The sequence below is a fragment of the Chenopodium quinoa genome, unplaced genomic scaffold, assembly GCF_001683475.1.
Source record: "Chenopodium quinoa cultivar QQ74 unplaced genomic scaffold, ASM168347v1, whole genome shotgun sequence".
NCBI lineage: Eukaryota > Viridiplantae > Streptophyta > Magnoliopsida > Caryophyllales > Amaranthaceae > Chenopodium > Chenopodium quinoa.
Genome location: NW_018743920.1, coordinates 5,296,377 through 5,358,124, shown reverse-complemented (window position 1 = coordinate 5,358,124; position 61,748 = coordinate 5,296,377). Strand labels below are relative to the sequence as shown.

The following is a 61,748-nucleotide window of genomic DNA, read 5'->3' as shown; positions in this document are numbered from 1 at the left end:
AATTGAAGTTATAATTGCATAAGCCACTTACCGTGCACACTTGCCAAGTTTCTTAGGGATCTTGCTCATGATATGCCATATGCACCAACGATGCATCGTGTTTGGCATGACTTCAGCTAGGGGCCTCCGCATACACTACTAGAAATAGGCCGATTTACGACGGACCAGTTCCAACGGACATGTTTTTCCGTCGTAAATTCCGACGGAATTTTATTCCGTAGGAAATTTACGACGGATTTCCTACGGAATAAAATTCCGACGGAATTTATGGACTTTCCGTCGGAATATTCCGTCGGAAACTTAATGTGTTGATGGAAATTAAATCCGTCGGAAGTTTCCGACGGAATTTTCCAACGGAACCTTAATGTTTCGACGGAAATAAAATTTCCGACGGAAAATTCCGTCGGAATATAATTAAATAATTAAAAAAAAACAAACCTAAAAACCCAAAAAACCCTAATAACCCAAAATTCCGCCACTCTTGCCTCATTTCTCTTTCTCTCTCTTCTCCTCTTTCCTCCTCTCTTTCTCTCTCTTCTATTTCCTCTTCTGTGTTCATCTCACGCTCCATCTCCTTTTCTTTCCTTTCTCTTTCTCCTTTCTTCTCCTTCCTTCTCCTTCTTTGTATTCTGTTTTCATCTCACGCTCCGATCCATCTCCTCTTCGTCCTCTTCGACCACCACAAGACCAGCACCAACAACGACAACACCACCTACCACCGCAACGACACCAGAACATCGACAACCAACAACGACGACACATTGTAAACATTGTAATTTTTTTTATTAGTTTCATAATACAATTGTATATATATTTAATTTGTTCGATTTCAAATTTTTTGTGTATTTTTTTCGGATTTCTGAATTTATTGTACGATTTGGGTGTTTTGGATTTTTTTTTGTAATTTTCGATTTGGTTAATTATCGATTTGATTTTTGTTAATTTTTTATTTGGTTTTTGTTAATTTTCTATTTGGGGTTTTTTTTCGATTTTGGGTTTTTTTTTTCGATTTTGTTAGTTTTGGTCAGGGTGGGTGGGTGGGTAGGGGGTCTGGTCTGGGTGGGGAGGGGGGTCTGGGTGTGGGTGGGGGGGATTTGGTCTGGGAGGGGGGTCTGGTCTGGGTGGGGAAGGGGGGTCTGGGTGGGGGGGGGGGGGTTGGTCTAGGAGGGGGGGTTTGGTCTGGGTGGGAGGGGGGGTCTGGGTGTGGGTGGTGGTCTGGGAGGGGGGCTCTGGGTGTGGTTAGGTGGGTTAAGGGGGGTGGGTTAAGGTGGTGGTGGTCTGGATGGGGAGGGGGGTCTGGGTGTGGGTGGTGGTGCCGGAGATAGCAGGGCTTTTTTTTTTTTTTTTGTAGCAGATTCCGACGGATTTGAATTCCGTCGGAAATTTACGACGGACTTTCCGGTGGCCGGAAAACCTCTTTCGATGAGAAAATTCCGTCGAAAAACACTGTTCCGACGGAATTGGCCATTTCCCTACAAAGGGTGTTCCGACAACCAGTTCCGACGGAATTTCCGTCGGAACAGTGTTTTCCGACGGAATTAAGGGTGTTTCCGACGGAATTTTTCCGTTGGAAATGACCTGTTTTCTAGTAGTGATAGCTGCCGCTTGGTCGGTCAAAATGGCATTAGGAGCTCAGTTATTCATGCAAGCTAGCCACTGTCAAAATATCCATGCAGATGTATCGCAGTCTTCATGTGAAATAAGAGCACATCCCAACAACAACGATTGCCCATGGTGGTTCACACCAACAAAGTTCGCAAATGGGAGCTCGTACTCATTTGTTAGGTATGTTGCGTCGAAGCAAACTGCATCACCAAAGTCCTTATAAGCTACCCTACTTCTTGCATCCACCCACAACACATCCTTAAGCCTCCCTTCTTCATCCAAACGTTGAGCATGGAAAAAATTTTGGTTGTCGGATTGCATTTTTTCAAAGTACTCCATCATTGCCACCGAGTCCCCTCCAACCATCTTCAACCGCCTAGCCTTATACACCTCATGTTGTAAATCTTTGACAGTGGTAGGCATGTTATCCATTCTCTTTCATTCGGTCGCCACGCAACCATGTATTTGAGAAATTGGTACACCTTGCTCATTGTAATCCATCAACTTCTTCTTCACTTTTGAGGTCATGTGCTTCATGTGGTACTCCTTCACAAGCTTAGAATTGCTGGATCAATCTTGTGATTATGCTCTAAGTGCACGGTCTTCAACACCCACAAGCCCCTTCATTAACTTTAGCATAAACACGGGCCTCACATTCACACTTTTTCGAAGTCCTCTTCCTACGACTTAACTCATCCTCACATACCACCCCATCAACTAAACCACCTGAACCTCCAACACCAATTGCCTTTGCCCTCTTCTTCGCTTCCCTCCTAGCCCTCATGTCGGGTTTTCCCCAACACTCACACTTCCACGTGTTTGCAATTCTTTGTTTGTCCGTCTTAGAATTTACACCTTGAACTCTTGACACTCCAAACCCCATCTGCTCAGCAACTCCTTATAGTAGGCTTCAACCTCTTGGAAAGACTGGAAAACCAACCCTTCCTTAGGCTCCTCAACAATTACAATTATTTTGTTGCTACCAACCACAGTGTAAGTTGTATGAATTGTTTTCAAGGGGGATAAATACCTAACATTCATGTCAACTGCACTTACACCAACACCCTGAGCACAACTATCTGCAACAACTATGTCTTCTATACCCTCCATATCATTACCCTCCTCCATATCAACGTTACTCCTAAACTTAACTCCACTGCCCCTATCACTAACACCAACCTCACTGCCCCTTATAACGCCTTAATTTTCCATTTCCATGGGCTCCATCAAAAACAATTCACCCTTTAAATACAGAACACCAACATAATTATGATACAAATTAAAACACACATAGCTCTATTAACAAGGCATACTACAACCACTTGAACAAAGTAACACAAATCAACCAACCAACACGTGTTCACAGCACAAATTCAACTAACAAAGTAATACAACCAACCAACACAAATCAACCAACCAATTGAACAACCAACAAAGTAATACAACCAACTTTCAAAAATTAACACAAATTAACCAGCACGTTTTCACAACATAAGACTACAACACATTTTCAAAAAGTATAAATTGCATTTTAAACAAAATCAATCGGCCATTTTCAGCAACCTTAAACCCATTTTATCGCACCGATTGAACCTCATAATCCCATTACTTTCAAAATTATTCTGATTTCGGTCGCAATTATGAATTCAATTTCATGAAATGTTGTCACATCAAGAGAAGAACTAATCAAAACCCTGGAACAGAACAGAACTTACGACTGGAAGAAGCGACGAAGAAAGAGAATAGTATAGAAAACTTCACCTACTTGCTACTTCAATGGCATTAGACAACTTGAATACCTGATTTTTTCATCTGGTCTAGAATCTCCATGAGCTTCAGACCAGAGCGCCATTGATAGAGAGGAGAAAGAGAACATAACGGCTGATAGAGAGGAGATGTGTGAATTTTTTACCGTTTGCTCAAACAGGGAATCATTAACAAGGTAACGCCATTACTCAAACAGATTGACACATAGGCTGTCCCCACGAATATGACTCAGCACCTCACGAAGTGAAAAACATCACATTATTTTCCAAAATGCTATTATGAGAAACGCAAGTGTTTCTCATAACGAGGAATTGGAGCTCCCTCGTAAAAAAGGTGATTCTAATTTCTAACTACATACAAACCCAATAAAATTCGATATTAAAATCAACTTGTAAAAACTAACGATCAACCGTTACATTTATAATTTAGTCATCATCCGTTCCTCCCTCGTCTTCAGCAACATAAAAACCAAGTCACACGAGAATTGTCCCAAACATAAAATTGGGTACAAAAAATCAAGTTACTCGCAGTCTCACTCATGGAGTCAACAGCAGCTTCAAAGCCTAAATCAGAATATTTAGTACCTCGTATCTCTCAGGTCAGATCCTGCACTTCTGGTATTCAATTAATTCGTGGCTTTCAGATTTTTTTTTTTTTCTTTTTTCTTTTTTGAAATTTGTTTACTGATCTGAATAAATAGATTCAAAAAAAAAAAAAAAAAAAAAAAATAAAAAAAAATAAAAAAAAAATTGCAGTTTAAGATAGCTTTGTGCCAATTACTGGTAACTACTGATAAAGATACCAACTTGAATTGCGCTCGAAACATGCTCGAGGAAGCTGCTGATAAGGGTGCCAAGCTTCTTATTTTACCTGTAACTTTCTTCACTCTCAATTTACTCATCTTTTGTTGTTGTTGTTGTACTTAACAGAGCCACAAAGGTAATGATATTTACGAAATTCGATTTCATGCTTTGGCTTTTGACTATCACTAGTACACCAAAATTTAAATCGATCAGTTAATAAGCTTGTTTAATTTATAATTGCAGTTCTACTGTTTGATGAATTGCTGCATTTTTTTTTTTTTTTTTTTTTTGAAACCAATGTACTTATATGACACAGCCTAAGATTAATCATGTTACATTTATTGTTAATACTTGTTGATGATGAATATAGGAAATGTGGGTGTGCCCTTATTCCCATGAATACTATGCAAAGTGTGCTGAAGAGCTTGATAAAGAGGAATCATCACAAGCTTTTAGTATGTTATCGAAAGTTGCTAGCAGTCGTAAGATCACAATAGTTGGGGGGTCAATTCCAGTGAGGAAAAATTGTAAAATTTATAACACGTGTTGTGTGTTTGGACCGGATGGAAAGCTCAGAGCTAAGCATAGTAAAGTAAGCCCTCTTGTAATGATTGATCATACCAAGTACTAATTAGCTAGGTGAACTTCTATTGGCTGGTAGTTAAATGTGAAATTCTGTTGGTTTTGAATGTGCATTTGCAGTTGCACTTGTTTGATTATTACGAACCTGGAGCTTCATTTAAGGAGTCGGATTCATTCACTGCTGGAGACACACCTACAATTGTGGACACAGGTATTGCAGTACGTTACTCGAATGAAGGCTTAGATATAACTCCTGACATTGAACAGAGTTTCCAGTATATATCCAAAATTTACAGTAACATTGTAGTAGTATTATCTGTTCTGTATGTTATTTGTTTACCCTCTCAGACAACAGATGCTTATTCTTGTAGGATTCCATGTGTTGCTACTGATATATTCTGTATACATTTCACTTCGTTCTTTAGGGGGTGATTAATTTACGCTGTTTGTCATCAATGTTGTCTTTAACACATACTGCTAAAAATTCAGATGCTGTCAAAGAAAAGCACATATACTTCTTGAAGACTCATGATTCTGTTGCATTTTAGGCTGAACAGCATGTATTGTATATATGTTTGCAGATGTAGGCCGCATTGGGATCGGTATCTGTCATGATATACGCTTCCCAGAGCTTGCTATGTTGTACAGAGCAAAAGGTTCTTATATTATATCTCGTTTTGAATGTGGCACTACTGAGCTTGAAATATACATAATCCCGACATGAGCTACTATGTATGCAATGCCAGGTGCTGACTTGATTATTTATCCTGGTGCATTCAACATGAGCACTGGAAAAATGCTCTGGGAACTAGAAACAAAAGCCAGGCAAGTACTTAGCTAACAGATCAAAGTTCCGCCTTAGAAAATGTGTTTGATATTTGACCTTGAAAAAGCATTATATGGCATTTAATTTGAGGCAAGGAGACTGATTTATACTAAAATCTAGCCATTTGTGTTGGAAGATGTTTGCACTTTATATTTGTCTAAATGTCTAATGATTGAAATATTTGGACATGTCAATCTATCTCCTAAATCTGTGATTTTGGGTTCTTTGACATGTACACCTTTTCAGGGCTATTGATAATCAGGTAGCACTACTATCTCTTCAACCCCCGCCTAGTCTTGTGTAATCAATATAAAAGGACGATAATGAGAATTAATGTTTTGAATTTATCTTGTAGGTGTTTGTTGCTGTTTGTTCACCATGCCGAGATTCAGCTGGATCTTACACAATTTGGGGTCATTCCATGATTGTTGGTCCAGTAATTACTATAGATCCTACACTTTTCATGCATACTATATTATGTTTTGATATTAAATTCTGACGATTTAAGAAATCATACTGATGCAATATCCTGTTTTTTATGCATTACAGAGTGGTGAAACAAAAGGTAGAGCAGAACATGAAGAGAATATTGTAATTGCTGAGATTGATTATGCAGAAAACCAGCTTCAGAGGTACTTATTACCTGTCCATTTTTAATTTTAGTAAAAAAGTCTCAAATTATCACATTTTCTTATCTTGATCTGAATGTTTGCATGCTTTGTTCAGAGAGCTCTTCCCTATGCTGAACCAACATAAGGAAGATTTATACAAATTACTGGATACAGAATAGTCGAAATTCGCGAACTATGCCGAGTCTTGTAGTGCTTCATGACTTTGTTCTTGTAAAAGCTTATTTTACTCCATGAGATGTATGCTAAATTGCTAATGGCCTGATGCTGGCGAAATTTTAGCCTGCAGAAGAGTTGTACTACTTCTATATAACAAATGCTGTGATTTCTTCTCTATTTTTTTAGGGTATAATGATGTAACATCTTATCTCAATGTAATTATAGGAGAAAAATGTAAGGAGTGAGTCCAACAACAGAATTCCCTCGCCCCCTTTGAACAAGAAATTATTTAAGATCATTACTTTGTTATTTTGTCAATGCGTTGATTGGTTTTGTCTAAACCATAGTACATCAAAAAAGGATTTGAAGTTTAACAATAGAATACCTACAGTAAAATGCTAATTTTGAACTTTTTCACTTGTAATTTTGCATGTATATTTTAGGATTTTACATTTATTTATCTTTGAAAAGTTGAAATTACAAAACTAGTTAATAATATTGTTCATCCTTAATTCGTTAATTTAGTAGAACGACTCATGAATGCCTTGTATTTAGATTCAACAAAAAGGGGAAGATCAGCAATCTCTATGTCAGTTTAAACTCTATTGGGTTGCCTAGTAGCGATGCTCAGAGTGATATTAAGGCCTTACCCACCAAAGCCGCTGCTAATGAGATGATGATAGAGAGCCTTATCACTACGTCCAATGTTCTCACCCCTTTGGAAAAGGAGGACGATGATGCTACTAGCTCTCCAATCAACCAAGATTCTGGACATGTTAAGGACAAGGGACCAAGGAAATTTCATGCGTTTCTCAACGATCACGAAGTAATCAGTCCCTTAAGATTTTTGATTTGTCTTATTCGGATCTTTGTCAAGGGAAAATCTTGAGTTTCTCCAAACATTATGTTGTATTGATGAGTCTATTTTATATATATTTTTATTCCCCGTCCCACGGTCATATTTGTGCTTATTTTAGCTCTACGGAGCTATTTTTTATTACTAATAGACATTTTCTAGTGTTTTTGTATAGTTGGTATTATTTTGTAGGAATTTGCAGAATTATGATAATTCCCAAGCTTATTAAGCCACTACAAAGATATTGGAGTCGGAACGTATTTTATGATCGTATTTTTAAAGCCCAAGACCGAGTTAATAAAATTTAGTTCGGTGATTAAGGGCTCGATATGTGAAGATATCCAAGATTTCACAAGTTATTGTTACGGACCAAACAAATAAAGAAGTTTGGGCTAGAGAACTCCATAAGCCCAAGTCAAAGACCTGCGAAGCGTGGTAATTGAATGGGCTCAATCTCCTTGGGTCCTACTCTAGTTGACCGAATTAGTGGCTTTGGCTCCAAATTCACGCATCAAATATTCTTAAGAATTGTGTTTGGCTTTTGGGGAGGAGTTTGAGTAGGAATAGGAGTTGACTTTTAATAAATTCCTTCTCTTTTCCTATATAGGGGGGAGTAGTAGTATGTAGGTAGTTCTAGTTTCCTTCACTTTTAGATTAGTTTAGAGCACTTACAATGGTGAGCATTTTATTTGCTCATGGGCATATTTTGTGAGCAAATAAAATGCTCATCAATTACAATGGTGAGCAAATCCAAAATACCAATAAAAAGCCCATGGGCAAATCCAAAAACGCCCATAGCTTAGGCATTTTTACTGATGAATAGTGTTAGAAGTGGGCCCCACAACATGCAGCGACGTGTAAAAAAATTTGGCTGCCAGCATATCAAAACGACGCGTTTTGGGCAAGCAGCCTTAAAGGCGCGCCTCAAAACGCGTCGTTTTGAGGTTCAGAAATTAAAAAAAAAAAAAAAAAAAAAAAAAAAAAGCAAAGTTACTGTAGCGCGTCAGTGTGTCCGCCAGTGGGAGCGCGCCACGTGTCTTGTGCAGGCTGTTGGCCAATGAAAAAATTAGAGCAACGGTAATAATATTTGTATTTCATTTTCTGAAAAATATATTTAGTAAAAAAAAAAAAAATTACCAACGGTCATAAAATTAAATTCTCTATAAATAGACATGCATTTTGATATATTTTGATATAATTTCGTAATCACTTTAAATCCTCCACTTTTTTATTTTCTTAAGCATTTTAAATTTGTAGAAGAATATATTTGTTGCAAAACATCCATATTGAGGTAAATTTTTTTTTTTTTTAATATTTAAATTCAGTTATGTAATTAAATTAGTATATATGTGATTTTTTGAAAAAAAAAAATATTGTAAGCCACGTAATTATATTGCATTATGTAATTAAACAAAGTTGTTGATATTTTCTCCATAAATTACTAAATTTGTAGTTAAAGTGTTGCAATTATTGGTTATTTTTTTTTTAAAATATATACATGTAGTTATGTATTAAAATTAGTATATATGTGATTTTTGGAAAAAAAAAAATATATTGTATGCCATGTTATGTAATTGCATTATGTAATTGAAGAAAGTTGTTGATATTTTCTCCATACATTACTAAATTTGTAGTAAATAAAGTGTTGCAATTATTGGTTAATTTTTTTTAAATATATACATGTAGTTATGTATTAAAATTAGTATATGTGTGTTTTTTTTAAAAAAAAATATTGTAGGCCATGTAATGTAATTGCATTATGTAATTGAAGAAAGTTGTTGATGTTTTCTCCATACATTACTAAATTTGTAGTTAATAAAGTCTTGAAATTATTGGTTAATTTGTTTTTTAATATTAAAATTTAGTTATGTATTAAAATTAGTATATATGTGATTTTTTGAAAAAAAAATAAAAAATTATTGTATGCCATGTAATGTAGTTGCATTATGTAATTGAAGAAAGTTGTTGATATTTTTTTGGATTTGTTGTCATTTTAATTTGTTTTTTGAGTAAATCTTAGTAAAAATATTTATCTTTTGTTTTGTGATGCAGAATCTTTTAATGGATCCAAACAACCCAAATTTTCGTCAACAATTTTCTGGTTTTAGTGATGATTTCCTAACTAATCCCGAGTTTCAATTGTTCTTGCAAAGAATGGGCAATACGTCTTTGCAACCACCTCCACAATATCAGACACCTACTCAGTTTCCCCTACGAAACCATGTTAATGAAGAATGTACACCTGAAACTGAACATGATAGCAACACACAATTCGATGAGAGCGAAGAGGACAGCGTACCAGAGACGCTGCAATATCCTCCACCAGTTCCCGAACTGAAATCCAACCAGGTTGTTGCACGAGCAACTCGAATTTGGTCAGTTGCGGAAGATGAAACTCTGATTGGGTTGTACTTGGAGATCAGCGAGAATGTTATTAAAGGCACGAGCCAGAAAGCAACTTCCCTTTGGCGCGATGTACACGCAGCATATCAAATTGCTCATGCGGAGCCGCATATACTTCCACCAAGACCTATGAAGAGTCTGACGTCGCACTGGAGAAGGTTGGCAGCAGACACACTACAGTGGATATCTTGCTATGATGAAGCAGGTAGACTTCCGGAGGGAGGGAGTGGTTGCAACGAAGCTGACCGTATAAAAAGTGCGTTGAAGCTTTTTCATCTCGCCCAAGGTCGTAATTTCGCTTTTCCTCACGCGGTTGAAATGCTTAATAGAGATCCAAAGTGGAGGCCGAAGCTGAGATGGTCCTTGTCAAAGAAGGAAAGAAAAGTTGTTCGTGATGTTGAGGAGCAAGGTAGTGCTGGAAGTGGGAAGAGGTCCAGAGATGATGGAGGGGATGAAACCCCTACGGATGGTTTTTCATCTGGAGGAATACAACGACCCGAAGGTGTAAAGAAAGCAAAGGCCAAGCGTAAAGTCTGAAAATGTTTTAGCTTTTCTTTTCTTTTCTTTTCTTTTTCTTATCAAGTTTTATTATTTTTAGGATATTTTGGTTTTTAACACCTCACAAATGTCTGAAATTTTTTTTAACACCCCCCAAAAAAAACTTTTATTTTAACACCTCGTAAAGTTTTAAAAATTTGAAGTTAACACCAAAATCTTGTCTCCGTTAACGGAACTGTTACTGGGTCCCACTCCAACGGATAGTTTTTTGATAACTTTGTATATATGCACGTTTTTTGCACGATTCTCCCCCAATTTCCCCCGTTTGTAACCAAATCTTTGTTCGAATTGAGTATCAAAAACCAAATCTCACCCAATCAGATCGCTTTGCATATCAGAAACGAAAACCAGAGAATCGTTGTTTGATTTTTGAGCAGGGGATGAAACTGAATCTGCTGAAACAGGTATGTGCGTTGATACGATGAAAACGAGTAATGTGTAATCAAATTATGAGAATACTGTTCGTTTGGTTGGTAATTAAAGTTTAAATTGATGACGTTTACTATTTAGAATTGTATTGGAATGGAATTGATGGTTGGATTGTGTTATGTTTGTATGTAACTGGCCAATTTGTAAATTAGGGTTCCTCACAAATTTAAATTGGGGCTTTTCGTGTTAGGTAATTAAAAAATAAAATTGTTGGTGACAATGTTAATTCGTTAGTGTACAAATTCATAACTGTGATTGGTGATCTTAAATGAATGCAGACTATGTCGTTTGTTAGCTCTTCCCCTTCTAAGGAAAAAAAATGTCAGTGTGATGTGCCCATGGCCAAGCTTACTAGCTGGACAAGAGAGAATCCAGGCAGGAAGTTCATATCTTGTAAGTTCTATGACCCAATCACAGAAACAAGGGGTTGCAAAGCTTTCGAATGGGTTGATCAACCTGATGGAACAGATTGGCAAACAGGGGTTATCAACAACCTGTTGTTGGATAAGAAGCTGCTAAAGGGTGAAGTTAATGAATTGAAAAGGGAAGTTGATGAAATCAGTGGCCAAAGGAGGTGCCTACTTAATGAAGTTGATAGTTTGAAGATTAGATGCAAGGCCCTGAACGCTGACAGGAAGAGAATGAACAGGGAGGGCAATGCAGGGAAGATGTCTTCTAATGGTTTATCAATGAACAAGGTGGGCATGGCCATTTGTATTGGTTTATCAATGGTTGTAGTTTTTCTAATGGTTAGGGGTGTTTAATAGTAAGATGTATGTAGTTTTAGTGTTATATATTTATGAAATGTTATGAGATTGCTTGTAGTGTTACATATTTATCACTTGCATTTACTGTTAAAAATGAAAATGTTTAAAGTTGCACATAATAAGCACTTCAAAATAACACATTGCAAATGTACATTACATTCAAAATGTAACAAAGTACTTCAAGTGCATGTTTGCACTAAAACCTTACTTGAAACTGTTTTAATGGCAATCAAAGCCATTCAAAAACTACAAGTTTATATCCAACTGTTTAAATGGCAATCAAGGCCACAAAATAACTAAGTTGTTATAGTAAACAGAGAAACAGACATAATGTGTTATAACCAATCTGTTGTACATCACTAGGTGAGGTTCAACTTGGAAATGGTTTGCAGCTTGGCCCTTGTTACAACACCTGTTTGGGATGGTTGTGTGCACCTTTGGTGCAGGCTAGCTTGAGGAAACCTTTTTCTTTGATTTTGCTTGACTTGAGGAAGGCTGACTTGAGGCAGGCTGAGTTGAGTTAGGCTGACTTGAGCTTGGCTGCCTGGACTGTGATTGAGTTTGCTTGCTTAATGGCAGGCAACCTTCTTGCTACTGAGGAAACTTCCTGTTTGCTATGCTATTTGGTCCTGCCCCAATTGCACTCTATGACATGGATGTTAAATTAAAAAGTTAGTATCAAATCAGACATATATCCAAAACACAAGGGATTTGGGGTTATGAGTGTGTTACCTTTTTTGCAGCCCTAGCCTCTTTCTTCTTCCTCTCCTCCACCAACCAAGGAGTGTTCAATGGGGGCCTACCAGCTGACTTCACCAGCTCTGTTGGTGGTATAGCAGGTAATTTGCATGTCTTGGCATAATGCCCAAATCCCCCACACTTGCTGCATTGCTTCTTCCTCTTTGTGCCTGTTGAAGCACCTGCAGTAGAACATTCTCCTGGCTCAAGCTTCCTTTTTTTGCTCTTAGGTCTCCCAGGCTGCACCTTAACAACAGGAGGTAGTGGCTCCCTCATTTTGACTCTCTCCCAGTGCTTGGGACCAGGCATTGGTTGGACAGCAGGTTCATAAGCATCCTTATATGTGTCCATGGTATAGTATGGGTCAACATATGCCTCTATGTCACCCCTCATATCCATCATGCATGCATAAGCATGAACACAAGGAATGCCAGTGAGTTCCCAGTGGTAACATGTGCATGTCTCCTTGTCCAAATCAACCAACACTTGGTCATCCTTCAGCTGCACCTCAAATGTATTCCCTCTTGATGGTTGCACCACACATGACCTAGCCACAAAGTCTATCCTAGCCAGAACATGCCTCACATAAGGCACCAAGTTGCTGTTAATTTCTTTTGCATCCTCCCACTTCTCATTATTCCTATTCATTATATACCTCCTCATCCATTCCATTTGGGTGAGGATAGGTTTATCTCTTGCATGCCTAATCACTGCATTAAAAGTCTCACACATGTTGTTCAACAACATGTTGGACTTGCAGTTTGGTGTAAATGCATGTCTGCACCAATGACTAGCAGGAATTTTGGCTAGATAATCATATGCCTCTTCATCAAGGAATTTGATAGACTCCATGGCAATTTCATGCTCAAACTGACAACATGCAATATCAGTTCAGAACAGCATGTATAAAGCAGGACAAATATTTAAACACATAATGCAGAATCAGTTTATTATGTACCAATATTCAAAGGACATTTATAACAGATAAAGACAAATGCAGAATCAGTTTATTATGTACCCAGATCTAACACCTCACAAATGTCTGAAACAGATAATGCAGAAACAGGTAAAATGAACCATATTCAAAGGACATTTACAACAAATAATGCAGAAACAAAAGCATGAACCAATATTCAAACAATATAAGTAACCATGCATACCAATATTCAGGTAAAATGAAGCATATAAAAGCACTTACATAAGTTGTAGCCCTTGCAGCTCTCCAAAATAGCTCCTTGAAGGTTGAACCAGTGTAGTTGAGCTTGAAGTTTGCCCAAATATGCCTAACACAGAACCTTTGTTCTGCTTTGGGAATAACATCAGCCATTGCATTGATTAAACCCTACCAAATGCAGACAGTAGCAAAGTCAAATGCCAAACACATGCATACACAAGGGAACTGGCCAATTACACCTAAATACCAAAAACAGAAATAGAAGCATACCTTCTGCCTATCAGACATGATGGTTAGCCCAGCTCCTTGGTCATGTGTGAACATTTCCATCAGGGATTCCAAGAACCAACCCCAAGTTTCCTGGTTTTCAATCTCCACTGTAGCCCAAGCTAAAGGAAACAAGTTGTTATTCCCATCCTTAACCACTGCCACCAGTATTTGCCCAGGAAAGTCCCCTTTGAGATGACAACCATCCAACCCTATTAGTGGCCTACAACCTTTTGCAAAGCCATCCCTCAGTGGCCTTAAACAAATGAACATTCTCATGAACAAGGGTGGCTCTGGCCCATTTATACCATCAACAACAACATTGCACCCAGATCTAGGGTTGTACTTCATCACAGCTTTACCATAATCCCACACCCTAGCATACTGCTCCCTAGCTGAACCAAATATTGTCAGCTTTGCCCTACACCTAGCTAACCATGCTTTGTAATAACTCACTTAAATTCCTAAGTCATTCAAAATCCTAGCCCTAATCTCCTTAATTCTCCAAGCTGGGTTACTCCTAAACTCTTCTAAATACCTCTCTGCTATATATTCAGCAGTAATCATCTTGTTCTTCTTGACCCTAAAACAAGTGTGGTCTAAATTCAATGTTTTTATTTGCCAAGTCTGCTGCTTTACAAGTTTTGATGCAAACACCTTGAAATGACACTTTACCCCCCCCCCCCCCACACATGTACAAGCAGGCATCCTACATGTGTAGCTATTGTATTGACATGCACATCTATACCTACACTGAAGTGTAATCCTGTTCCCATCATTATGCAAGTAGTAGAACTCATACCTGTTTTGAATGGCATGAAGTCTTAAGGCCCTCCTTAAGACTGTAGAATTGCTGAATTTCAGATTTACCTTCAACTGTATTGGGTGGTCAAAGTCCACATCAGCATTAAACCATGGAGCAGGGTCCTCTTCATCATCAGATCCACACAAACTCCTTGAATCATCTGACTCACAACCACTCTCTGGTTTCACCTTCAGTTTTCCAACATCCAAGTCATCCCTCAACTCTGCTCTCTTATCTTTAACAACACCCTCATCTATTTCACTCCCCAAACCTTTCCTAAGGCTCTTGTTCACCTTTTCCAGGATCTCCTTTGACCCTTCAATATACCATTCCTCATCCCCTTCATCATATTCTTCTTCACCAGGTTCCCAATCCTGGCCATCATCACTCAAATCAGAACTTGAATTCTCAGATCCTTCACCTCCATCATCTTCCTCATCATCAAACCTCAACACTTTAGCCTTAGCTGAGGATTTCCCTTTCAACTTCACCTATGTTCTTGCAAAACTAGGTTCTCCTACTTCTGCTACCTTCTCTTTCCCTTTCTTGGTGACAAATATATCCTTAGGTGGACTCTCCTCCCTCTGTTCAGGGTCTACCTTCTTAAACCTAGGGCTCCTCCTAACACTCACATTCGTTGTACTTCCTACTTTCTTGCCCTTTTTATTTGTCTTTGGTGGATTGGGTTGGGCCTCATTTATGGGCTTAGTAGGAGCTTCTGCTGTCACAAACACTTCAACATACCCCTCTGAATTTACTGTTTGTAAAAGGCCCTTAACCTCTTCACTGTTTACTAGTTCCCTTTTCCCACTGTTAAAGGTTTTCCCCTTCTGCCTATACCAACACCTGTAATCCCTAGGCATAGCCATATCACCACTAAGAAAACCATGAATTGCAGCTGTTCTAATCAAATGCACATCCAACTTAGACACCTGGACTTTCTTCTTCCAGTAACACCAACCACCACACCAACACAGTAGCTGTCTATCTTTGCTCACTCTTTTAGGGACAAAATCACCTCCCACCCTAAGATAAATGTCAATCGTACTTTCATTGTCACCCATTATCTACCATATTAAAAGTCATGTATCAATACATGCACATTACGAATAAATAAACAAAAGACACAACTACCAAACATACAGTAAAAAGCTACAATTCCAACATTTATAAACAATTCAAACTAAATAATTGTTCAAACCCAATGTAGGTGCTCAGTACCATAGATTAATAAACAAATCACACTTGCACAGTTAACCACTACTAAACAACTTTATTTAATCTGTAATTGCAATTAAGCAGTCCAATTAACCTAAGTCGCATAGTCAATTGCAGAATTTAACCTAACACAGGGACAGTTTCTACTCTGTTGCAAAATTTGACCCTAATTTAGCCCAATATTGCAAATTTGACATTAAAAAAGCACCAGTAACAGACCCATTCGCTACCAAAAGACAAAAACACAAAAAAAATACCTTCTTTGCTGTCAGATTCCCACCAACTGTCGCCCTTTTGTGGTTGATGAAGATTGTGACGACACCCTCCTGACCTAATCTTCGCCAATGTTGACAGCTCCCTCCTACACTCCACTCCTCAGCCACACAATTTAGGTCACAATGCGAATTCAATGGTGGTTCAGAGAGAAATCAATGAAGAAGTTGGTTGAGAATTCAATGAAGGAAGACTGTTCGTGTTTTGGTGGGAGAAATGTTAGAGGTAAACCAAACTGTGGGACCCACTACATTTTGCCGTCACAGAAACCGTTAACTGGTGTTAACTTCAAATTTTTAAAACTTTACGAGGTGTTAAAATAAAAGTTTTGTTTTGGGGGGTGTTAAAAAACATTTTCAGACATTTGTGAGGTGTTAAAAACCAAAATATCCTTATTTTTATTTAGTTTTAATATTATTTCTTTGGTTTTCTCTTTAATTTAATTATTTTTCATATTAGCTTATAATTATTGTTTTAATCATGCTTTCTTTATACGCTTTGCTTAGTTTAGATTTAAATATATGTGAGTAGTTTTATTTCTAGGGTTGTGGGGATCCATGAATAATATGAAGGGGTAAATTATTATTGTTAATTATTTATGATTGATTAATTTCCTATTGATTGATTTAATACTATGCAATTAGATTTGGCGAGGTTTAATTGTATGAGTTATGCAATATTGATTCGAGATTCGAGAGATGAGAATTGATGTTTAGGCTTAGTTTCAATAGGCATGTTAATCTATAAATGGTTAGGTCAAGATTCGAGAGATGCGATTTAATACCGGTAGATTAATTTTGTGATAATAATACGTAGCGAAAGCCCTTTATTATCTGATTAATTTATGCATTGATGATTGATTGTTATGTTTTACCCTGGAATATTATTTATTGGTGAACCTATACCCTAGGCCTTTTATTATTGATTAATCCCTTATTTAATTCGCTTAGTTTAATTCCCACATTACAAATTGGTTACTTGATGATTTAGATTATAATAATTAATTAGGAGTAAAAGAACATTGTTTCCCTGTGGATTCGACCCTACTTCCCTATCTACTTTAGTTAGAGGACTTAGGTAATTACTTTTGATTAGGTGATACGACTAGATCCTGTCATGTATCATGGATTACTGTACGAGTGAAGGAAAAGACCTCCAATGATGGGCATAATTCTGATCCCATAAGGCAAAGGAATCCAATGTTCCTGATACCTCACTTACGTCCACTAGGATGGTGTGTCCAAAAAAGAGGTTTCGCTACAGAAAGGGCCAAAAGGCTGGAAAAGGCCAAGCGAACCCTAGACTCCACCGCGGTCAGCCACGGTGCTGGACTTACCAAGGCCAACAACGGCTGCCATTGAGAAGTTAGATGATCATATACCTACTAGCCTAACTTTTAACAACAATGAGGGGTCAAACATTGAGGGAGGGGACGAGTTACCTGCGAGAGATTTAACTATCACCGATTTCGATGAAGTGAAATCCGTAGGTTCTAATGACGAAGACCCCATGACTGTTGAACCCGACCATGTGTAGTCCTCTCCGATCCACCGCTCACCACCTTCATATTCTCGAGAATAAATGGAAGGTCAACCAAGTAAAGGGTGGAGAATAAGAAAGGTAAAAGGTATACTAATCATTTTTGCAAGATTAAGAAACTCAAGGGAACAAGTTTGGAGCAGCTTAAGCTTATTTTTGGCGATGGATTTTCTCAACCCCTTATTTGGATATTGTCAAGCAGTTCATAGCGTCTGTAACCTCAATCTCCTTTTTAGTTCTTGTATTGTTTGGTCAAGAGGTTTAAATTTTCTTGTTGTTTTGAGTCATTTAGGAGCTAGTCTTTTGAACCGTTGTCCCAAAAAAAAAAAAAAAAAAATCCCCCCTTAAGAACGCAACACATGAATAGAGTAAAAACTCGACCCAACTTGAGTTACCTTATTTCTACCCTTAATTTATTGGATCCCATTTAAATTATAATCGAAAAAAATTGTTAAATCAACTGGGAGTCTGGGAGTATAAAAAAAAAACTAAGATTCAGCTAAGTCAACTACTCGTATATTGGAGAGATTCGGCGACGCGGAATCAATTGTCCTTTGTACTTTTGGTACCTAGGTAAGCCACCCTCTTCGTATTTACTTACGTGCGGCGTAACGTTATTCATTATTTTTTCATTTTTTTCTACTTAATCAACACTCTTCTAAGTTCTGATCTGACTTAATACACCCTTTATTTTTTTTGACGAGTGGGTTGCATGATGATCCAATGTGCATTATTAAAACAAATAATGATGCATATTGATTAAATAAATTAAACCGATTCTACATGAAATGAGAGTATAGTTTGACTGCGTACAAATTCACCCAAAAATAAATAATCCTTTTTTATTTTGATGATCTAGCAAATGAAATGAGTTATTCCGTACATATTTGTTACTTAAAAATGATCCGTATTAAATTCAGAATTAAAGATGATTCAGAATTAAAGATGATAGTCTCTACTTATTAGTTATTAATCATAGTAAACCAATCTAACTGTATTATATAGAAATATAAACTATTATTACAATTAACATAGTTAATTTATTGTTTTGAACTAAACTACTCTCTCTAATTCTGTAAGTTCTTCTTATTTCGCTTTCATCCAGTCGCTAATGTGCATTGTATATTGTTAATAACTTGAATCACACATTAGTAAAAATTATATATGTTTGATATTCTAAAATTATGTTTGATATTTTAAAATTATGTTTGCTACTCTAAAATTACTCATGGAGATGAATAAAACAATATCCATACAGAAGCAAAGTAAAATAAATTTTAACAAATTACACAATGGAAAAGTGAGAAAAAATTCAAGCATCACCTAGTAAAAACCCTCTGATATAGTAGTTTATAGTGTGCCAAATTTTGTTTCGTACCAAGTATTTTACTTGCTTAACAAGTATCCCACTTGGCCACTACTCGTATATACTAATAGATTCCATCAATATTCTCGATTCTCCATTGACATTGTAAACAGCCCTATAATGATACACTTTTTAAATGACAATAAGGCTAACAAACTATATGTTTAAACTTGAATTTATTTGAATAAGTCTAATTGCCTTTTCTAATCTTCGATCCTTAACTTCATTAAAATGTCAATGTGAAGTATTATATATAGTGGTCACTTAATGAGTTATCCTCATAAAAAAAAAAACAAAACAAGTAACCTAGCAAGTACTATTAGCTAGGTATACCTTAGCTAAATACTTACAAACCCCCCCCCCAAATCCTTTAAAAAAAATTATTTCATGGCCAGTGGTGAGCCAGGTACCTCAATGCATGGGGTGACGGGGAAGGAGCAATCACACGCCTTCTCCGTCTCCCCATCCCAGGTCCCAGTGGACCACATGGCCAAGTTTGCTCTGCCAGTCGATGCAGAGCATAAGGCTACAAAATTCAAAATCTTATCTCTAGCCAAACCCCACATGACTACATTCCACCTAAGTTGGATTTCCTTTTGTACGTGTTTCATATCCACTTTCGCAGCTGCACCCTTGGTCCCAATCATAAGGGACAACCTCAATCTCACCCATATAGACATTGGTAACGCAGGAGTAGCTTCCGTCTCAGGAAGTGTCTTCTCTAGGCTTGTCATGGGTACGCTTTGCGACCTCATGGGACCGAGGTACGCTTGTGCATTCCTAGTCATGTTGATAGCCCCTGCCGTGTTTTGCATGTCTTTGATAGAAGATGCATCAGGGTACGTAGCAGTGAGGTTCATGATAGGGTTTTGTCTAGCCACTTTCGTGTCGTGCCAATATTGGATGAGTACCATGTTTAACGGACAAATTATAGGGCTTGTGAATGGGACAGCTGCAGGATGGGGTAATGCCGGAGGTGGTGCAACCCAACTTCTAATGCCTTTGGTCTATGAAATCATTTGTCGTATCGGAGCCACGTCTTTTGTAGCTTGGAGGATTGCCTTCTTCATTCCTGGGTTGCTTCATATTGTTATGGGGATTTTGGTTCTTACACTTGGTCAAGATTTGCCTGATGGTAACCTTGGTGCCCTTCAGAAGAAGGGTGAGGTTGCTAAGGACAAGCTCCCTAAGGTAATCATTGTAGTCCCTTTATTTTCTTGACTGCATTATTATTTTGTTATATCGATCGTCTCTAAATTTTAGGCACGAAAAGATGTCTAGTTACATGCTTACATACTTCCTCCGTTTCGCATTAGTTGCAACAGTAGACTTGGCTCATAGTTTAAGAAAATTATAGACTAGACTTATAGGTTTATAATATAAAGTATTGTTAGTAAGAGATAAAAATAATAAGAAAAATAGTGTGGGTGAGGTTGGTAGGAAAGAGAAATAATAAAATATTTGTGAAAGTGGGGTTAGTGGGAGAGAGAAATTATAAAATAATGGTGAGTCCTTTCCAAATATAGCAGTGTTGCAACTAATATAATAAAGTGGCCGAAAATGAAAAGTATTGCAACTAATGTGAAACGGAGGGAGTATTAGACATATTATGTACTCCATATTAATACTCTTAACACTCAGTTTATGGTTTATCATTTTATCTGTCTTTATACAAATTTAATGCATGTAAGGATTGTTCTATTAATTTCATTTACATTTGTAACAAACATGCTTTTGTATAATTTTATGTAAACTCCAATGTTTTATGTATACATGCTTTATATTTACGTGGTTGCATAATTTAGGTGCTTTGGTATGCTGTCTCCAACTACCGGACATGGATCTTTGTACTCCTTTATGGCTACTCCTTAGGTGTGGAGTTGACTACTGATAACGTTATTGCAGAATACTTTTTTGATAGGTATTTTTATGATTTTTTTTTAAATTTTTTTTTTATGATTTCGTTCTTTGTTGTCTTTTATTTTTTTTTTTTTTTTTAAATTGTAAAACCGGAATCTAACATACACAACATGCCTTAAAACTGCGAAAATTGTGTATACATGAATCAATATTACTTTAATAGAGTACTATCTTTAAAAAGTAAATACTAAGGTCGAAAAATTACATTGATAAACACATATTGACATAAATATACATCATAAAAGTGATAAAACTAAAAGAAAAATCTTATTTAGCAACTGATTTTTGTAACTACTAGTCCACCATAATATTACTTACTTAATTTTGTCATGCGATCAAGCAAGAGAGGCTAATAGTCGCAAATTTTGTTATTTTGACCGGTTTTATGTTGATCACTATAAGCTGCACATACAATTATAACTTTACCTTAGGTTATTTGGCTAAAGTTGAGGTATGGTAAAAAAATCTTATGAGAAGATCCATAAATCATAATCAATAATGCTTGCAAGCTGTTAATAACATGAAGTTCCTTAATCAAGCTGGTTAATTAATTTAGTCTACTTAATTAAGTTGATATAGTCATACAGTAATGATTAAGGAATCTCTTAATAAGTCACCTATTTTCTTATGTATAGAATCTGAATTGATTCCACGACCCTGGGGCCTGGGCACGTTTTTAGATCCTATCAAGTATCAATATCCCTATTCGACCAAGTATTTTCTATTTTTTTTTCTTAAACTATATGGTTTGACTTAATATAATACAGCTACATACCCTTTAGATATTGTGCAACATCGTTTTTACGTTTTCAGAGATCACTGTTAACATCATTAGGTATTATTGAAAATTATAAAAAGTTGATATCTTGAAATTACATATATTCTAGACACTGTAATATAGATAGTATGTACTCCATTTTATTCCGTGTAGTATCTAATCTGACATCAAAGCTAAGTCACGAAATATACTTGTTTGTGATCATGCCAATAGGTTTAACCTCAACTTGCACACAGCGGGAATCATAGCAGCCAGCTTTGGGTTAGCAAACTTCTTCTCCCGTCCATTGGGGGGGTTAGCCTCGGACTATAGTGCTCGTTACTTTGGTATGAGGGGGCGGCTTTGGACCCTATGGATCCTCCAAACAGCTGGTGGGTTGTTCTGCGTTTGGCTTGGGTTGGCCAAAGACCTCACCACAGCCATTGTATCCTTAATCCTATTCTCCTTAGGGGCTCAAGCTGCTTGCGGAGCCACCTTTGGGATAGTGCCCTTCATCTCTCGACGATCCCTAGGGATTATCTCTGGGCTCACTGGTGCAGGAGGCAACGTGGGAGCGGCATTGACCCAGTTTATTTTCTTTTCTGGAACTCGTTATAGCAGAGAAGACGGTCTTCTCTACATGGGAGTTATGGCCATTGCTTGTACCGTCCCAGTAGCCTTTGTGCATTTCCCACAATGGGGTAGTATGTTTTTCCCTCCATCCAAGACTGCTACCGAGGAGGATTACTATGTTGCTGAGTACAACAAAAACGAGCAGAGTAAGGGAATGCACGAAAGGAATATCAAGTTTGCTGAAAGTGCACGAGCTGAGCGTGGGAATGGCTTCTGCTCCTCTGCTCCTCCTACCGATGCTTAGTTTTTCCTTCCCTATCAGTATATAATCAAACTTGTACTAAATTATTTTTCAGCTGTTAATTTTTCTACTACATCATGTACCCTACAGTTTTACAGAGTGCAACTCTGTATGAGCCAAAATATCATGCGTACCCCTATTGGTACTTTTGGTGCGTGAGATGATGGAACTTAAATCATCAAACTACAATTCCCGTTTGAGTGGCAAGTGAACTTTATTTGTGATAAGAAGTATACTTCATTTTGTACTAGTATATCATTTCTTATGATATACAATCTTATTTGTGATAAGAAATATACTTCATCTTGTGTTAATTTTATGATATAAACATCTTGTACTAGCATATTGATAAATTATGCTTACTCTTCTCCAGCCTACACGAGATAGATGCTTGCATTTACATGTGCAAATTACACATTAGGTGGTGTGCTGCTGTATTGCTATGTAACATATACTATTGATAGTAATTTCGGAGTAGTGTATTATTATCAATGTAGTATAAAATGTCAATTTACAATACCAGAAGTCGACCAACTATAGCTTATATTCTGAAAAGGAGAGTAAAAGCCACAAAAATGCTATAGTAAGTATTTAGGAATAGAGGAAATTGCTTCCTCAGTAAAAACACATGCAAAATGAAATCTACAGAAAATTCTTTTCAAATAACTATAGATGTATGAGTCATAATTCATAAAGTTACAACAAATGAAACTGTAAGACAATCAAATACTAACTGATGCGGACAAAAATGGGTATAACCCAGTTCTAATTGACTTAAGACTTTGACAAGGATCTTTAGAATACCTCTGTTCGACCACGAAAAAGACCTTACAACCTGATGGACTCGAAACACAACATCATTCACCCACAAGTCCTACTGTTTCAGTGGTGCCTTCTTTTCTCTGTCTGCTATTCTGGCAGGGGCATTTGAGTGTGATTTGAACCGCCCTCTCCCTCCTTCGTCTTTCTCCTGCAGAACACAATTTATGCATCATTGATCTTACTATCTTGTGGGAAGGACCAAAAGACACACAACACAAGTACTGAATATTGCATTCAAAGCACAAGTTTTCAACTTCGAATGATTCAGAAATTCATACAGTACACAAGGTAAACAAAGCATTCACGAAATAGCAGTGATAATTTAAAGAAACAAGCAAAAACACACCTTCTTTTTAACAATTTGGACCACATCCTCATCTTGAAGAGCATGTGAGAGTCCACAGTGCTGAGGATAATGCCTTGCACTCGTACCCCAGACAAGTGCATACTTTAAATCCTTCACTAGCGTTCTGTGTATATGATTACAAAAATCTTCAACTGTGCAACCACCTCGATCCTAGACAGAACAACAAAGATATAAACATTACAGGAGAGTTGGAAGCAAATCTGATACATAAATAGCTCTAACAAGAATCTATTATTGCATGTCAACCCTGGACTCCTGAAGTGAGTGAGAGAACAGAACATAATGTGATTCAAAATGACATACCGCAGAAAGTACCACAGGCTCAGAAAAATCTGGCTGCTGGCCTTGAGGCTTTGTATAACCTCTAACTAGTCCCATCTCCTCCCACATTCTTGCCAGTAATCTGTCTAGATTAAGCTGTTCAAGCAACATAAATTGGATACCAGGACAATTTCATTAGAAGATGTACACACTATTTGCAGAAGAATCATTATACTTCAGAGTTTAGATCCAACATATAAACAAAAACCAAAACACAATAGTCAACTAAGTTTTCTGTGGACCAAAATAGAAACAGTATATCAAATAAGAATGTTTTCGAGCAAAACTAGAAAGGAGCACAATCAGTATGCAATTATTTTTATTCTTGTCTTATTTAAGTGTAAACACAAGATGGGCATTACTCTTCTATTTCTTTATAAAAATGCAGACATGGGAAGGACATTGAGAGAAATATCAAGTCCTTAGAGCCCTAACATATATAGAGTGTCGGTTCATCAACATTCCAGCTTTGAAATACTTTGTAACAGTGTTTTAGTCCTAGTCTGCTGCTTTAGAGTCTCTAATATTTCACCACCTTTTTTTTATCATACAACGACTAGATTAGTAGCAAATTAATCATAGCTATAATTAACTTAGCCAATGCCAAAAAGGTACCTTTAGGTTGGCACTAATGACAATAGAGTTTGGCAATCTTGCTAGCCTGTCAACATCATCAATACCAACAACATCTATCTTGTTATACACGTACACACATTTAATGTATTTACGATTCCCTTCAATCACATCAATCAGATCGTCAACAGTGGCATCCTCACGGAATAATACCTGCAACCAGAGGAAACAAAACACGGTCAATAGGATGCTAAAAACACTCTATTTTTACTTCGTATATAGTTAAATTCAAGCAGGTTTTAGCATGAAGGCCATGAATTTTGCTAAGATTAAATATGATGCATCAACTCCAATAGTCCAAATGAACCTTCTATAAGAAATTAGGTAATCAATTATTACAGTTGGGGTTAAGTTATGGATTTCAAGTTTGCAACATTCTAGTTTATATTATGAATATACAAGCGAGTCAATGACATCACCTAAATTAAATGAGGTCAAGGGTGAGATCAAGCCAATTGTATAATTTTAGGATATCTAAATTCAAGAACCATAGTACTTATTCCAGAAACCCTCTTTGTTAGTGCTTTGCGTGATTATAAAGGTTAGTTTCTATGTGCTTTGTGTGACAATAATCATGTGAAATGGAGGCAAGAGGGAATGATATGCATAGTGCTTTGTGAAATGGAGGCAAGAGGGGGTGTGATATGCATAGTACTTGCAATACCAAAGCCACATGGACAAGCAAAGCAGCAATGGGCTATGCAACAAGCTGCCTGGCCCTATGCATATCACACCCCCTCTTGCCTCCATTTCCCATATAAATCATAACCCAAACCTTCAGCTCGCCTTAACCAAGAAATCACCTCTAAGCAACTACAATTCCTCCAATTGAGAGATAGATCTTTCTTTTGACCCATTGAAACTAAACAATTCCACATGAAAATTAAAACAAATCTTCAAATATTGAAACCCAGGTTTGAAAACGGATGCTCCTGGCTTCCTAATTCCCACATCACAAAGCTTGGATGGTTAATCCCACTTACAATGTACAAACCACCTTAGACCACGAAAATCCAGAGAAAGATACCCTTCTTTATATAAGCCCTCCAAACAAAACAGAGTTCATATTCCCTTATAAATAGAAATGAAAAGGAGACGAGGGAGTAAAAAGGATAGAAGACAAGAAAACCTCCAGCACTCCATTATTCTCTTCCCAGTGCCAGTGTTTGAAAAGGTGCAAGGCGTTAGGGGTCATGCGCCTTTTGTGGTCTAGGCTAAGCGATTTTGGTACCCCAAGGCACATTGAGGCGCACTTCCTGAGGCACACAATTTCAAAAAAAAAAAATTGTATTGTTTAATATCTTAGGACCAGGGAAGTCAGAAATGCCTTGGTGCGCCTTGAGCTTTTTATACATTGCCCAGTGCTAAATTGTCTCTTGAGTTTTAAGAGTCCAAAAGATAGAAGGAAAGAAATTTTTCCACATCATTAAGGCTTTAACAACATTGGGCCACGAATTCCAACCTAAAGGTGGCCGAACTGGACAAAATCTGAATCCTCTCAAGAGAGAGAGAGAGAGACAGAGAAGAGAGGGGGGGGGGTTTCTAATTTATCCTTGGGCCCCCTCCCATCCTTCCCTGATCCTTTTTTACTCTTCATAAAAAGATACAAAATACACTAAGGTGGGGGACCTTATATGACATGTCCATTTCAGCCAAAATTGGTAGATGAAAAATATAATTCAAAAGCTGGTCACAAGCAATAACAAATAAATATTTACAAATACCCAAACAAAGGAATTTTAAACAATTTATTCATAAAAAGAAAAGGGAATTTAAAACAATGCATTGCAAAATGTCAACTGTTACATCTTCATTTCTTACAAATAGTATAATACTGTAGTGCAGAAGGGACATCAAGATTCAAACCAAGAAGACTTAAATGCAGCACAAGCACAAAAGAAAATATACATATCTCCTTTCGGAGCTTATTACAGAGTTGAAGGTTATACCTCTGCATTGTGAATCTTATACTCATGAAGAATTTGATAGCAAAGCTTCTCATCCACATGTGTCAACGGCATTGTACTGTTGAAAGAAATGCCCCCAGTCTTCTTCTTCTTAAAGTAGATCTAGTAAATAGCACATAGTGAGAACCAAAAGCAATAAAACTAAGATGAAGAAGCATCAATTCACAAGTGCGAGGCATCCATTAAACAAATTAACCAAAAAGAGGAAACAATATATCCAAAGAAACATTGGAAAGAAAGTGACGACTGGATTCATAGGGGAAAGGTAAGAATGGAGATTGCAAGAATTTTCTCCCTTATCTACAAAATTCTACACCATAAACCAAGTGTGTACAAAGCATATTAAATCAAGAAGTAGACAAGATAGTTCAAAAGATTTTGAGCAAGTGTATATAATAGAAGTATCAGGATTATATCTATCATTCCATCTTGTGACTTAGCAAGACTACAAACACTCAACAAAGATTTTTACTTTCACAAATCACAACATAAGTATGTGAACTGGAAGGGTAGCTAGTAAAGGATGGAAGCAAAATAGCAAACTAAAGATAGCTAGGCAACAGGAAATCCTAAAAAAGGTGACAGCGATAATGTAAGTGATTAATACAAAGTAAAAGTTTTCAATAATATGCATAGAAGTCCCTATATAAAAACCACAATAACATCACTTAGATTTGCTTTCTCAAATAAAAACTTACATGTGGTGGTCTTTTGTTGAGACGTAATCCCACAGCTTCCAGTTCTCTAGTCAATATTTGCCGATGTCCCTCACTCTAAAGCATTTCCCAAACAGTCAACAACAAATGAATCAAGGAAGTTGACCTAACTTGCAAATAAAACCACTGAAAGACAAATACACAATTTGCTAGAATACTAGATAAATAATACGCATACTTGAATAGTTTCTCTAGCCTGCTCCCTCCGTCCCATATTATAGTTCTTGTTTTCCTATTTTGGAGACCCAAAATATTGTTCTTGTTTCTATTTTTGGATAGTATGTAAAGTTCTTTATACCCTTATTTTTTTAACTTTATTCATTGTACTTCCTAAATTACCCTTGAATTATCTACTTGCATGATACTTTTTTCCACTTTCTCTCTCTAACTTTTGTCTATAATTGTACTTTTCACCTTTTTTCTAAGTACTTCATTCACTTTTGCCTCACTAACTTTTGTCTATGATTGTACTTTTCACCTTTTTTATGTACTTCATTCATTTTCTCCTTTCATTTCTTAAATACCGTGAAAAAACACAAACAAGAACTACATATTGGGACGGAGGGAGTACCTCCCAATAAAGAGACGCATTAATGTAAATGAAATAGACAAGGAATTGTTTGCATATCAAGATTAATATTACTTACTTTTGAGGCATCTAGAACCATTAGTACAAGATCTGATGATTTGGCCACAGCAATAACCTGATGGAGATATATAATATAATCAGAAATTCTATAAGATGCGTAGACACAAGTCCAAATTAGAATTTCAGAATAGGAACACCTCATTTATGATAATTATCAGCAGAACCAACTAATGATCAAAAATCACAAATCACATTCTTAAGCAGTGGCATAATTTACCTGCCTTCCACGCCCCTTCCCTTCAGAAGCTCCCTCAATAATTCCAGGAAGATCAAGCAGTTGAATCTTTGTATCATTATAGTGTATAATTCCCGGGATACAGGTAAGTGTAGTAAACTCATATGAGGCAGCTTCTGAATGAGTTCCAGTAAGTGTGGTTAGGAGTGTTGACTTACCCACACTGCAGCAAGAGCATATAATGAGCATTATACCAGCAAAAAATGTAACTTTATAATAGACTATACACTTTAACGCCAGCGACAAAATTTTGCTGTCAAATTGTCATTAACCACAACTTTCATATACAGCACCATGACATGCCATGAAAGATGAAATCTACCAAATTGTTTTAGAGAAGTTGCATATTGTTTTAGAGAAACTGCAAGCCGTAAATAAAGTAACAGCCAACAGATAGGAAATAACAATTAAAACCAACAGCAAAATATAGGGAAGATAGAAAACCTTGGAAATCCAATAAGTGCAACACGTCCATGCCCAAACTTCGTGACTTCAAAACCATCTCCTCCTCCACTAGAACCCTGATAGAGAGTTCAAATAACAATTAAGACCAATTCTGTAGCAGGCAATCTGGACAGTATAAAAACCAATGAAGACGAAAGATGACTCGTATAGAAATCTACAAACTGCAACAGTAACATTCCAGGAAAGACAACAAGCAGTGAAACAACCTTAGACAAACAGTCCCATTCCAGTGTACACCTCACCTAAAATTGAAATTCTACCAATATACAAACAAATTTGTCAATTCTACCAATATGCAAACAAAAAATTCAATTCTACCAATATACAAACAGATTTGTTCAGCATATGTTTACAATAGCCACGCAGAAAGACACGACAACTTACATCTCTCCCTTTAATATGATTAAGTTTGTTTGAGGTACAACCAAAGTCATACATGACAAGAAAATCTGCCACCCAAAAAGCATCTACAATAGCAACTTACATTACATTGTAGCTTGCTTTGCCACATCAATAATTTAAGCTATATACTTAATAGCAGCTAATTCCAATGGCTAGCTACACATTGTACCTTCCAATAAAATAAAACATATAAAACACATGTTAAATTTTCAGTGGAGCTTGCTTTTCTTTTCTTCAATCAAGCTTGTAGCATGAGCTACAGCAGCTGTGTCCTGTAAGCAGGTCCTTATTATTAATTACAATGTGAGTTGCTCTTAAACTCAAGGAGATTTGTAGGATTTGGTGATGAATTCATCCTCATAGAATAAATTAACCAAATTAAATATAAATGACACCAATCTCCTTAAAAGTTCAGATTTGCTCGCAAAATTTGGTAAGAATTGGTAATGAAAAGACAATTTTACAAGATATCCAGGATCAGTCAAGTATCAGAAAAGGAAGAACTTCTCAAGAAATTGCATACTTTAGGAGGCTCTAATAGCTGTGTCCTGAGCTTTGCTATCTTTGCTTTCAATTGACCCAGATGATACTCTGAAAAGAAAAAATGAAAAAGAAAAAAAAAAACATAAAAATGCTCTTAGTACAAGGAACACCACAAATAATTGACATATCTGAACAAATTAGTTAACCTATTCAATAGTCCTCTCCTAGAAATCAACTCCAACTTCCCTAGAGCCTTATCAGGAAACTGTGTCGAAATATTCAGGACAGAAAAATGGAATTTGCCAACCAACATTGCACAATGAAAGGCAACACAAAATCCATTTACACTTAAACTTAGGCAATTACTTCTTCTGTTTTCCATGTACAGACTCGTGACTAGTTATCCAATCTACTTAGAAGTGGAAAAAAAAAAAAAAAAAAAAAAAAAAAAAAAAAAAAAAAAAACCATTAAATGTAACGCATGTCATCTACTTCAATCTACAATCCCTCTCAAAAGCTCATTACACACACCTGTAGCCTTGTTCTTCTGTGTCCGAGCCATCTCAGCTTCGATTTCCTTAATCCTTTCAATGATCCCCATGATTCCTGAACTTCAATCACTGATAAGAACAGGAAAAAAAAAATCAATAAATAAAACTGGCATCACAACAATCGAATTCCACCAAAAACCACGGATGTTCAGCAATCAGCATAACCATTTTTTTTTTCCAAATGTAAAAGCACAAAAGCACCATTAAAATCATGACTTTATGAGTGATCAATTCATCCAGCTAAATTAAGAAAATTGACATAATCGCCATTGACAAGCACTACACACGGTGCAAATATAACATAAGCTCCCAAAATCTTTCATAAGAGATATGGAAGATTAAAACTTTATATATTTAAACCCATAAATTTTAAATAAGCGTCAAAATCACCATCTATACAAGTGCACAGAATTAAAGTAAACAATTACAAAAACCCAAATTGTGGGTAACCAAAAAGAAGAAATCTTTGTTCTGACACTGATTAAAAAGTGAATAACTAATCATATATATTCAAACGAATAATCAAATTCTCAAATTTTCAGGGCAGACCAAAATTCCAAAATTTTCCATGAGCTACATAAATTGCAATAATCAATGATGCTTAAAATAAATTTAAAAAAAATGAAGAATTTTCCATAAAATCGTAAAACGAACAAGACAATGGATGAAGAGAGAGAGAGAGAGAGGAACCTGATGAGCGTGAATTGAATCGAATTGCAGAAGAAGTGAGAGTGTCGGATGAAGATGTGAGGAATCAAAGGTAGTTCTAGGGTTTACCAGAATTATTTCCTCACCTTTTTTCCCTCACAACTCAAAAGTAACATTGGTAAATTTCAGAGAAAGGCAAAAAAAGGAGGGGATGAGGAAATTGTTTGTTTTGTTGAAAAAAAATACAAATTTAATTGAAGTTCACATGTATACAAGTTTGTAATCGGTTAATGCAATTTACCAAGTACAATGATATATATGTAGTATAATAATGTGCATTATTATATTTTATAAATTTTTATTTCATAAATTTTACTATTTAAGAAGTTCACGTATTTGAACCATGAAAGTAAGAATCAATAAATATTTTTATCACGATGCTTGCATTCTATCCCTTCACTATTAATTCTTTTACTATCGGTAAAACTTTAACATGTTTTTATTTATTTAATTATTTATTTTTCTTTTTATCTATTTTCAAATGAAATTACTCGAGTGTTATATCGTTATGACTTATAATAAAGTATGTTTTAGTATTTGGAAACAAATTCAATAGTTATGTTATGTTTGAAAATAACTTTAATGTAAAATGATACCTGAACTGCTAAATCTACACGAGTTAGTTTACAACTTTAGAAATTTATAAAACACTTATTTGCTCGTCAATATGGAAATGTAAATTAGAAAGTTAAAGCTTTAATTAAAGAAAGGCCAAATTAGAAAATAACACCTGCAAAAAGACCCGATTTTGATTATAACACCTTAACATTTCGAAATTTTATTATAACACCTACAAAAATCCCAAAATTTTGGTTTCACCACCCACTAACGGATTTTTGGATGGAAACCGTTAGTGGGACCCACTAGGGACACGTGTCAGTTGTTTATTGGCTTAAAAATAAAAATTAATAAAAATTAAAATTAAAAAAAAAAAAAACCCCTAAACTCTAACCCAGCCACCAGCCCCACCACCGCCGACCGTCACTACATCGCCGGAGACCCCCCACTGTCGTTGGATTCCATTCCTTCTCCGGCGAAACCACCGGCCGTCACCCCCACCAACATCAGCCCCCCCGTAAATCCCCTTCCCCCTTCCTTCTCCCCGAAAAATCACCCCAACCCACCACAACCCTCCACGAAAACCACCTAGCCCCTTCGCCTCTTTCAGACCCACAACCAAACCACCGTCAACAACCGCTACAAGCACCAATCGAAATTTCGCAGGTGGTTCTCCGTCAATTTCAGGCGTCAAACCGGAAGTTGTCTTAGCCAAATTCCGGCGGTGTTGCTTCGCAAAAACCGGCTGAAATCGCTGCGAAATTCAGCAGATTCGCAGGTGGTTCTCCGTCAATTCGCAGGTGGTTGTTCGGAAGATTTTGTGGCTCAAGAAACGGGCTGAAATCCTGCAGAATCCGGTGAGTTTCGTCGGTGAAGTTTCGGCGATTTCACTGCTCAGGAAACAGTCAATTGCAAGCGTTAATCCGGAAGGTTTTTCGCTGCTCAACTTCAGGGCTGGGCTGGGCCTGGTATCGCCGGATTATGCGAGGGCAGGTGATGCCGGCGGCTGGGTAGGTGGTGCCGATGGTGGGGCTGGCTGGGTTAGGGGGTTAGGGTTTTTTTTATTATTTTTTCTTTTTTTTAAACCAATACACAGCTGACACGTGTACATGACGGGCCCCACTAACGGTTTCCATCCAAAAGTCCGTTAGTGGGTGGTGAAACTAAAATTTTGGGATTTTTGTAGGTGTTATAATAAAATTTCGAAATGTTAAGGTGTTATAATCAAAATCGGGTCTTTTTGCAGGTGTTATTTTCTAATTTGGCCTTAAAGAAACTTGACCATTTTATGATGAGTTTTATTTACTTTTTTTTTTTTTTAACTCTACTAAAAGAGTATGATGTGTGTTTTTCTTTGAATTTAAGATAGTAAGTTTTTCTAGTTCCAAATTACTAAGATAGTAATCCTTGCCATTCTGATTAACTCTCTCCCTTTCATTAGATTTTGTACCTCTTTTCCATCATTATAGCTATTATTGGTAACTTGGTTAATATTTTTATTTATTATTAAAATCATTATTAGCTAACAGTATATGACGCAAATGATATTTAAACAGCACGTAGTCTCAATGAGCATGCTCAATTCAAATAAAGCACCAATTGCATAATGCTCCCGAGAGTACTAAATAAAGGTCTGATATAGAATGCACATCATCTAAGCATAAAAAGCTTAACTGAAGATTGAACTCATACGTGGCAGGTATACTGTCACGATAACATTCAGCCACAGGCCACACCATGAGACTAGCCCCTCGAAAGCTGGGAGGCAGCTAAGTGATCCTTCCACGGGTTTTACCATGTGCCTGTATCCCTCTTTTTTATAAGTGTTTGATTCTGAACAGCTATTGTGATCATCAATATTCAATAATATACAAGCTCCTGGACAAATATACCAAACTAATGAACCATTTCTCAAAATCAGCTGCATTTTCTTTCCCTTCTACTCAAAAACATGGGGCTGAAAGTACAGTAGATAACTCAAGGACGAAGACCTTGAACTAGCATACATCGCAAAAGTTGTCATTTTACTGACATTCAGGTATCTAATACAGAAACTGCAAGGCAGTTACAAGGTGAGCACTCAGCATCATTATTTTTCTCTACATAAAACCTAGGTGGTGAAAGTATTTACAAACGATGTCACAAGTATCCTGATTTATTTTCATTTACACTTGACCCACTATTTTTGTTGCTACCGGCTTTCAAGACATGGGGGGCCTGACCATTGAGTTCTGCAAGCTCCCGCACTTTCACCAGAATTGTTGCAGGTATTGGTAACGGTGCATTCTTACGAGGATTCACCTGCAACAATTAGTACAATTCAGCTTAGCTTAATTTGACGACTAAGCTTTATTCTTTATCTAGCAATGGTTAACCATCTCTAAACTAAAAATAAAATTGCTTACCCCTTTATCTGCTTGAGAATTAGCAAAACTAGCCTTCAATAGGTTTCTCCACTTATCCTACAAGATTAACACTAGTCTTTCAGCAAAGATCTACTGTTGAGTTTCATTGCAAAGCCACAATATGTACTTAGAGCCCATAATTGCAATAAATACAGTTCCATACCTTCAGATCAACAGAGGTGCGATGGGCATACGATGAAAAAGAAAGCCTTTTAATTTCAGACCAACGTCCAGCTCCAAACATAGCAACACCATCAACAAGCTTTGTAACTTCAGTTAAACTCCAAGCGCGATGGTGCTTTCTTCTCATCCCACCCTTTACAGTGGGAACAGTAGCTACATGATCATCAGAGTTGTTGCCGGATACATTCTCTAGTTGAGTACTATCCACTGAATCCACACTTTTTGGCTCCCTAGCTTGAGAAATAGTATCTGACATACTAATCAAGCAACTTTTATCTCTCTCCTCTTCTGAGGCAATCTGCAAAGAAGCATCCACAGGGAATGACCATATTTCACACATTTTTGCAATAAAGGTGTTTCAAATGCAGACCTGAATAACATCAATCCAGTTCATTCAAGGGTCACCAAACTATCTATGCTCCCTAATTCAGCTGAAAAAAGTAGATTGATTACACATTTTAGATTAATGGTCTGAAGAAAACATTCTCTGTGACTTCCAAAAAGAAAGACTGCCCAAATCCCCCACTTTGCTTTGGGAATGAGCTGTGCTCTAAATACATTGAGGTAATGTTGATGTTGAAAAATAGCAACAGCCATGCTAACTACGATTGTAACACATGCAAAATGACAAAGTTTCATCTATGTTCCTTATCCTCTAAACCAGTTGTCATGTACAGATTCAGGTTTTATCTGTTGGTCAAAACATATACTTCCTCTGTTCCTATGATATTGCACCATGATGATATTGCACAGATTCTAAGATGAGAGAGATAGGGGGACATAAAAAATAGAAACCCATGTGATGAGAGAGAGAGAAAGAGAATTCATGCGCAAATAAGATGTTTCAATATTTGTAAAGCTTTTTAAAATGGTAATTGCAATATTAGGGGAATGGAAGAAATGTTTCAGGCTACTTGTTCAGTTTATTCAACATAGTATGCCAATAATAATAAAAAGAAAAGGGAAAAAAAAAGCATAGGCTATTAAATTTGATGGCTGTGAATGTCTTGGCAAATATCGCAACAGTTTCCACAAAAAATATACATCACAAGATAGGAAGAAACAGTCTCACATAATTTATGTTTGTTACCGGCTCTTCAAATGGAATTAGCTTAGTCTCCACAAGTTTAGCCCTACTATGATCATCAGGCTGCGGCTTACCCACTGCAGCAGAACTATCGACAATTTTCTTATTCAACGCAATGTCACTTGAATTGAACTTCTGCAAGACAGCACCGAACATATTATGAGAAAAAGACGATAAAAAGAGATAGAGAAGTATGACAAGCACCTCAACCTGTATTCACTATCAAGTTTATTACCAAGAACACCATTATACAAGAAATGTGCACACCTATGTATGCTCAATTTTAGTCCAAGAAATTGTAACACACAAAGATAAACATGCATCCATGCAAACATTACTAATACCAGTAATCTAACATATTAGAAGTATTGTAGACAACCTGTAAGAGAAAACACAGCAGTACCAAGTAATCTATAACAGGATATCGATACCTGACGATAAAAGAATTCCCCAGTCACTCTGCAGGGAGTAAATACTACTACATCAGAATTGTAACAAGTTCTAATCTAACTGTCACATGTAAGAAGTTCTAATCTAAATAAACATGCAAGCTCAATGTTCTACTTTGAAAATTTTCCATACCGTAAGGGCCATTATACTTTTTCTGGGACGACATCTCCGAATCCGAGAAACGTATGGGACCTGAACACCAGATCCTCCAATGGAATCAGGCCTAGTGATAAAATCACCAGAATGAACACCCCATGCAGGTTTGACTGCTTCCTTGCAAGAAGCTTTATCCTGTCCAAAATGCTTGGCTGGAGACGTTGACTTTCCACCAAAGTCTTTTTTTGTATCAGATGATTCTTCTATATATCGCTTTGTAGGCTTCCTGGCTCGTTTTGCAGCTCTGTGATCAAGGTGATCATCACTTCTACAACCGGATTCAGTAAATGAATTCCCCAATTCAACTTCTAAGGTATCCTCCCTTACATTTGGAGCAACTAAGTTAACCGGCTCACTATTCCCAGCACTGCAGACCTCTCCAGCTACTGTATTTCCACGATCCAAGTTATTACCAAGTTCTTCTTTCTTCATAAGCTTCCCATCTTTGATTATAAAACTTGTCACAGTAACATCACAAGAATTAGTCAATCCCATTGCAATTCTTCGTTTTAGCCACATCTTGTCTTTGACAGAAGTTCTGCGCCCAAATGTAGCTCTGAATGTTTCATGAAGTTCTTTAGTAGTTAATTTGTCCAGATCTATCTCACCCTTTACCAAAGAAAAGTTAGGTTTGGAACCAGAAGATCCATTTTTGTTTAGTCCATCATTAGGGCTAGAGCTTGACTCCTCTCCGTTGTTCACAGATTCCTCTACAAGTCTGTCTTTAGAACTTGATGCAGATTTAGGTAGAGAGTCCTACAAGAAGTTCCAGATTGATGGAATAGAAAAAAAAATATGATCTCGCAGATTAGAGTCAGGCAAACACAGAGAGCAGATGAGCTATGCTAACTAGTTAGTAACAAAACTGAACCCACTACAAAGAGCGTGTACACCACATAAGCACACTAAATCAATTCCCAGTTGGATTTTCAATAATCCTTTATTAAAATTGAAGAAAACTACAAAACTTTAGTTTGTTCCCTTTCAAATAGCACAGAAAATTAGAGGAAAATCCAAAGCAAGGTACAGAGTGAATACTGCAGATAGAAAACATTATCATATCTGATAATACAAAAGACTGAAAAAAGATTAAAATCTCTTTTTGTTCCATTTCAAATGTCACAAAATAATAGAGGAAACACAAAGGAGAAGGGAATAAAAAAACAAATCCACAAATACTTTATACTCCACACTTTGGAGTTTGGACGGGCAACCAATAATGAATGTCATCCACCTACTCAAGAATTCATCATATCAATGAACAGTATGATGGAGAGAAACTGAGAATTAAGCCCGGTGATTAAGAATTTCATGAGAGAGAAAAGGAATTGACAAACTTCATTCAGGCCAATTGACCAAATTGTTTAAAAAAAAAAAGGTAAAAAAAGAAATAAAAATACTCCTAGCAACAATTTAGTAAAAATAATAATTGATAGTAGTACTAGGATGGGTGGCCTCTTGGGAATTCCTCGTGTTGAAGAAGACAATTTAGTAAATACAGCTCAGGAGACATTTGGACCAAAAAATCTACTTATATTTTTCCAATAAACTCCCCACAGCCTAACGTAATTAGCTTTTGAATGTATTTAAATTTATTTTTCCCATTTTATATGCCTAATTTAATTCGTTTTAGTGTGTTTCCAATGTTTATACCAAACAACCCCTTATTATCTTCCATCTTCAGTAATAAAAGTCCATTTACAATAGTCCACTCTTGTAGAGTGCCAGTACCATTCCTTTCTTAGCTCTTTGTTGTTCTTATTGTGATATGGAGTATTCCTTTAGTCTTCAAAGTTAAAAGAGTGTTTTGTTGAAAGGATTCTCAAGACTCAGAATGGTATTTTTTTTTTTTTTAAAAAAAAAAGTTCAAGACAACTCTTTTTCCAAAATTTTCTTTCATCATGTAGCATAGAACCAACATCTAGGCAGCACTTATCAATTCATCATTTCATCAATCCAATGAAATGAAAAATAAATCAGCCAGCAATACAAAATCTCTACATGAAGTGCCATAGTCAATGAAATATCAAAAGCAAGGCTGCCTAGCATAGGTCTCCTAACAACTCGTTTGGTACAAGGTAAGAATCTGGGGCAATAATAATGATAGTATTCTACCAAGTAAGCTTCCGGCTATTTGGTTCTAAACTACATCATTTTCGTAATACTTCGGATAGATAAATACCAAAACTCATGCTAAAATAAGAAATTCAACACCTTTGAATTCTTCAAGTGTCACAAACAAGGCATATTGTAACTCAATAAATAAAAGATTACCTCAGCCTGAGCTCTGAAGTTCTCTTCATCAACTTTGGTGAGCTTGATTTCTGACAAACCTAACAGATCATGATTTCAGGATTAGAAGCATAAAAAATAAATATACTTCCAAATTAAATAAACCTGAATATTACAACATGATTATCATTATTGGATTGGGATAGTAGATAGGGATGGCCATGACCATGACAATCATTATTCTTGAAGATAAATTTCAAACTACCATTCAATGAGGTAGTTATCACGACAATTCTGCATTTTAGCTGGAACCAAAATGCCAAAATAATGGCACACGATAACCAAAAAAGCTTTATTGCCAAGTGAAAATCAATTGCCCAGGATTGTGACACGGCAAAAATATTAAGAGGGTAAAATCTAACCTTCATGCTTCTCTAAGTCCGGCTTCTCAAATGATTCATCTAACTCATCTTTATCTGCAATATGTGCTACTGTCTCTACAGCATCAGGTATAGAAAGCATATCACTCTTTTCCAACTCCAACAAATCCTCAACCTCCATAAGCTCATCATCAGTAGCAGGAACAAAACTTCCATCAAAATCAACCTATACAGCAGAGACAAAATAAACCTATCAGCTACAGCTACGGATTGCTGCATTACAACAATAGGTTCGATAAGGGCCTACGAATGAAGACACCAGCACAAAGGCAAGTCAATGTAGTCCATTAGTCCATTCAAACAGTGTTATAAATTGCAGTATTCAACTGGATTGTAAAAAATTGGATAAACATGTATCTACATACATCCCAACTAATAACATTAACAACATAAGAGCCAAAAACATGATAATGTCCTTTGAACTTCAATATACGAGTCAGAAAAGACAGAGGCTAACAAACTCATTGCATGTGAAAATCGGTGATCATTTTGGAAACAAAGAAAGATTTCTATCTCCCACTAATTGGGAAATTCTGCAAAACCTTCATAAAACATGCAGTTGTATCCAGAAATGAATTGAACAGTGAACTTCACCCTACAAACAAAAGGAGGATGAAAAATATAAAGTTATTGAGCATAAATCTATCCAGGAGAGAAACGTTTAACAGCTAGAACAAGGTCGAGAATTTATATTGTGCCAAGGATGTGGCAGGGACTTCATTACCCATAAGAGTTGGAAAGAGGAAAGAAGCTGCAATTTCATATCAGAGTTTCAGCTCATTATAACACGCTCATTCTGCAGATTTTGAAAAACTGAGAACAGTACTATTTCCTCAAATATATATGCCTAACCAAAATAATTACACTTGAGCATCACAAAAGATGAGATAATATCTAGGGCTCGTTTGGTTGCATATGGGAATTAAATGCCTATAGGAAGTTACAATACATGGGAAATTTTATTGCCTAGGAAATACTGAAATTGTGTTTGGTTGACATATAGGAAATCGTATTTCCCATGAATTAGTTTCCTATGTTTTGTTTGGTTAATTTATGTAATACCCATGTATTATTATAACTTGAACTACTTTTCCAAAATTTTAAGGACAATAATGTAATTTCACCCAAAATACATGTGGGAAGTTTGATTGACCAAGGCAGGGTGTGGGAAATTAATTCCCATGTTTTGTAGGAATTCCAAATTCCTTAGGAAATTCCACTTCCTAAATTTTTGCTAACCAAACAACTACTCTTAAACACATTTCCCATGAATTTGTATTTCCCCCATTATTAAAGTGCAACCAAACAAGGCCCTAATCTAACTAATAGCTACCCATTAGAAGCTCCCAAAAGATATACAGCAACCTACACCTCCCATGAAATCAATCTTTAGATAATTGCCTAATCATCAGCAAGAATCTGCAGGATTCTTCAAAAAGTTGATCAGCTGATACAGAGTCCAGAAATTAAATCACCAACTGGCCAAGCTAAAAAAGACAGGCAATCCAAGAGAATCAATGCTGACGCAAGCACTTCATGACTCATTGTCTGCTAGGAATGCCATCTCACAAATATTACACTGTATCCATCATAGTTACTAACATTAAAAACTGTTACGAATTCTTCTGTTCACATAAGGACCGATTGTTCCCCTAAATCTCCATGTTCCGGGATTATCCCATGCCCAAACTTATTCATATTCTACTAAACAGCTAAAAATTACGCTTAGCGAGTTAACGCCACCAAAAATAATCTACAACAGAAGTCTTTACATGCAGTCCATTGAACAAAAAACAATTGGAAAGATAGCAATAAACAACAAATATGACTAATAATCAGATTTGCGTTAAGACATTTACCCGAACAAGCTTATAAACAATAGGATCAGCTTCTTGCTTCAATGGAGCTAAACCAGAACTAAGTTTAACAGCTGCACCATCCTCGATAACACCTTCCTCATTTTCCTTAATCCCAACCACCATTTTCATGGGAACCTCACCACAGCCAACTCAAGATAGCCTTGCTGAAATCCACACAAAAAACCAGATTTTATATTTACAAATCAGCATTTGTTTCCTTAACAAAACTGAATTGAACGAGCTCTGTATGAATTATAAGCTCATAAAAATACAATTGCATAAATGCCAGCTCAATAAGTCTATTTTGTTTTAGTGCATGAAGAAATGAAGCACTGATATCAATAAATAACAAACGAAAACACCCAAAATAAAGGCCTAATTCTTGTCAACCCAAATATTTATAAGTGCAACTATCCAGAAAACGATCTGGGCATAAAATTTTAGAAATCACACAGAACTCCACAACACATATAATTTGCAACCAAATATTGATAAAATAGTAATTCAACAAATCAGCCAATAAAACATAAAAGGAAGCAAATTAAATTCAATACACTTGATAATGTGATCATGCTGATTAATGTTCAATTATAATTTCTCAGGAAAAAAATACATCAAAGCCACCCAACATTAAATTTTTTCCCATATATAGCAAACAATAATTCAATAAAAAAGTTAATTTGGAAATCTTCACTCAATCCCAATTTCTTCCAAATTCATATCTTTTATCAATAAACTGGAAACCCGATTCTTCAATTGAATTACACAGTACATTAAAAAGAGGAAAAGGGGAAAACAAAACTCCAATTAAATGTACCAAAAACATCAACAAATAAACAATATATACCAAAAAAAATAAAAAATAAAAACCCAAAATTGATGAAAAATAACCCATAAAAAAGAAAAAATAAAACTAACCCTTACGAAAATAAACGCCAAATTTGCAAACCCACTTCATAATTTGCGATTTCTCGGAAAATTGATCAAAGTTTTCACAGTACAGTACAGAAAACACAGAGAGAGAAAGTAGAGAGAGAAAAAAAAGGGTGGAATTAGCGGCAAAAATAGAAAAATGAAAGTGAAAGAAAATGACTTTTTTTAATTTTTGTAACAAAGAAATGAGAAATTTACTGGGTTTGTTGTTTTGTTGAAGCTTCGCAAGCAAGAAAATTTTAATCGAGCCAAGAAGAAAGAAGAGAGAGAAACAAAGAACTTTTTGACTACACTGCTCAAAGTCTTTTTCTGGCTTTACAGTTTCCCGGATTTCAAATTTATTTTGTTAGCTGGATTTAATTAATTTGGTGTAAATTCCGAGATATTGTGAATTTTTTTTTACTTTTTTTGCTTTTTTTGGGAGCCAAAATTATTTGTTGCCAAATGTAAATTTGATTCTAGTAGTTGTGAACTGGTGACTTTGTGAGTTGTAATGGGTTTATGGACTTTTGGCCCAAAGTGTTTGTAATTACTACAGTATTGCTTCTTAAATTAGGGAAGGTGGTGATTTTTGAGATCATAATAGATGGATAAAGTGTGATGGAGAATTGGAGATTGTCATAATGACAAGTTATTGATAATAAAATGCATTAATCTGTGTCGTTTGGTTGAACAAAGGAAGTGTACATTTTACATAGTTTTTATCACATGTAACTTCATTTCGTAAAAGGTGTAAAACGTTATTTTTTTTGTTGATTGTGGGAGATAAAATACTTCACAAGTATCTCGTGTATAAGAGGATACTAAAACATGAACCTACCCAAGTTAATCTCCAAGATTATCATCCAAGTTTATCTCATCTCACAATTTTATACTTTTGTTTCCGTGTTATTTTATTAAAATAAATTTATTACTTTAAAAATTAAAGAAAAACATTAAATTGTGAGAAGAGATATATTTACTACTTTATCTCAAAAATTAACTTGAAATTTCTCCTAAAATATTGAGAAGTAAACCATCGTCATTATTTAATCATGGTTCAAATATTTTCATATGAAGAAATGAAAATAACCAAATCACCCTTTGTATTGTGAATTTGTGATAGGATTAAAAAAATTACTGTAATTGATTAATTTATATGAATCTTATTTCATGCCAAGGAAGATGATAAAAAATTGCCATTTTTTTTATCTCAATATAAGTATACAACAAATCTAATAAGACAATTTAAAAGACCTTTCAATGTGCAACAACTAATATTTTGAAAAAACAATAATTTAAAAAAATAGAAAAGTGGGATTCTCCCAACCACCATAAAATTTGGGGGAAAAAAGAAATGACTTCCAACAAACAGATATCAAGAAAAACTGGTGTTTATCCAAAATCCAAGTTAATGGCTCGTGTTATCCCCTCAACTTTTTCTCTCTACGGCTCTTCTACTCCCTCATTTTTCCCACGAAATCCAACTAAAACTTCTGTTTCTTACAATTTAATTCATAAAACTTCTCTTTGGCTTTGCAATGCCAGCAAGAAACCCGGCTTCTTCGATCAAATTCTCGACTATATTGAAGGTATAAGCTAAGTCCGGGGTTTTATAGTCACGTTGATAGCGTTATTTGAACTAGTAACGTAACAACTAAACTTGTGTGATTTTATTATGATGTTCAAACTTCATTTTATGCAGGTGGGCCTAAATTAAGAAAATGGTATGGAGCACCTGATCTCCTCCCAAAGGATGGATCAATAGCAGAAGATGAGGGTGATGATGCTGGTATATTATACTTTGTATTAAATTGCTAATTAACTTGCTTTGAACTATTCCTTAAAACTTGTATTAAGACTATTATCTTGATGTTTTACCTGAAACAGAGGTAGAAGAGGCCAGAGATGCTGTTCTAGTAACTGATGGCGATAGCGAAATCGGCCAGGTATGATGTAACAAATGCTAACCTTCACTCCATAATCTTTAGTCCTAATATGTGACTGTCTATTAACATCATAGTCTTTGTAATGTACTTTAAGTTAAGTTCTTATCGCTCAGACTGGCTGCGTATATCTTTAATTTAGCTTAGTTTGGGATGGATGAATACTGAACCTCTTGATTTCTAGCTTACTATATAGATGGTGATTTTATCCTTAATTGTAAAACGGACTCGAGTGAAAGCACTGGTTAAAGATAGGCGTGCTGCTCTTGAAGCCTTTGGAACCTACATCGAGGTATACTATCTAGATCTTCTTGTATGCCTGTCAGTTTGGCATCACAATTCTTCTGAAGTTGTATCTACCTTTTAACATAATTTGTGGTGGTTTCGCGGAAAGTCATTGGCTGGAGATGCAACTAATACCGCCTTTTTAAAGAAGGCCTTGAAGGGAGTTCGTGCGATTATATGCCCAACTGTATGTACACTAGACCTATGTCTTCTTGGTTGCCTTTTAATCCAGTAAAGCAGATTCTAAGCCTGCTGATTCTTATGCAGGAAGGTTTCCTGTCCAAAGTTGGGAACTTGCAAGGAGTCCAACATGTTGTTCTCTTATCTCAGGTACATATTTCATTCTGAACTATGTAGCCCTGTAAATTGTCAGAAACTCTAACTACCAATTCACATAGAATTGAACTCGAACTCGAACAAAACTCTGAAGTATTCTGGATTTCTGCTACAACGCTACGCTATCTGAAGTTACATGCTCCCAAGTATCATGGAGAAGAAGCCCTTTTTATGTCATTTTTGTTTGACTAGATTGCAGTTATCTGTGTACGAAGGTGCTGATGGCATTCAAGCTCTTATGACAAGCAACGCAAAAAAGTTGGCTGAACAAGATGAATCAACCCTTATGGCTTCAGGAATCCCCTATACTATTATCAGAACTGGCTCTCTGCAAAATACTCCAGGCGGAACACAAGGATTTAGCTTTCAAGAGGTAAACAGACAATCTTACACTGCATACAGTTTTTTCATGCCAGAAAAGATATTACTATCCATCTAGAGGAAAAGATAATCATTGAGTTGTTGACAGGGTAGTGCAACAAAGGGAAGTCTCGGCAAGGAAGATGCCGCGTTTGTATGTGTCGAGGCACTCAGTTTACTACCGGAGAATGGCTTCATAGTTGAGGTCAGTCAAACAAATCATGATATACACAATTGGTTCAATTTCCTCTTAATACAGTTGTTAATTGTTGTACACGTATGGCACATTCCAATAAAACTTTTCTGGCTCCACCACCATTGCTATCATAGGTAGTCAACGGAGAGGAGAAGGTTTCAGACTGGAAGCAGCAACTCAGAGAGTTAATGGAGAAGAAGGGCAAAGGTCAAGGATGATGGCGAACCAATTCATGACATTTTGAGAATCAACCAGAACCTCAGAGAAAGGATGAAAATTTATTTTATGATCAATTAAGTTGTATTAAATTATTTGACTTATAGCTGGTTTTATTCTATGTTCAAATTGCTAGTGAATATACATCAATTACAAATTTGCTTGTACCATTCCCGAAAGCACACCATCATGTTGTTATTCACCCCCAGGCAGGCCATGACCCTTGCCTAAGGACGAAAAAAAAGATAACTTTCTTGTACTTGTATATTTTTAAAAAAAAAAATGTAAAACATTAAGGTAGATGATTTACAGGGAGAAAAAAAGTAAAAGGCATTCTTTAAATTGCATAAATATTTTTGTGGTCTCTCATCAATGTAAAAAAATAAAAACCCTTTTCTTTGCAGAAAAAGGGACTCAAAACTCCCTCCTCCCCCTTCTCTCTTTCCGCCAAACTTCTAATTTCTCCTTTTCCTCTTATGCCTGATGTTAGCATCACTAATACAGTTCCTAGCATTTGCTGCGGTACAACATACATAAAACACCATCGATGAAAAACAAATATGGACATGGCCAAAGAAGTGTATAGAAAACACAAAACTGTCCGCAAAGTACAATAATGGGTTAGTCAAAACATTAACCTCCCCTTTTCTGCTATCTCCAAGCCTCATGCAAGTACTTCTGTATCCTCATCACGCAAATTCTTCTGCGTGCTATTTTGCTTGCACCAGCACAAAAACTCAGGAAGTAGACCCTCTTCCCCAATAACCCACGGATGCTCAGCGACCATATTTAACGTCAGCCGTTGATCAGGATCTGTCAAAAAAAGGATTATTTTTAGTGAGGATAGATTGTATTTAGAATCTATACAGGTATTAACATATCATCAACGGGTCCGATTACCCAAAAGAGCCAACTCAAATTATTGACTTCATTACTGTCAAACACTGAAAACAGTATAATATAGAAAATTCCTCAGCCTGAACAAGCAAGCATCAATTAAAAAAATTTAGAACACTAAAAAAGAAGAGATCAGAATGCTCAAGAGTAAAGCACCAGACTTAATAATAAAACTTCGAGTTGTAGTAACTTGTGTAGATGCAAATTAAAAAAGAGAGCAACATTTTCAACCCCCTATTAATCTATACAGGTATGTAAACATCATCAACCGGTCCGATTACCCAAAAGAGACAACTCAACTTATTGATTTCACTACTGTCAAGCACTGAAAACAGTATAGTATAGGAATTCCCAGCCTGAACAAGCCAGCATCAATTAAGAATATTTAGAACACTAAAAAGAAGAGATCAGAATGCTCAAGAATAAAGCACTAGGGTTAATAATATTAATCGAGCTGTAGTAACTAGTAACTTGCAGATGCAAATTAAAAAAAGAGCAACATTTTCAACCCCTCTATACCCCAACAACAACAAAGCCTTAGTCCCAAAAAAAAAATTGGTGTGCTAAAATGCCAAAAATTCTCACAAGACATGTAAACTAACATTGTACAAAGGTGAGCTAATTAATAAATGGAATTGTAACAGTTCACTCACCTTTGCACAGGAGCCCCTCTAACAAATTCCTGAGTTGAGGATTAATATTTTCTGGGAGATCAATGGGATCATTAACAATCTGGGGCATCAAAACAGTTGTCAGAATAGAAAAGAAACAAACCCTGAACATTAAATACTAATTTTAAAGCATGTAGCTGATAGTGGATGAGAAACCAAAGCACCTTGTCATAGGTTTCTTGTAGTGTCTCTCCGATAAAGGGAAACTTGCCCATTATCATACAGTACAAGGTGATACCCACAGCCCATGTATCAGCAGCTTTGCCACGATAAGTAAGACCTGTTTGACACAAAATCCCCAAGGATGAAGACCATGAAGGAATATTTCAACAGTCACCCATACTGAAAAAACTATCGTGGAGGGTCATTTGCAGCACTATACTAACCTAAACAACACTCAGGGGCAGTTATAACAGGTGTCCCAGGAGAGCGGCGAAGCTCATCATTATCTTCCTGCAGATATGATGATAGAAATAAAGGGAAAAACATCAGGCATGAGAAGAAAGAAATACACCGTTGAAAAATCAAAAGCACTCTGATAGAATGTAAATCTATCTTGAGTTTATGGCATTCAGCACTCATCTCCTGGTTGAGTTCGTTATTGTGAATGCTGACAAATCAAGCAAGATTACAATCCAGCCCATTGCCACATACCCTAAGTGCAAAAGATTTATACAAACAAAAGAAGGAACAAAAGAGTCTTTCCTATGCATTAAATTCAAACAGCTTCACTTGAAAAGAGCCTATTGACAGAAAATAGATGCCAACAAGCTGAGCAGAAACTACAGAGCTCCTTTCATGCGCGGTGAACAAAAAAAATTAGGGGGTCTCAGCAGCATACAATTACCATGTAATAACACAGAAATTCCACGGATTAAAAGACGCCATTAATTCTTGCATGCCTTTAAGATTTTTCAACTACACAAACAGCAACTTGAGTCTCTCAAACTCCTGAAACCAGAGGCTAAAACTGAAAGGTATAACTAAATCCAATAATCCTCATCCAGCGAAAGGTGAGAACATCCACAACATAACGGTCACACTCTCTGGCAAAATTGAACAAGTTTAGAGCATTGGGTGATTATCACAGTTTCTTATTCATACTAGTAAAGGTAATTGCAGTTTAATTCAGCACATACCCTTTGACACATTACAGTTTCTACTATCATAATCAGCAATGTCTAAATTTCAATTTCTCCAACTCATAAAAGTCTAACCAAATGCACAGCATAAGTTACGCATGCATCACTTGCTCTAGAATATACGAAACATACTATGGGTTACTAAGCACTTCTATTCAAAGCCATTGGCAACACCACTAAAGTGACTAAACAAATTCATTGCAGAGCCATTTTGTCCAACTTGTATTTGTTTTCAAACAGTGAACCTCCACTGAGAATGAGGTATTTGATTGTAAGGGATGGAGGAGGAAGATTTTTGTGGATGGCTATATGCATAATCACTTTTGGTTCATGTAGCCGACCCCTTTTATGGGATTAAGGCTTTGATTGATTGATTGAACCTCCACGGTGCAAGACCTAAGGATTTCATCCTATGTATAACCAATCAGTTTAAGAAATTCATTCTTCAGCGTATCCTCATAATGCAACAAATGCAGGTAGTAGATGCTAAAAGAAATGAAAGAATTGTATTTTCTTGTGCCAAACTTGGAAGAATAACATACCACACCATTACTCTAACACCCCTAATTAGTAGCTACTTGAAGAGATGAAGAATAGTAATTTCTGAGTAAAACTTTTGGAGCATAAAATATCACACAATAACCCTTACGCTTCTAATGAGGCTCCCACTTACAACAAGGTGAGGGCTAGGGGGTTAAGACATGGCCTTACTCATAAAATTGTGAAGAGGCTGCATTTGCCTTAACCATAAATATGCAAAGCAGTTGTTCCTGATTAACCCTTAATTTGAAGACAACAATTCGCCAACTACTTCAAGTAGATAAGAGCTACATAACACTAAAATGAGACATAATCCAACCCTTTACAACCCAAAAAAGCAAAGCTGCCCAATAAGGACTCCTATAAATGCTACATAATGGCAAATTTTAGCATTTACTTTACTCTGATTTTGGATAAATAAGGAATAAAGAACTTGATATGGAGTAGCTTGTTCGCGTTGCTCTGGATGTGGGTAACTTATGCGTTTAAATATTCACTTAAAGTATGTATATAGACGAAGTCTGCAGTCCATTGCAATGAATTTCTATCTATGGAAGACTCCTTCCTAAATCTATGATCCCATTGGAATCTATTAGCATTAAGCTGTTCCCCACAATGAGGAGAAAGAAAATTCCATTTATTTCACTGGATACAGGCAGCTTATGCTTTATTAATTGGTTTTAAAATGTTGTGTAAACCAAATCCAACATCCATAGAAGAAAGTTCTATGGTAGACTCAGTCCTAGACTTATAATCACAAGGGAGGATGTAATACTTAAAAAATAAAATAAAATGGAAAGAAATGTAAAACTTAATTATAGATAGTTTAAGGATTCTTTGTTTGTAGTTAAAATTTTATTTTTCAGCAGAAAAACCATATTCATAATTGACAGTGTACTCAATGTGAACTGCTCCACCCCACACCCCGCAAAAAAAGGAAAGGGGGATGTTGAATTTATTACAGAAAGTTAAATAACATGCATAGAAGTTCTGAGAATAATCTTCCTAAGGCACAATTATCATTGAAAAGACTGAACATATTAGCTTTCCTTCCCATATCTTCTGTCCACTGCATCTAGATGTTAACATCTAATCTCTCTACAAATGCTACAATATAATAGCACAAAAAACATAATCATAATAAAATTATAATTTGTATCCTCGGGCACAATTTTTTTATGGAACTCATCACATAGATAAGTTTTCAAGAGCAAAATGAAATTGAATTTTTACATTATGAGATACAATTCTGTTACCTCAAATACTTGGCTGACACTGAAGTCTGCAATCTTGACAGTGCCATTACGCGAAACCAAAAGATTTTGAGGCTTTATGTCCATGTGTACTATATTCTGTTGCTCAAAGAAAACAAAACCACTAAGACTCAGTAAATGCCAATCACCAAATGAAAAAGAAGGTTTAACACAGAATGCCTCAAACACAGAATTAGAGAAATTATAAGTCTCTCTAGGCTAAAATCATTGTCTCATATACTCCTTTTAGCAAAAATATGCCTCGATGAAGAAAAAGGGTATAACCAAAAGACCTCTCCCAAAAAATACATGTGCGGAATAACAGAACTAGTTATGCATGAAAATTAGCTGTCAATTCCACCTGTCTCCTTATTCCTGCATTTATTTATGGAAAACTATTTTAAATACAATTGTAAATAAATTACACAAATCTTGGTCAGCTGTTATACTCTTGTCTCACTTCTCAGTGCTTCTAGAGGTATCTATCATAGTTCATAGACTTGTGTTTCTAATGGATTGATCTTATTTTCTACTGCTTCAAATTATATTGCAAAATTAAAAATAAGACGTGCACATCTGTCTTATTGTAAAGCAGGAAACAGTTCTTTTGGAAATAGAAAACGCGGAGCCTGGGCCAACAAAGTTTAGAAATGGCACTAAAGTGACCTTACATGTGAATGAAGATACATCAGCCCAGAAACAATATCTCGCAAGTACTTTCTCGCTATAGCTTCCCCTAAGCCACCAGGTGGCCCAGCACCCTCGCAATCCCATTTGCCTTCAACGTACTCAAGAACTGAATTGAGAAAATTATAGATAAATTATGGAGCCCATTACAGAAAATCACTAAAAGAATGAAAAAGTTAAATCCAGGTCCCATTTAGCATCCTGCATTTATAAATTCAGGCATGGAATGCGATAAAGTGAAGTAAAACAAAAAGGTAGTGCAGTAATACCCATATAGAAATGATCTGTGTCTGGGTCATTTATCACCTCAATAAGATTAACTATGTTGGGATGGCTCACTATTTTCATTATCAGTACCTGCAAGTCATTAAATATAAAATTCAAACATTGCAATGAACGGCTGATATGCACTGCCGAACAATTTTTACAGTAAAAACTGCCAGGATTAACTTAGATCAACAATTAGACAATAAGCCCAAATCAGTCGAAAATAAGCAATCTCCAATATACTATATAATCATCTTAGTCAAGAATTTAGATAGAATTTGTCATTGCCTCTCAAAAATAAGCCTTGACAAGCTATGGTTCTTCTTAGACTTAAAATCTAAAACAAATTGTTGCGCTCAACATAATGGTTATACTTGACATAAACTTCCAGATGTCCAGCTCAAAGATTATAAAGTCAAGCACTTTTATGAAAAACTTAAACCTGAAGAGTGAGTTTAAAGCTTACAAAAAATTAGTCAAGCAGCAATATTTTACTAAAAAAAATATAAAAGCTTTAAGAAATTCAGTACTATGCTAAATAGGATGCAAAGCGTTAATTTTAGTACAATAAACAAATTTGGACATAGTACATACCTCCCGAAGAACATCTGTCATAGCAGTCTCAGAAGGTGCAACTCGTTGCTTCAACAAATGGGACTTGTGAAATGCCTACATAGCAAAGTACCAGATATATCCCAATATAAGTGAGACATTTGGAATTAGCAAGCTTAAAGAGGAATGACATAAAGCGATGTAAACACACATAATGCAGAGTCGTACAACAACACCATAGAGTAATGTAAAAGCTAATAAAACTTGACAAAAGAAGATATATTTCATTTATTTTCACGTGCAAATAAGGTAAAAACAATTAGAGAAATCATAGTACAATTAGCTGGTCTATATTAGGTGGGAAGAAATTATGCTAACCGTGACATTAAGATTTTATTTCAGAAAATATTTAGCCACATATATGTCCAAGTCCTATTCCAATAAAAGACGTAGCAGCATATACAAACAAGATTCTTTCTGAAACTTCATTACCCGAAAACTAGTGTAGGTCTTGTTGCAGGCTTTTAAGACAAGTGTTTGCCAAAATGTGAGTTTCTATCTAGCATACCCTAACCCACCCCCATAATAATTTGTTGAGGATATTAAATTTTACTTCCATATCATGCATCAGTTGACATTATTGGAAATGAATTTTATGGCTATCAACTTTCCCTAAAGATGCTCTGATCCTTTGGAGAATACCTTGCATGTATCATACTGCATGGCAATTTTTCTAGAATATTATCACTTTATCAACAAAAAAGGTTAACCAGGTTATAAAATATCCAGAAATTGAAATGCAAAGTTCCCAATCACCAAACTATTAAAAAAGTTCCCAATCCAGAAATCCTGGAGTGTACATTGCATGTGTTCTTGTGCATTGTTAATCCACTGGCAAAAGTTTACAGTCATTTAAGTCTTACAGAAATTGACAAACAAATACAAAATCATAATGACATTTCATCTTTTTAGAAACTCAAACAGCGTCATGGAGAAAAAACACAATATACAATACAAACTATTGGCAAGGCATACAAGTAGACATCCAATCACCATAAGTTACTTCTTGAATAAAGAAGTAAAAGTCTGATTACATCAACAAGAAACAAGGCAACACTGAAGTGCCAAATGAATATAAGAAGTACACTATCAGCAGGTTTTTATTTTTCTGATAAAAAAGAGATTGGCCTCTTAGGCTCTTAGAAAAAAACACCCTGATTGTATGCAAGTTTTGAATTCTGTAAATTCACATAAACATAATTAACGAATGCCGACAAAGCATGATAATGATGTGTATTCTAACATATGCATGCAAGGAAAAATGGTGCTACAAAAAAAAAAAAAAAAAAAAAAAAAAAAAAACAACCTTTATTGCATAATGATTTCCATCAATGCTGTTTCGGTAAAGAACCTGTCATATTACAAGCTACACATCAGAGAGAAATCAAATCACATCATCATCAATCAGGAGTGTATTTGCAAAATCTTACCACTTTTGCGTAACTTCCAGACCCAATTTTAAATTCACGAATATACTCGTTTATCTTCTTGATCCCAAGTTCATCCTAGTGATACATAACAGGAATTATTATCTTGTTGAACAGCCAAAAACAATAAATAAATAAATAAAATTAAAATAAGGCAGCCATCGAGACAATCAGAAATTGACTTGCATTTGACAAGGATAACAAAAAATCACACCAGAATGGATTCAACATTTTCAAGATTGCATCTTTGCATGACAATTTTAAACAACAGTGCTCACAATATTATCATCACCAAGTATAAAAACCTTACAACAAACCAAAATGAATATTCAACAAATAAACCACAAAGCATCAAGCATATAAGTTGCAGCAAATTTAAACTCCATACAACAACAACAACAACAACAACAACTATAAGCTATCCTAAATGCAGTATCACTCTCATATTGCTCACCTCCGAACGCACGAGTTTGCAAGTTTCTTTGACCTCAAATTGCCTACAAATCAACCCATTTCTAATCTTACAATTAATAATCTCTTCAGCTCGTTGCGCCCCACTAGTCACCTCAGTTTCATCATAGCCTTGTGTCATACTAGTATCTTCCCCATTATAAGAACCATTATCATCAACATCAATATCAACATCATCATCATCATCATCTTCTGCATCATCTAGCAAAGGTTTACGAGAAGTAACAGTCGTAAACCCATCAATTCGAAACTTCGGCCTTGCAATCAATTTTTGCCTTCTCGAGAACCCAAAGCACCCACAGCAGCCCATCTCCATCAGTCTGAAAGTAAAATTACAAGCAATGTATAATCTCACACCATTGACTAATCCAAAAACATGATCAAATCAATTCAATTCAATTCTACTTAATTTCATTCAATTTTTCAGTATAACAACATGACATTCACCCAATTAAATCATAAAAACAAGATTTAATCTGCTACCGCTGAAAATCAAAGTACCTGCTATAGAAGTATAATTACAAGCAATGCATAATCCCATACCATTGACAAATTCAAAAAAATGATCAAATCAATTCAATTCTAGTCAATTTCATTCAATTTTAAAGTATAACAACAAGAAATTCACCCAATTTAATCATCAAAACAAGATTTCATCTGCTAGAACTGAAAAATAAAGAGAGAGAAAATTAAAGTACCTGCTATAGAAGTGGCATTACTTGCAATTGAATAGGAAAAACAGCATCAAAATCTTGGTTTTATAACTGGAAAAAATAATCAGATATGGAAAGAAATCAGAAGAAATCAAAAAATATAGGAAAAAATCCTGATTTCTATAATTGTAGTTCGTCAATTTAGGGTTTGGGAAGATCAGATGAGAGAGAAGAAAGGCTGGAGTGCTCAACGACTCAACGTTATACTTTTTGACAAATAATAAACGTGATAGAGAGTGAACGTTTCGTCAAATTGAAGAGTCCTTGGCTAAAATCAATGGAACAATAATACTCGTATTTACCGATTTACGTCAATAATGTCAATAATAATGTCACATATTGACATTGGACACTCTATTTTACTGAATTTTTTTAGGAAATTCTTTTTGGTGAACTTCAGCTTTTTAATTTTCTGAGTAGTAAATGTTTTAAAATTTTATTATCAATCATAAACCTAAATTATTAATTACCATTGATAAGTGTTATTTCCTTAATTATAGTTAGTTTTTTATTTTTTAATTATATATAAAAAAAATAAAAAATAAAAAAAAACCAACCCATCCCTCAACCCACTGCCCAGCCCCCTCTCGGCGGCCAGAAATCGGCGACCTACCCATCCCTCGCGGTCGGCAACCCCATCATTCTCCCTTTCCCCCATTCCAAAACCCCAAAACCCAAAAATCACAAAACCACCACTCAACCTCCCCTTCACCCACCCTAACCTCCACCGCACTGCCAACCTGCCGCCCCACTCTCGCCGACCCGCCACGCTTCCCCCACTCCCTAGCGTCGTCGTTTTCCTCTCTCCCCGAAACACCCTTCCATTCCCCCCACGAAACCACCAACGAAACCCCTCCCCACTACCAAAACCCCAAATCTTTCCTCCCACCACCCCGAAACCCTAGCGGCTAGGGTTTTCGATGGTGGGGGAGGGGTTTTCAGCAGTGGGGGAGGTGGTTTTAAAGGATTTTCGAGAGGAGGGAGAGGTTTCAAGGGAGGTAGGGGGTTGTCGATTGAGCAATGTCGTCAGGAATAAAGAGGGATGGTGGAGGATCGCAACACCGGCATGGGGAGGAGGAAACCGGCGGAGGGGATTAGGCAGTTAGGCGGTTTTTAGGGATCGGCTGGTGGTCGGGATTAGAGGTGGCCGGTGGCTGGTGGTTTTGGGGTTTGGATCGATTTTTTTTTTTTTTGTTTATAAATTGTTTTAGCCAATTCACTTGTGACACGTGTCACTTACAAAAAAAACCAAAAAAAAAAAAAAAAAAAAAAAAAAACTAACTAACTATGGTTAAATATCTAGTTAAAATTTATCATTAATTTTATAGTTGACTTAATATAAAAAATTTAGGTTTACCATTGATAATAAAATTTTAAAACGTTTACCACTTAGAAAATTAAAAAGTTGGAATTCACCAAAGAGAATTTCCCCAATTTTTTTAATATTTGAGGTCATATTTTCTTCCTCTTATTTTTGCTAAATTAAAATTAATTAAATTAAACTGTTATTACTAAATTTCTAATATATGTGTTCTTAAAAGTTGTTGATTTTTTTTTTAAAAAAAAATTACTGATTTTTACAAATTAAAGCTTTTTTTTTTTTTTTTTGGGGGAAACGAGTTAGTAGGCTTATTAGGCAAATCAAGCTCCACCAAAGTTAAGAGACTTTGGGGGAAAGAATTCATACATACAAGTTCCGCACTACCTTTGGTATTCCATCTCGCTACTAAATGGGCTACCGAGTTGCCTACTCGTTTAACATGAGAGATAATAAAAACATCAAAATCATTAGCTAGAGAAGTAATATCATCATAGAGAAGCCAAAGAGGAGAGTAACCCTTTGCGTGACATTCCACTTTGCTGACCACATTAGCAGCATCTCCCTCCAACCAGATTTTCTTGAAGCCATACCTACGAGCCAAATTCATACCAAATCTCACTTCAGCCATCTCCACATCCCACTCCCCTTCATACCTTCGAACTGCAGCTAGTAAGATCTTACCCCTATCATCCCTCGCAACCACCCCAAGACTAACATATACGCCCTGAACAATGTGAGCATCCACATTGAGTTTAACAAGTCCATCAGGGGGGGTAGGTCCAAGAAGATGCCGAGATAAAGTTCGGGCTTGAGGATTTATTGAACACTTTTTTAGCGTAAATGCCATAGTCAAGAACAAGCCTAGAGAAAACGGTTGTAACATAAACCGGAGTGAGTGTCCCATTCTCACGAACTAGTTTATTTCTGCAGTACCAAATAGCCCACGCAAGAGCAAGGAATTGGCAGAGTTGATGCTTCTAAATTTTCTGTGCAATCCATAACAATCTCGCTGAGAAAGACAAAGATGGTGCATCCTCGATAAGTTGAGAATAATCGCTATGTTCCCACACCTCCTTTGCAATATTACAGTCAAACAACACATGCATAATAGATTCCACAGCAGCACCACAACAATTGCATACCTCATCATTAACATATGACGACGATGTAGCTCTTGTTTCACGGGCATACTCCCCTTGCACGTTTTCCATATGAAATGACTAAGCTTAGGTGGACCGCCTAGATTCCAAACCAGCTTCCAAGCCTCCCTTTCATTCTCAGATAAAGTGTTAGCAACCCCCTCAACATGACCCAATCTACCGAGCCAATAGCCCGACTTCACCGTATATTCCCCATTCTTTGAAGGCCACCAAAATAGCTTATCTTCCGGCATCGCATAAGAAATAGGCAATTGGAGAATGAGGTTACGGTCCTGCACAGAAAAAAGAGATTGCAATAAATCCCCTCTCCACTCTCCGCATTCCTCATTGATCAGCTCTAAGACTCTCAACTCCGGATCGAAGTTCATATCATGTACAGGTACAGCGGTAGGGGGTTCACCAGGGAGCCAAGCATCCAGCCATACTCGAATATTTACCCCATTCCCCACACGCCATTTGAGCCCTTCAAGCAAGAGTGATTTCGAGCCCCAAAGACTTCTCCATGAATAGCTAGGGTCATATCCGCCATATGCTTCAAGAACCGAGCCATTCTTAAAATATTTTGCCTTAAGGATAGCGTGTGTAAGGGTGTTTGGTTTTGTGTGGAGTCTCCAAATTTGTTTCGCCAATAGAGCCTGATTAAAGACCTTTAAGTCTCTAAAACCCATACCCCCTAGATATTTCAGCAAACATAAAGAATCCTAATTATGACAATGCATCTTCTTAGATGATTCCGTCGAACCCCACCAAAACCGAGCTAACAAAGAGTGAATTTCATCGATTAAACCCTCCGGAATTTTAAAAATGCTCATCATGTATGTCGGGATTGCTTGAGCTACCGCTTTGATCATTACCTCTTTCCCGGGCTTCGATAATAGCTTCTCCTTCCAACCTTGTAACTTTCTCCATATTCTCTCCTTTAATAATGCAAAAATCACTTTCTTGGATCTTCCGATGATCATAGGAAGGCACAAATATTTCTCATGCCGTTCAACCTCGTGCACTCCCAAAATGTTCACAATTTCCTGTCTCCGTTCTTCAATAACACTCTTGCTGAAGACTACATCGGTTTTATCAAGATTGACACTTTGCCAGGATGCTCGCTCATACTTGATGATAATTTCAGCTATCTTTGAACATTCTCTAACCGTAGCCTTAGCAAACAGAATGATATCATCTACAAAAAATAAATGTGAAATTCGGGGGGCTCCATTGCAAATTTTCATCCCATGAATCTACTTTTCCTTCGCCGCCTTTTTAATCAAAGTAGAAAAAGCATCTGCAACAATGAGAAATAAATAGGGAGAGATCGGGTCACCTTGCCTCAACCCTCTAGAAGGAATAACCGAACCAGAAATCCTTCCATTGATTTTGAAGGCAAAGGATACACTCGATAAACAGTCCATGACCCTACGGACCCGATCATCACCAAACCCCATCTTATACATCACCCGTTCAAGAAAGATTCATTCCACTCTATCATATGCCTTCCGCATATCCAATTTTAAAGCAACTAAACCATTTCTGCTATCACCATTTCGTTTCACTACATGGAATATTTCGAAAGCTACTAAGGCATTATCCGTAATCAACCGTTTAGGGACAAAAGCACTCTGATTTATTTGCCATAGTCTTCGAAATAGTTTTATATATGACATTACAACAACTTATTAGTCTAAATTCCGTCATACGTTTTGGATTGTGATCACATTTCGGAATTAGCACAACACAAGCCTTAGTTACCACATTCAGATTAATATTTCCATGCCACCAATTTTTCACAAAGCAGATAATACCATTCCAAACAATATGCCAAATTTTTTGAAAAAATAGAGCATGCATACCGTCGGGTCCCGGGGCTTTATTTGGATGCATTTGACACAGGGCACTTTTAATTCATCACCAGTCGGCTCCGCATTCAACATGACATTTATATCATTCGATACCACCTTTTCAATTCCCTTAAGAGCCTGCTCGAATTCACTTGGGGAATCAGTTGAGAAAGAGAGCAAAAATAGCTTTCAACAATGTTTTCAATCTCCTCTTTCTTATCTTTCCACACGCCATACTCATCGACTAAACCATTGATGGTGTTAAAAGACCTCCTTTGGCTTGCTTTTTGATGGAAATAAGAGGTTCTTATCCCCATCTCGATGTTCATTTGCTCTCGCCCTCGCGTGCCAATAGGATTCGTCCATTCGATGTAGCTCTTTCAGTTCACTCGACAAGGATGAACAAAGCTCCAACATTGCTGCATCAGGGTAGCAATCTTGCGCCTCTTTCAATTTCCCTTCCACCTCTTTTATCTTTTTCTTTACCAAAACATTTGGCAACCCAAGAAGTTAGACTTTCCGCACAACTGGATAATCTGTGAGTAGCTTGCTGTCCTATACTCGCTACCCACGCCTCCGCTACAACCTTCCCACACTCCTTACTTGAAAGCCATAGAGCTTCGAACTTGAATTGCTTTTTTTTACTCCCTCTTTCATAATAATTACTAGCCGACATAATCAATGGGGCGTGACACGATTGAAATAGTGGTAAATGGTGCACCTCCACAACAGGAAACATAGAACACCAGTTTATGTCACTGAGGAACCTATCAAGTCTCTCACGTTTGAAAATCCCGGATTCGAACCTTTTTGCCATGTAAAAATACTTCCTTTATAGCCCATGTCTTTCATACCACAATCATCTATCGCATTACGGAATACATCCATAGCTCTTTCACTCCTTGGGAACCACCCTCTTCTTCTCCATGGCTCACAATTTCGTTAAAATCCCCGAACATAATACACAGAAGAGGGCTGCTCGATTTAATATTCGTCATAAGAGTCCATGTACGATGTTTATTTTCAGTTTCAGGCCAGCCATAAACACCAATAGCTCTCCAAATCGGAACATCATTGTGGTCACCAATGTCAGCAGTAATGTGATGTATAGAATAGGAGTTAATCTTCACATTTATATTTCTCCACCAAAAACCAAGACCACCCGAATTTCCGTTACTACTTAGACAAATACCATCCATAGATCCACAAATATTTCTTACTCTCTCCAAACTACTAGCATCAATTTTTGTCTCCATTAAGAAGACAATATTGGGCCGCTCTCTCCAACACCACTCTCGGAGAGCTTTAACCGTCTCAGGGTTGCCCATCCCTCGGACGTTCCAGCTAAATATTTTCATTGCTCTTCGAGGGTGTGGTTCAATCCACCACCCTCTACTTGATTTAATCTGTCTCCAGACGATTCAACTACATTCACATTTGCTCTTTTCCCCTCTGCATTATCATCACAGTCATTCAAACCGTACTCCTTTTCACTCCCAAATTTCCTCTTTCCCCCACTCCCATCAGGTTATTAGTCTCCATAGGCATCATTCTGTCACTCTCTGAATTATTCTCAATTTTTCTACTTTTTTTGTCCACTTTTTCAGCTTTGTAGGACACCTTCCAGTAAGAGTATGAGCAATACCCCTGCTTTCTACACACCTATCATCCAATGAATCAAACAAAATTTCTTTATTTCCCCCACCCATCACTATATCTTCCCTCCCATTATCATTCAAAGGCAGAATAATACCCTTCGCCCCCTCATTGTTCCCCTTACCTACAACTCCCTCATTACTTTCACCCATCCCCTCCTTCTCCACACCCTCAGTCACACCTTTTGCTCTCAGCACTAGTCTCGTATTTGATTCATTCATCACTGGCACCAATTGAGATTCCCTCACTCAAGGAATTGAGTCATTACTAAAGCTGGGCACGGGCCGGGTTGGCCTGCGGGTGGCCCGGCACGGCACGAAAGTCGACGTGGCACGGCACGGCCCGGCAGCTGGCCCGGCCTGGCATGGTCGTCGCCTGGCGTGCCGTGGGCCGTGCCACGGACAGAAATTGCCATTTTCCAGCACGGCCCGGCACGAGCCCGCCTCTTGGCCCGCGTGCTAGCCCGTCAGGCACGGCCCGCGTGCCTGCTCAGCCTGGCACGCCAATAACGACTATAATTAGAGTCGTTGTTGCTTAAAGTCGTTGCTCTTCCCCTCTTTCTAATGGCCATTAACGGCTCTTTTCCCCTCTTTGCCTATAAATACCAAATTTCACTTCACTTCCAAATCACAATTCAACTCATCTCTTCTCTTAATCTCTAATTTTCTTAATCTCTTATTCTCTTATATTCTCTAATTATTATTTATTAATATCGAAAAAAAATTAAAAGTTCATAATCGTAATTAGTGGAAAGCGTTGAAGCACGGTTGTAAGATCTAACTAATCTTTATTATTGTTGTTAATATTATTGTTATTACTTATTAGGTTATTATTATTGTTATAATTATTGTTATTAATTATTATTATTGTTATTGTTATAATTGTCGTTATTAATTATTATTATTGTTATTGTTATAATTGTTGTTATTAATTATTATTATTATTGTTATCGTTAAAATTGTTATTATTGTTAATTATGGCATCACCAAACATGAACAACCCATCATCCTCTAGGAAAGCCCGATTTGTCCGTGGTAATAGTTCTAGGGAACACCTAATCCAATTACCCCCCCCCCCCAATCCCGGTACGTCCCCCTAGGCCTTGAACAATTTAGGCACGATGGTACTTCCGGTTTTTAACCCTATAACATGAATCATATGCCCGGATTTCCACAAAACCAATTTCCATCACCAAACTAATTTCCACAATTCGGTCAATTCCCACCTAATTTCTTTGACCCACAAAATTTTTATTCTAACCAAGGTAGCCAACAAGATACCCTAAATGCCTCTGGTTCTACTACTAACCAACAAATCCCCGAATCTACAAACACCCAATTCCCAAACACACAAGAGCAATGGTTAACCGAAAGTTACATGGTAAATATCAAAAGCCGCAAAAGTGATGTATGACATTATTTTTTTGCTAAATAAAGCCCAAACAAGAGCAAAATGTAAAACATGTGGTAATATATACTCGGCACAATCCAAGTCCTGGACAAGACACTTAAGTAGACACATGAGAAGTTGTGCAAAACCAGCTAGTGATCCAACTCAACTAAAAATTTCCCAATTCCATCCACACGGCTTTACCTACAACTATGAGAGGGATGGGGATGAACTAGGGAAAATGATAGTACACGCCGAACAACCTTTTCTTTTCTCAGAAAGTAACCCATTTAACACTTACATTAACAAAGCATTACAACCCCAACATAAAAGAATCTCTAGGAAAACCGTTCGTTCCGCCACCATGAAAAACTTCCTAGAGTACAAAATGCGGTTACAAGACGAATTGAGTAAACTTAATTGTAGAGTGTCTTTGACTGCCAATTCTTGGGATAGTGGTTATAAATATCACTACTTATGTGTGACTTGCCATTGGGTAGATGATCAATGGTTTTTACAAAAACGAATAATTCATTTCAAAAGGATAGAATACCCCCACACCGGTATTAACATTACTCACCATTTAATGGAAGCAATAAATGAATACAACCTTCGAGAAAAAATCATGTCTGTGACATTTGACAATGCAACCTCAATGACATACATTGCTAATTATGTCAAACAAAACTTGACCGATGTAATATTAGATGGTACGCACTTCATACTAGATGTGTTTGCCATGTTCTTAGCTTATGTGTACAGGATGGAATTAGAGCAATTGGTCCATACTACAGCAAAATTAGAGATGCTATTATGTCTATTAATAGCTCAAACATGAGATACCAAGAATGGAAGAGTTTTCTAAAACAACAAAAGATAAGAGCAATAAAAATCAAAACCAATTGCCCAACTAGGTGGAATTCCACCTATGACATGTTAACCAAGGCAATTGAGTACAAGAATCCGTAGACAATTTTTTACAACCAAAAATTTCCAAACAATGCTATATATGAGGATGATTGGGATAAATGTGAACGATATATGCAATTTTTACATTATTATATAACATGACGTATTGTTTTTCTTCTGTTTATAATCCTTGTGCTCAAAACTTTCTTTCAAATTCATGTTTACTCGCCCAACTTTTCGCTGATCATCGCAACCAAAGTGATTATGATTAGTATCTTCCAGCAATGGAAACAAAGTGGCGTAAATATTATAGTGAAATTCCTTTGATTTATATTTTTGCTTCCATATTAGATCCTAGGCAAAAGTATGAAAATACATTTATGTTAGTTGACATTTATTTTCAATGCATGCTTCTTGACGATAATGTAGATACTTATAAGAGTAATGTGAAGGATCAGTTTTTTGCTTTTTATAGAGTCTATGAAACCAAATATGGCACCATTCCTCATTTAGGCCCTTCCCAACCATCCAAAAACTTAAGTAAAA

General features: G+C 36.5%; 7 protein-coding genes across 13 annotated transcripts; 3 read left to right on the top strand and 4 right to left on the bottom strand.

Moving 5' to 3' along the window:
* Window positions 1-3,805: 3,805 nt before the first annotated feature.
* On the top strand, window positions 3,806-6,689 carry LOC110688104 (omega-amidase, chloroplastic-like). Of its 3 annotated transcripts, XM_021864790.1 has the most exons (10): window positions 3,808-3,970; window positions 4,128-4,244; window positions 4,546-4,767; window positions 4,878-4,968; window positions 5,339-5,413; window positions 5,504-5,582; window positions 5,830-5,845; window positions 5,939-6,019; window positions 6,133-6,215; window positions 6,310-6,689. In XM_021864790.1, the coding sequence occupies exons 1-10, from the start codon at window positions 3,911-3,913 to the stop codon at window positions 6,371-6,373; spliced, it is 888 nt and encodes a 295-aa protein (XP_021720482.1). In that variant the 5' UTR covers window positions 3,808-3,910; the 3' UTR covers window positions 6,374-6,689. The 3 variants fall into 3 exon arrangements, 2 of the variants coding, with proteins under 2 accessions (XP_021720482.1, XP_021720483.1); XR_002504509.1 differs by lacking the exon at window positions 5,830-5,845 and having other exon boundaries at window positions 3,806-3,970; window positions 6,310-6,335; XM_021864791.1 differs by lacking the exon at window positions 4,128-4,244.
* A 12,024-nt stretch (window positions 6,690-18,713) lies between these two features.
* LOC110688101 (high-affinity nitrate transporter 2.1-like) lies at window positions 18,714-22,629 on the top strand. Its single transcript, XM_021864788.1, has 3 exons — window positions 18,714-19,955; window positions 20,570-20,685; window positions 21,676-22,629. The coding sequence occupies exons 1-3, from the start codon at window positions 19,152-19,154 to the stop codon at window positions 22,316-22,318; spliced, it is 1,563 nt and encodes a 520-aa protein (XP_021720480.1). The 5' UTR covers window positions 18,714-19,151; the 3' UTR covers window positions 22,319-22,629.
* A 322-nt stretch (window positions 22,630-22,951) lies between these two features.
* On the bottom strand, window positions 22,952-30,810 carry LOC110688103 (developmentally-regulated G-protein 2-like). Its single transcript, XM_021864789.1, has 12 exons — window positions 30,617-30,810; window positions 29,907-29,995; window positions 29,416-29,483; window positions 28,470-28,546; window positions 28,008-28,188; window positions 27,789-27,845; window positions 27,124-27,198; window positions 26,408-26,527; window positions 24,441-24,611; window positions 23,808-23,921; window positions 23,484-23,654; window positions 22,952-23,285 (listed from the first exon to the last, which is right to left on the bottom strand). The coding sequence occupies exons 2-12, from the start codon at window positions 29,974-29,976 to the stop codon at window positions 23,190-23,192; spliced, it is 1,200 nt and encodes a 399-aa protein (XP_021720481.1). The 5' UTR covers window positions 29,977-29,995; window positions 30,617-30,810; the 3' UTR covers window positions 22,952-23,189.
* Window positions 30,811-33,099: 2,289 nt separating this feature from the next.
* LOC110688099 lies at window positions 33,100-41,256 on the bottom strand. 4 transcript variants are annotated; one of them, XM_021864784.1, is made up of 9 exons: window positions 40,923-41,256; window positions 40,005-40,168; window positions 38,128-38,311; window positions 37,748-37,806; window positions 35,450-36,229; window positions 34,871-35,002; window positions 33,761-34,078; window positions 33,598-33,654; window positions 33,100-33,493 (listed from the first exon to the last, which is right to left on the bottom strand). In XM_021864784.1, the coding sequence occupies exons 2-9, from the start codon at window positions 40,131-40,133 to the stop codon at window positions 33,332-33,334; spliced, it is 1,821 nt and encodes a 606-aa protein (XP_021720476.1). In that variant the 5' UTR covers window positions 40,134-40,168; window positions 40,923-41,256; the 3' UTR covers window positions 33,100-33,331. The 4 variants fall into 4 exon arrangements, with proteins under 4 accessions (XP_021720476.1, XP_021720474.1, XP_021720473.1 ...); XM_021864782.1 differs by having other exon boundaries at window positions 34,853-35,002; window positions 40,929-41,256; XM_021864781.1 differs by having other exon boundaries at window positions 34,853-35,002; window positions 40,923-41,255.
* An 852-nt stretch (window positions 41,257-42,108) lies between these two features.
* Window positions 42,109-44,425, top strand: LOC110688098. Of its 2 annotated transcripts, none has more exons than XM_021864780.1 (9): window positions 42,109-42,508; window positions 42,622-42,708; window positions 42,807-42,865; window positions 43,059-43,154; window positions 43,257-43,334; window positions 43,415-43,477; window positions 43,683-43,856; window positions 43,958-44,048; window positions 44,174-44,425. In XM_021864780.1, the coding sequence occupies exons 1-8, from the start codon at window positions 42,274-42,276 to the stop codon at window positions 44,045-44,047; spliced, it is 882 nt and encodes a 293-aa protein (XP_021720472.1). In that variant the 5' UTR covers window positions 42,109-42,273; the 3' UTR covers window position 44,048; window positions 44,174-44,425. The 2 variants fall into 2 exon arrangements, with proteins under 2 accessions (XP_021720472.1, XP_021720470.1); XM_021864778.1 differs by having other exon boundaries at window positions 42,118-42,508; window positions 43,953-44,048.
* Window positions 44,426-44,570: 145 nt separating this feature from the next.
* Window positions 44,571-53,340, bottom strand: LOC110688097 (serine/threonine-protein kinase GRIK1-like). The gene is made up of 12 exons (XM_021864777.1): window positions 52,921-53,340; window positions 52,206-52,542; window positions 51,755-51,829; window positions 51,631-51,675; window positions 50,307-50,381; window positions 49,715-49,802; window positions 49,430-49,554; window positions 48,762-48,857; window positions 46,210-46,276; window positions 45,988-46,103; window positions 45,806-45,884; window positions 44,571-45,068 (listed from the first exon to the last, which is right to left on the bottom strand). The coding sequence occupies exons 2-12, from the start codon at window positions 52,536-52,538 to the stop codon at window positions 44,920-44,922; spliced, it is 1,248 nt and encodes a 415-aa protein (XP_021720469.1). The 5' UTR covers window positions 52,539-52,542; window positions 52,921-53,340; the 3' UTR covers window positions 44,571-44,919.
* A 1,330-nt stretch (window positions 53,341-54,670) lies between these two features.
* Window positions 54,671-56,855, bottom strand: LOC110688556. The gene is made up of 6 exons (XM_021865324.1): window positions 56,735-56,855; window positions 56,204-56,593; window positions 55,399-56,089; window positions 55,084-55,180; window positions 54,801-54,980; window positions 54,671-54,682 (listed from the first exon to the last, which is right to left on the bottom strand). Exons 1-6 carry the CDS (start codon window positions 56,853-56,855, stop codon window positions 54,671-54,673), a joined length of 1,491 nt encoding a protein of 496 aa, XP_021721016.1.
* Between the last annotated feature and the right edge of the window lie 4,893 nt (window positions 56,856-61,748).

Bases quoted from the DNA above. Each gene is read 5' to 3' on its own strand.
- LOC110688098 (XM_021864778.1), top strand. From the start codon at position 42,274: ATGACTTCCAACAAACAGATATCAAGAAAAACTGGTGTTTATCCAAAA. The intron at 42,709-42,806 runs GTATATTATACT...TACCTGAAACAG, and splicing joins AGATGAGGGTGATGATGCTG to AGGTAGAAGAGGCCAGAGAT. The intron at 43,478-43,682 runs GTACATATTTCA...ACTAGATTGCAG, and splicing joins ATGTTGTTCTCTTATCTCAG to TTATCTGTGTACGAAGGTGC.
- LOC110688101 (XM_021864788.1), top strand. From the start codon at position 19,152: ATGGCCAGTGGTGAGCCAGGTACCTCAATGCATGGGGTGACGGGGAAG. The intron at 19,956-20,569 runs GTAATCATTGTA...TGCATAATTTAG, and splicing joins CTAAGGACAAGCTCCCTAAG to GTGCTTTGGTATGCTGTCTC. The intron at 20,686-21,675 runs GTATTTTTATGA...TCATGCCAATAG, and splicing joins GCAGAATACTTTTTTGATAG to GTTTAACCTCAACTTGCACA.
- LOC110688097 (XM_021864777.1), bottom strand. From the start codon at position 52,538: ATGGAGATGGGCTGCTGTGGGTGCTTTGGGTTCTCGAGAAGGCAAAAA. The intron at 51,676-51,754 runs GTAAGATTTTGC...GTAATATGACAG, and splicing joins CTGGAAGTTACGCAAAAGTG to GTTCTTTACCGAAACAGCAT. The intron at 48,858-49,429 runs GTAAGGTCACTT...TTTGAGCAACAG, and splicing joins TGATGTATCTTCATTCACAT to AATATAGTACACATGGACAT.
- LOC110688556 (XM_021865324.1), bottom strand. From the start codon at position 56,855: ATGGGGTTTGGTGATGATCGGGTCCGTAGGGTCATGGACTGTTTATCG. The intron at 55,181-55,398 runs GTATGCAATTGT...TTGGTACTGCAG, and splicing joins CGTCATATGTTAATGATGAG to AAATAAACTAGTTCGTGAGA. The intron at 54,981-55,083 runs GTGTTCAATAAA...CACATTGTTCAG, and splicing joins ATGGCATTTACGCTAAAAAA to GGCGTATATGTTAGTCTTGG.
- LOC110688099 (XM_021864782.1), bottom strand. From the start codon at position 40,133: ATGAAAATGGTGGTTGGGATTAAGGAAAATGAGGAAGGTGTTATCGAG. The intron at 38,312-40,004 runs GTAAATGTCTTA...TCTGCTGTATAG, and splicing joins TTGTTTATAAGCTTGTTCGG to GTTGATTTTGATGGAAGTTT. The intron at 33,655-33,760 runs GTATGGAACTGT...TTAATCTTGTAG, and splicing joins GCACCTCTGTTGATCTGAAG to GATAAGTGGAGAAACCTATT.
- LOC110688103 (XM_021864789.1), bottom strand. From the start codon at position 29,976: ATGGGGATCATTGAAAGGATTAAGGAAATCGAAGCTGAGATGGCTCGG. The intron at 28,547-29,415 runs GTATGCAATTTC...ACTCTCTATCAG, and splicing joins AGCTATTAGAGCCTCCTAAA to GGTTCTAGTGGAGGAGGAGA. The intron at 27,199-27,788 runs GTAAGTAATATT...GAAATGCTTTAG, and splicing joins TGGTTCTAGATGCCTCAAAA to AGTGAGGGACATCGGCAAAT.
- LOC110688104 (XM_021864790.1), top strand. From the start codon at position 3,911: ATGGAGTCAACAGCAGCTTCAAAGCCTAAATCAGAATATTTAGTACCT. The intron at 3,971-4,127 runs GTCAGATCCTGC...AAAAAATTGCAG, and splicing joins TAGTACCTCGTATCTCTCAG to TTTAAGATAGCTTTGTGCCA. The intron at 5,414-5,503 runs GTTCTTATATTA...ATGCAATGCCAG, and splicing joins TATGTTGTACAGAGCAAAAG to GTGCTGACTTGATTATTTAT.